Here is a 72,089-nt window from a genome sequence, read left to right on the forward strand (position 1 = left end):
GGAAGAGCTCTTGGATCATGTGGCCCAGGTAAGTATGAAGCTAGCCCTGAGTAGCATCCTGCCTTCGCCCAGAATGATACCACAGTATAAGGACAAAATGATTGACTTCAACAATTGGCTAAGCTTCTGGTGTCATTCAAAGGGGATCCAGTATCTGTCTGCCTGGAAAGACATGATCAACAAACCACGATGCTTTGCCAGAGATGGTCTGCACCTGTCAACCCTGGGATTCACGTTACTGGTTAAAGCTCTTGCCATCCCTATAGTGCCTTTTTTAGGCAAGGTTCAAAGGATAAAACCACCACCGTAACAGATACAAGCATGCAAAATCTGAAGGTAATGCTACTCAATGCTAGAAGTCTAAACCTCAAAATGCACTCTCTTGAGGCACTACTAAAAATGGAGAACATTGATATCTGTGCAGTAACCGAGACTTGGTTCAAGGGTCCAGAGAGCACCCCTGCAATACCAAGCTACAACTCTTACCACACTTTTTGGCCACAAAACCAAGACCAAAACACTAAAGGTGGAGGAGTGTCCATATTCACCAAGGATATTCACACCACCAGGCTAGTTGCCCAACACAATGCATCTGAAATTCTCCATGTGCAACTAACACTAGGTAAGACTGCAATCCAAATTGCAGCTTGCTACAGATCCCCCACCATGCCCCAAGATTCTCACTACACCTTTCTAAAAATACTGGAAAATATTAAAATACAACCAAACACCCTAATACTGGGTGATTTCAACTATCCTGCTATTAACTGGGAAAACTACTTGGGTACCAACTCCTTTTCCCAACGGTTCTTGGAATTCATAAATTCCAATGCCCTGGATCAACTAATCCATTGTCACACCAGGGGCTCCAATATCCTAGACCTGGTCACTACCAACATTGGAGATAGATGCTCCACACCAGTGGTCACCCCCTCATTGATTAGGTCTGACCATAAGCAAATCACCCTTGACATCCACATCCCACCCTCACCCCCCAGTAAGGAAACCTCCTTAAAAAACTTCTCCAAAGCCAACTACATGCTACTGAAGTCAGAAGTGACAAACTTCATGACACCCATGCAGACGGGATCTGAAAATTCAACTGCAGAATCCTACACTAAGGCATATGAGCACATCCACTTGTGCATGAATCGTGCCATCCCAAATAGAACCAAGATGCTTTCCTCCAAAAAAAAGGAAGCCAATCTGGTGATCCCCTGCTATAAACAAACTACAACAGAAGGAAGAAACTGTTGCACAAAAGAGGAAAATCCCAGGATGCAAAAAACTCCCTCACCAGGCTCAGTAAGAAGCTGAGATCCCTCATAAAATCCTCAAAAGCTAGTTATGAAAATAAAATTGCCAAAGATTCCAAAGACAGCCACAAGGCATTCTATAGTTATGTCAAGAATCTAAATGGCAATTCTTAGATCTGCTCTGAGCTTCAACAGAATGGCATTAAATATACTGACCCCAAAGATATTGCCAATATCCTGGCAGATCGATTTAGTGCCACCTTCACCAGCATCTCAGCCCCTAAAGGGCCCATCTCAATAAAAAAAGATTGCCAAATTCCAGTAATTACGGCCACACAGGTAGCAACCGCACTCTTCAAAGCTAAGAATACAGCATCCATGGGACCAGATGACATCTCAGGCTGTGTACTACATGAACTACAAAATTAACTGGCACCTCACCTAAGTGTCATGTTTAATCATAGCCTCATCTCAGGATTTGTGCCCACTGAGTGGTGCACAGCTACAGATATCCCACTCCACAAGGGGGGATCCACCTTGGATCCTGGGAACTATCATCCCATCAGTTTTATGAGCCTGATCTGCAAGGGCATGGAATGCATTATCACGGAACTTATAAACAAAGACATTGGCAACCTTCAAACACTGGACTACACCCAGTTTGGGTTTGTGAAGGGCCGATCTTGTCTCCTGAACCTGGTTGACTTCTTTGAATCAGTCTCCAGAGCTGTGGATGAAGGTAAGGCAGTCCACACAGCCTATCTGGACCTCGCCAAGGCCTTCGACACCACCCCCCACTCTGGAATCATAGATAAACTTACTAAGCTGGGCATAAATCCCTATGTCACTCGATGGGTTGCCAGCTGGTTTACTGACAGAACCCAGACTGTAAAAGTAGCCAACTCTAAATTCAGCTCCAGACAAATGACAAGTGGAGTACCTCAGGGTTCAGTCCTGGGACCACTCTTGTTTGGCATCTACTTCTCTGAAGTACAGGCCAACACTAAGGAACTCTGGCTAACAAAGTTCACAGATGACTGCAGACATGGAACCATTACTGAATCTCCAAATGATGTGGATATTCTACAAAAGGACCTTACAGAAACAGATGCCTGGTGCCAGGGCCATGGGCTCAAGCTTAATGCCAAGAAATGTATAGTTATCCCCTTCAGAAAAAAACATGTACCCATGAATTACCACATAGGTGGCAGTACACTAAACATTGAAAGTGTGATGAGATACCTAGGGACACAGGTGGACAGTGGTCTCACTTTCGATAACCACATCGCCACAACAGTCAGGAAATCCTTCTATGTGGCACACCTCATCACTAAGGGCTTTTCATCCAGAAAAAAGGAGGTCATTGCCCCACTGTACTCATCCCTCATTAGACCCATTATAGAGTATAATGCCCCGTTTGGTATGTACCTCACAAGACATCTGCAACAGCTGGAAAGGCCACAGAAATACCTCACTAAAAGAATCACAGGCCTAAAGCAGATGCCATATGCTGAGCATCTAAAAAACTCCAGCTATACTTTGTGGCATATCGTCTACTCAGAGGCGATCTCTGCTTAACATACAAGGCAATGTCAAACTCTGAGGTGTTGGACATGCTCCACTTAAAGAAATCCTAATCCCTCAGAGCCACACGCTCCAGGGATCTAAACCTTGTCATCACAATGAACAAAACATGCTGGAGGGATAGGTTCCTGACACAGAGACTCCCCAGACTCTGGAACAGACTGCCCATACATGTCAAGCAGAGCGCCTTCTTGGCCCTCTTCAAAAGGAACCTTGATGATTGGATGGGAGAAAGGAAATTCACCCCGGGGATCATGTCAGTCGCCCTGCTAGACAGGAGTCCAGAGAAGTAAATATTGTGGGAAGAAATATCCAGGGAATTGTTATGGCTAGGCTTGTATAGGCCCTAGGGCTGATAGCCTAGTACCAAGCTATGAACCTATGACCCCATGGATTGCCCAGGTGGTTGTTAACTATGGCTGACAAAGGTGATGTAGTAATTTGGGACTCAGCTGGATATGACATCCATTACTTTAATTGAATTACCCATGGATCCTATTATAGATTTAAAAAAAACTTATTGATACATTTTCAGATAATGTGGTAACTGAATACATATATTACTGAGAAGGTGAGTGCACAACTAACACAGTGGATGTATCTTGGAAATTAGCATTATACATTCTTCCTAAATCACATAAATCTTTGACTTCAACAGTATCTATGTAACTGAGTCATTAACTGTTTTACTTGAATTAAAAATTAAACCTGTACTATCTCTTGTTAGATCACAATTAAGAGATTCCAAAGATTTTTTTTTTCAATCTTATGCAGAACATGCACATTAAATCATTCCCATATGTTATACCAGCACCTGATATAAGATTGGATTGGAGGCTTGCTATTTGGGAGGTTTGGATCCTGCAAACACATGTTTTATTACAAATGAGTAAATACCTTTAGAGCACAATGTATTTAATTTTCAGAATCTCAGAATAAATACAATATTCATACCTACTGTCATAGGTGACAAGTTTCAAACCATGTTTCCTTTGAACAGGAAGCAGTTTATTAACAGGTCAGAGCATTAGCCCTCTGCACTAACTGCAAAACCTAAAAAAAAAAAAAAAATCACCACAATAACTGACATAATCTATTCATGGAGTATTTTGAGATTAACTTAATTTATACTAGTAACAGGACTGGAGTCTTGAACTATAAGATTGTAAACAGTTCTTTCACTGTTTAAACTCAAACCATTCTTGACATAAATGGTCATAGTGATTTATTTACCATTAATTACTTGGATGCTAATGTAAAATACTGATTGACCACTCTGTGTGTACTTCATTATATGGAAGTCCTTTAATAGAAATTCATTAATACCAGCATCTAGTTGTCACCTTCCTCATCACATAATACATACCATCACTTTATCACATTGAATTTGATGCAAGGCTAATGATTTAGATAGGAGATTTCCAGACAAAGTCTGTAACTCAGCACCTATTAATAGTGCTCACACTTTGATCACCAACACTCTAGGGATCATTTGTTGCAATATAATCTGAATTTCACTGCTAGTTATGACTCCAATACATTGAAAATGGTCATTACTTATGAAAGTAACACTCTCAGAATCAGACAGACCATTAATATGTTTAGATTCCTAGACCGAGTATTTCTGATGCCATCTGACTTGCTGATGCACAGTACATCCATCAGTAATGGGTAGGAGAATGCCTTGTATACCAGATACAGGTCACCTCTCAGTACTCTGTAGGATGCTGACTATAGTGACAGGGCTTTAAGTCCATCCATGTATGTGTCTGGAAAGATACTTACCAAAGGGAGCATTATATTTAATGACTGGCCTGATGAGGGCTGAGTACAAGGGGGCAATGATGTCCCTAGATCTAGACAAATCCCTTTTTATAAGTTATGCAATATAGAAGGACTTCTTTATAGTAATTCACACATCAGTAAAAAGTTAGGTCACTGTCTACATAACTTCACAAATTCCAAAAAGCTGAGTCAACTCTTTGGGGCCTATTGTCAATGTGGTAGTTCCTTGGTGTAAGTGACTCACCAAAGGATGCAATAATGCATTTTTTGGCATTTAGTTTCAGTCCATGACTTTGGCACAAGTTATTTGGAACAAGCCATTCTGGAGGGTGGCAAAGTTATTTGGGAATTTATTGACTGGTCCTGTCTTGCAGTTGTCTACAAACATAGTCAGCTAGAGCCCTTTGATAACCCAAGGTAACTTCCCCATTTTGATTATCTGCATCCTATATGTGAGCCAAATGGCAATCCAGCAGGTGACATAGGGATTTATTCCCAGTTTATTTAGCTTTTCTGATATGCCTCAGTGGGCAATTGTATCAAAAGCTTTGGTCAGTTGAGATAAGTTGTGTGTACCATTTTGCTTTAATCAATTACTGTGGTGTTCTTTTCAACAAAAACCTACCACGTTAAGTAAACATGACCTGCTCTTGATGAATCCAAACTGAGATGGGTCCAGTGTGTGTAGAGGTTTCACATGTTGTTATTGATTAGTTCCATGATAAGTCTTTCCATGGATTTGCATATGAGGCTGGTCAGATTTTGAGGTGTGTAATAGCCTGGGATTGTGGAAGGTCCTACCTTATGCAGGGGAGTGACTGTAGCTGCTCTCCATTCACTTTGCACAAAAACTGTATTTTAAAAATTAGTTTAAACTTTTGATTTTCCTTCAATAATAAAGGCTGGGTGGTGCAGTTGCAATGTTTTTCTTATTGTTTTTTTCACCACGATTGTCTTGTCCTCCATCATTCTGCACTTGGCTACTGTGATTGGCTGGGACTCTGGTGGGTGGGAATCTCCATTTCTTACGGTATGAAGCTCAGCCAAGATTTCCCTTGGCTTACATTTGTAGATTGTTTAGTCAGTTCCTGCCAGGATTTGGTGTTTTAAGCATTCCCTACAGCCTCTTAAAATAAGAAATCTGGGCAAATCTAAAAGAAAAATAAGTAAATAAAGAATGAAAGAAAGGAAGAAAGAAATAAAGAATGAAAGAAAGAAAGAAAAATAAAAAATAAAAAAATAAATGTATAAATAAATAATGTGTGGACAAATGTCAAATCAATGATATATTTCAATATTATATTATAATTCTAGTAACTTGCTACTTTAACAGACATGGCATTAACATGCAATTTCTGCAGGTTATGAAACCTATAACTTAATGGGCTGGATTCCAAAAGATAGTTACAGACAGCACAACATGCCGAAGGAAGATTTCAGTGCTCCAGCTGAAGAAGTGATTTCAGAAGACACTCTGGAATCAGTCTGAGCACTTATTTACTCAGTGTAGGATAATTACAGACTCTGTGAATGTCCGTTGGATTCTAAAACATATAGTGTGCACTCAAACACAACTAAATAGTGACAAAGTGCTTTGCCAACTCTGTTTACAAACTCCTTGATGAATGCCATACTGTGATGCAAGGAAAGAAAGGTATTACCCACATAATCCTATGAAATCTATATCAATAGTGAATAAAAAACAACAAAAACATTTAACCTGCAATGAATAAACTGCAACAGGTTGCAGTATTGCAAGTTATACAGGATGACATGGCTGTGTGTTCTAGAAGGCACTCAGCTAGACAGAACCAGGCTACAACTAAGGCAACACTCAAGTCAATAAATCATTGACAGGTGCCACTCAGACAGATAGCTGGTGCAGGCTGTGCGCAAATTGTGCCCCACATGTCTGTGCATATATTGCGAGGTAAATGTGTACCTTTTCAAAACAAAGTCTGTCTGAGCCTAGGAGTATTGGTGACTGGGACATTCCAATGACATATGGGAGATGATGTAGGAGTGTCACAGACAGCTGCCAGTTATGTTCTTGGAATGCTTCCAGCAGCAATGTGCACCAAAATAGATGACATATACACTTCCTGTCTACACCTATGTAGTGGTGAAATGTTATGCACCAGTTCTATAACATCATCAACTTCCCCCATGTTCTTGCTGCAGTAAACTACACCCACATCTATATTAAGACCCCAGTGCAACCAGATTCAGAAAGGTAAATAAATAGAAAGGGGTGGCCATCACTGAACTTTCAGGTGATGTATGCAACAGATTGCAGTATAAAAATATCATTGCGACACATCATTGGTGTCCATGATGTTGCCATATAGAAGGAAAGTGGTGTTTGGGCTGCATTCCCAAACAGTGAAATACATGGGGGAGTACTATGGGGTAAGTACCAGAACACATCGGGTATGTAAGCTGAATACATCCCTGTCAACATTATGTATGATGACAACATATGTGCCCCCCCAACACCATGAGAAAAAACACCATAAAGCATGTGTATGGTGTACTAAAAAAACAGATTCAGATGTCTAGACACACCCCAGGGGTGCACTGCAATATACACCTGAAAAGGCAACACAGATGATTACTGTGTGCATCATGCTACACAATATGCTAATAACCACACATGGCAATCTGCCTGCTGCAGGTGTGGGTGGCCTACCCCAAAAACCACAGATGTCTATAGAAGACATTCCTCAGTATCAGAGCAGGAAAACACAGTGGGCAGAAGAAACAGGCATGGGCCATGGAGAATATGACCAAAGTCCTGGCTCAGGGAACATGGCAGTGTCTACACCTCTGAGTTAATGATAAACCACATCTACAGATTAAAAATTGATGTTCAAGTGTTGCCCTACCACAACAACAACATGCATATAATGAAAATTACCCAGTAGATGTGACAAAGGAGATACTGCCAGCCCAGCTAGTTGGAATTTTGTAAATATGTCATTGGTGAATAGTGAAATTATTTATACAAGATGCTTGTGTTACAAAAGTATTAAAACTGAATGTCATGTGTATATCAACTGCTTGTACAGATGCATGTGTTGAAAAGGGTATTTGCAGAGTGCTGTTTGAAATGTAGCCACAGTGTGCTCTACTGGAAGAGAGCGGAAATGTACATGTACTATTATAACTGTTTAAATGCATATATTTTAACAGTGGAAACTGGAATACAGGAGGTTAACTTAAAAAAAATAACTGAAATTAAATTACTTCATGGCCAGGCCATAAAAGATGGTATCTTTCAGTTTTCAATACAGCAAGAGACACAATGTATGTACCAGAAAACTTTCTCTATTGTCTTTAGGGTAAAGTAATTACTAGTCTTGAAATCATGAAGGAATGCAATTGTTTTATGACTTCCAGCATGTGCCAGAGATCTGAGGAGTAGCTCTTGTCTGTATATTTTTACAGGTAGATGCTAAGTGCTGCCAGCTTCATCAATGGCTGTTTGGCCTGGGAACTAGCAGTCAGATAAGAAATGATGTAATTATGCAAGCTATCCCAGCAGTAATATTTTAGATATTAATTTGAGAAGCCTGTTAGTGAGACAGAGCACTCTGCATTCTGTCTTGGATGTGACAACAACTAGCAGATCCATTCACTACACCTGCCTTGCTGTATTAGTAAGTTCCTACATTATAGTATAATTCTTTTAGATTCAGTGAGGAATATAGTAAAGCTTAGTTTAGATGTTTTTCTTTATATATTTGAATTTGTCCTGCAATGTTGTTTTAAATATTTCATGTGGTTTTGAACTCTGATGTCAGTGTGAATATATTAGTATTGTCTTGTTCTTGTATTATTTATTATTACATCTTTTTAAAGCTTTCATTGTGGCTGATCTGTGTAGAGATATTAAAGTTTTGAGACTACTTGCGTATTTATTCAGTGACACTGTGTAGACCACTCCTAATAGCCTTGCTTTTGGTCAAACTACCATTTGTGTTAATATTAATACTACACAGTAAGATTGGACATCCTTCATTAAGGGCCATAAAGTAGCTGATAAGGAGTTGACTGGTGGCAGTGGTAACTACCTTATAGTCTGGGCAGAAGGAGGCATAGCTAGTAAACCTGTTCCTTCCAGCCTTTCCCAGGTGTGTGTGTGTGTGTGTGTGTGTGTGTGTGTGTGTGTGTGTGTGTAAATCAAACCTTAAAGAGTGTGTGTGTGTGTGTGTGTGTGTGTGTGTGTGTGTGTGTGTGTGTGTGTGTGTGTGTGAGTTACTTGAGCAGGTATACAAAGCCCTGATTGGACAGAGAGGGTGCTGGTGGTCTTAACTTGGTCACTCAGCTGAGATCTCAACTCTATAGCTGTGCCATTGGGGAGTCCTATTGGGGAACTGGAGGAAGAGTGAGAAACCAGCCCCAGACTGACTGTGGTCTGTGTGTGCTCTCAAGGGAAATTGCACTTGATGCAGAGAGCTGCATCTGGAAATACTGTGTGTGTACCTGTCATCTTCCCAGTGAACATTCCCCCACTGTTGCCAATGGTGAGGATTGAGACTCCTTGATTACTGGTCCAGTAGTGGGGCATCACAAATGTACACACGGAGTATCAAACATAACAACATAATCGTAACATATAACAAAATGAACATATGCAAAGCAATCATGAGAGGGACCATCAACTCAGGCCACAAGTGACACAGGTATGCATACCAATTCATGGTATTGTATGTGTGCATGGCAGACAACAAGGGATATACTTTTGCGAACCCCATCCCCATCTCTTTCGGAAACCAAGTCATGACATAAAATGCAGAACTGTTGTTAATATCACTAATAACCTACAGCAATGGAAAGTATCAAAAAAAACTATCAAGTACTGAATGGCATCACCTAGGTCAGTAAAGTGACAGACTCCTGTGGCATCAGACTTGAAAACAATTGCAGAGAGATGAAATTATCAGTGGTCTGTACAACATTCATTATTGCCATGGGGTCAGACTGATACTACAAGGCACAGTGCATCAACTGTCAGTGTTACTGTAACATAGTTTAGGGTGTCTACACTGACAGCTCACAACGAGGTCCTGGATGCCTCTTCCACATGTGGAAACACTTGGACCCATGTTGCTCTAGAGAAGAAACTGATGGGGTGACACCGGCATGTGGATATGCACTGTGGGAAGGAACCTGGATGTCAGTTGACTGTTTGTGACTGCTGGGCCCACATTGGATTGGCCAGCATCACATGTACATGCACATTGCAGCACAGAAATTGATGCCCAATGGGCAAATGTTGATCTACTGAGACAGGGGCTGCCTCTCCTATATGGCACTCAGCTAAGCACAGTCAGAGCATACAAATCCGGTTCATACTACCGCAGTGCTGCAGCACTGCCACAACCAGGGTTTCACTGGGTTATGCTGTCATTCTGAGCAGCCAATGTCACCATGATCTTACTGTGTCTGCATTCCCATCCTTCATGCAACACACACAACTGGTGTGCAACAAGATCCATGACATGGGTATCTCACACACCCCCATGCACACCAGATCCTTGCTTATGTGTACTCCACTGTGTGGTATCGCTCTGTTGTGGGGAAGTATCAACATCAACAGCAGACTCAACATGGGAGTGCGGTGCATAGCCAACATCCTATCCAACATCTGATGTCCTCACATCAACAGAATAGCTGAATAAGTTATCCTCACATCTGATGCTACAGTCTCATCCACATGATGTCACCATCTGGGCAGGATTGTATCACCAGCTCTGTGTCCTGTATGCCAGGGGTCATACTAGCACAGAGAAACACATCACATTCCACCTCAGCTAATGGAGGATGAAGGCAGTGGACATGCTAAAAGAAGAGACTGATGACACACGTCAGATAAATGTACATATATATCACATGTTGAAGATCTGTATTGACATATGGCATAGCTATATCACTACAATGTTGCATATACTAAAGACTTGCCAGGAGGATGTTTCCAGGTGTGGTTCATGGGACCTATATAACAGAGAGCTGACAATTATGCTATAGTTGCAGCATACATGACATATGTGAGGAATAACAATGTAAGATACTCCTGACATGTACTTGTGAGAATCCAGCACATGAGGTTAGAGCTGAAAGGTAACTCTTGTAGGGAAACAAAGGCATTCAAACAATATTAGTAAGCAAATACTTGCCAGCATATACCATTCCAAAAGAGGTACAACACACAGGAGGTAATATATACATATACCAGTTGTTCGTGATTGAGGTGCTGATTGTGTTTTCCAAATGCAGGGATAGAAGGACACAGTATTAATGGAGAACAGCAATAGCAGTAACAGCACCAACATATAGGAAACAGTGTAAAGTACATAGCAGACATGTAGGAATAGCAGTAACACCCTTCCTGTATGTTGACGGTGTTGTCTGTCATAATGCGGATTCTGTAGTGGGAAAATACAGACAAAGCACAACATGTGTTTATGCAATACAGCCATGAATGCAGGCAGATGTGCATGATGACATGCACAACACAGTAGCAGGATATGGTGATACTCATTTAACATATGGTGTGCATGTTGGCCAGTTATCCCATTGTATGAAAAACAGTGCTGCAGCCAATGAACATAGTGGGAAACCATACCTGGTCTGTCTGTAGGTGAACCTGCAAGGCTCATATTTCCTGAAGATGTAAATGCAAGTTACAATGGCAAAGAAGCATCAAACTGTCAGCATACACCCCTGGCATGACAGGAGGCAAAGGCAATAATAGGTAATAGTCAGTATGTAAGTATATGTATACATTCACCTGGCATGTCTTGCTGGTGTGTGGAAGTGGATGGACCTGTGCAAATGAATTCAGACATTACTCATTTTGCTGGTAGTGTTACGCATGTACTACAGTTGTACAGTAACATGCCATTACACTTAATTTTGATTGTTGTCTACATGTGTGCCCCGATGTGCACGGAACAATTCTGCTTCTGCAACACAAAAATAACAATTCATGAATATGGATGCAGTAGCAATCTGTACTGAGGTACTCTACATGAAACAATGTTGTGCAAAATACCACACACATGTGGGGTGTGGCACACTGGCTTCTATCCCAACCCCAGGCATACATCGTTCACTATTTGCTGTATGGGGAGTTGGCGGAAACTGTGTCAATTAATTTGTTGGAGTCAATGATGGGCCACCACTGCTGGCATCCCTTGACCTCTTGTACCAGCGAATCCTGTTGGCTGCACAAAGTATCATGTCTGAGCACCATCAGTGACTGGTCTCCTGGGATCTGTTGTGTTCTCCCACAGCATTTACCAACATGATCAATGTTGTGTGCTTATACAGCATTGATCATATTGGTAAGGTCAGTCTACACTTCCTTTTTCCAAACTGTATTCCCTGCTCATCCAGTGAGTCCCTGTCCACACTGGAGCATAGTATCAATTATAATTTAATTTTCTTGTGTGCAAAAAATTGGTGACCCTAAGTCTGTTTGCCATTTGGAAGACAGTTATATGCACATGGTTAGATTCATGCGGGGGCCCACATATGGAGAGGATTATGTCAACAGCCTATGTCAATTGATTTTCTCTGCATTCATGTGCACTGCAAAATATATCAAGTAGCAGTGTGACATACAAAACAACATATGTGATATGAAAACAATTTTTGAAGATGTAATACATGGAACATCATAACTTGTGATATATGTTGAAGTTGTATGTGGGATTTGAACCCATTACTGTAGATATCTCAAAAGTGGAAGAATAACTACAACACCAATGTGGTGCATGATCAGTACAATCAAAATGCACTTTACATTAACATATTTATCATAACATATGCTTAAACCAAAAATGGTGAATGGCTATCAGATACAACCACAGTTTGTGAGACATATCCTAATAATGACATGTACTGCCAATAGATGTTATGTGACATGAGCCTAAACAGAATGCCTGTGGAAAACAAGCAGTAACATGAGATGTTATGCACAAATAGCTACATATCAACACAATTAACACTGAGCAATCAATGCTATCCCTATTTTGTCTACATGATTTGAAATTCATTAACAACTACTGTATTGCTCTTATCAGAAAGTATGTGTACAGTAGTGATTGCTCAACTTATGGAAACCAGAAAAAAAGTCTTGTTATCTCCAAGCATACCATAGACAATACAAGGTAACTAGATATGAACATTGATATATTTTTGCTGTGACACTATTTATAGTACTAAGCATCAATGAATATCCATAACATAATCAATGAACATGCAATGTATGGATACTCTCAGAACATATCACTTTCCATAAGTATACCACAGAATGTACAGGGTCACCAGCAATATATATCTATATATATATATATATATATATATATATATATATATATATATATATATAAATATTTTGTCAATGCATCCATATGTACTGTTCACTGGGGCTCTTTACATTTATCTCTACAAGTGCATATGTGGAATCCCTGCTTGTTAGTGATGCAGATGTACCCACCTGTATGCATACATGCCAATCCTACATCCTCCACTAAGTCACATACATTTGATACTGCAGACATATTTTCCTAAAAAATTAATGTAAGCATTTACAAATGCATTACTAAGGAGAAGGCCTAGGAGAAGATAGGCCTATAAGGAGAGAAATAGATCCCACCACAGCAATGCCAGCAGATGTCACATTACCTTTGAAGCTACCTGTAAATCAAGTATACCTCTAAGTAAGACCAGCTATGTGCATACAGCTTTTACATCCCATTTGTACCATACATAATTAATGAGTTTCATCAACATTCAATGTTTTTGAATTCCACTTGCACACATCCACATAAGTTCTTGAAATTTGGAGCATTAACTATAGCTTAGCATAACAAGATGATGCTCCTTGGATGTTCCCAATAGGTATCTTTAAAAGGGATCGTGTGTAGCACATGTCCATTTGTTGTCATCTTCTAAGTGCTACGTTTAAAATGTGATGTCAATACATTTCCTGATCAAACCATTACTACCTGTGAAGTGAATGGGACCTCAGTGATCAATTTTTTTAAGTTTGTTATCTGAAGATCATCATTGACATGGTGACTACAAGGAGGCTTGACATGTTCAGGCACCCAACTGGATAAAGGAGGACACTGCTCAAATGCTGACTGTCCTTTACTGGAGAGGAGCATTGCATGAGAGCAAGATCACAGAACTTCACAACGATCAACATCTGGAACCGGATTGCGAAGGAGCACAGTGAGATTGACTGGACTGGAGTGCAGGTTTGCCATCGTTACAATAACCTGCACTGGGGGAACACTAAGGATCTTCAAAAGAGAGTCACAGAAGTGTGGAGAGAGCCAGTAGATTCCTAAAGTAAGTGTCATAATTCGCAGTGTATTTGTACATTCCTATGGAAATCTTGTCTACAACTGTGATCCATATGCCAGAAATATCCCTTTTAAACTTATTGTTAAGCTGTCATTTAGGTCATCTAAGTAATCAGTAACATAAGGTGACTGCTCCACACCCTAATTATAGGTTCACGTGCTGTTGTGTTTATTTCTTTACTATTGTTATTGATGTATATGCTATTGAACATAATACCTGTTTGTTTTCAAACTTATGGAGTGCATCATTTTACACATCCAGTATGTCTGTGTTTCACTGATGCCTATAATGCCTAGCCCATGGATGACTACGCATTCTTCCATTATCCATAATACTCTAAAACCATTGTGCAGTTTACTTCTATACATTTGAATACTGACTCATGCAGACCTCCATTTGTCAACTGATTTAGAAAGTGCACAGTATTGTTAAGCACCTGTTTGTTGAACACATTAGTGTAAGACCACTGCAGGATGGCATATCTAACAAATGTTCTATGCTGTAAAATGCAAATGCCATCTGTCTGTTATAAATCTTGATTGTGTATGGCGCAAGAAGATCTATAGTGTTTAGGTGCCTAATGCTTTTTCATGCTTACAATTAATATATACTTACACCTATAGCATTTGTCAGATTACTACAAATATCTCCATTATCCCTGATTATTCTGGTAACAGCAGCTAGTTAATATAGCTTTATGAGTAAGGCTTTGACTATAGAGGGGTGCTTCATCTGTACACTTGGAACATAGCACTCAAACAATCAGGGATACATCTCAACATAAGCAGGGAATAATTCAGAAATAATCAATGACAATCAGGGACATATTTTCAATGTTACTACTATTTATGTGTGACAGTGAGAGTATACAGGAATATGAAATATTATTCAATTTCCAACGTTATGGTACTGTATACCTCTATTGTTATTTATTAAGTGCAATTTACCACCCTTCTTGTAGTGTTATTTTGAGGGAGTGAGAGGAACACATAAACACTTTGACTCTATATCAGGGACATCCCCAAATATCAGGGATATTTGTAATGTACAATTTGTTATGTAACAATAAAATGCATGTAGCTAGTTCCTGCCCTCATACCTAACCTACATTTTGATGTATGTTATGAGTGGTGTGTGTTTGTTAAGAGCTGCTGTGTGCTCTATGAAAGTGTTCCAGAGGAAGAGATACAAATTGTTACAGTTGTTTTTTTGCTGTGATCAGAGTATTGACATGCAGTCAGGCTGGCATGCTTTGGTTTACAAATGCACAGTACATAGGGAACACTGGGCTTTCATTAAACCATCTTGTAATGTGGAAGCTCTGATCAATGTTATTACTCCTTCCCTGTGCAATCATACTTTTGAATTGTTTAACTGCAGTTGCTCTGTGCAATCATGGCTAACATGGGTTAGTTAGGTGTCAGGGTTATAATGTGAGCAGAGCTGAGCATCACAGGCTTGAATCTCAGGTTTGTCCATCTTTATTCACTAGTTTTTCAATGTGTAAAGTATTGAGTGTGATACAGCAAAAAATCAATATGAAGAATTTGTAATGTTCAATGTAAAGGGCAGAGGACATGTGCTGTTCACTGTATTTCACATACCCAGTCTTTGCCATTCATACATGCTTTTTACATTTGGCATTTGACAAAGATAGAGCTGGAACTGTGCATTATGCGTCAAGTGGTTGCACAGGCAATTTCACATTATTTTACTCAGAATAGATTATAACATTGTTAGATGAGTGGCTAGTTTTGCCATGCATGCTACTATTAATGCAAGACTACCCAGCATGCATCTACAAGGTAACTGCAATAGTTATAAATTTTCTTTGGTTACCAGTATATATTTCATAAAAAGAGCAGGACATGTTTGCTGAGTGTAATATTGTTAATTGTACGTCACAACTGAGATGACAAGACAGTTATGTCTATCTGTCACAGGGCTTTTGACTATGATGTTTTACATTCAAGTTAATTGTGATTTTATTGCTGTTTCTTCTGCAGGGAGTGCATAGTCTGTCTATTCATGTTCTAACTGAACGTTTGCTGTCAGCTTTTTGACTGTTTTTGATAGAGTATGTCTGCCATGTATGTAATACAACATGGCTAGTGCTTCTGTTGACAAGACTGGTAATGCTTTGCTTACAGCATAATTGTATCCTGTGTTTATTAGTTGGTGTGCACATAGACACTCCTTTTCTTCATTCATATCTCTGCTACATAATGACTGTTCTGCATTACACTGTTTGCATTTTGCAATTACATACATTAGAATTGCTAAAAAATGGAAGTATGACATTGATGCATTAGTAGACAGGCAGTACTGTTTGTATGACATAACATATGGTTTTATATGTCACATGCTGTGTTTCTGCTTGTCCATGTGTTCTAGGGTGTTGTGTTGCATTCCAAATACTTGATGTTATTGTGTAAGCTAATGACATGTTGCATTGCTCATCTCATTTGCATATAGCTTTTATATTTCCCACTAATGTTTCAGCTTGCCATAGCCTCATACTAGAAATAGATTATTTGGTGGATGTTAACATGATTCTTCATGCACAGACACCTGGGTTACAGTTGCAAGTGGTTCGCATATTCATATGACATAAATGTGTGAGACATGCATACAACATAGGATACATGGAATTTGTGCTATTTTTTAGACAGTCTGCTTACCAATGTAGTGAATTATGAGTTAAGTATTACTCACTTTAGGTCTTATCACTTCCGTTGGTAGTTTCACAATGATATAACAGTGTAGTACTTTTTTAACAATGCTGACATGTCAGTGTTGCATGCTACAGTGTCATAGAATTCTTGTTTTCATCCGTCATGATACATATATATATATATATATATATATATATATATATATATATATATATATATATGTATATATATATATATATATATATATGTATATAAATATATATATATATATATATATATATATATATATATAGATATGTGTGTGTGTGTGTGTGTGTGTGTGTGTGTGTGTGTGTGTGTGTGTGTGCTGGCTGTGCACATGTTTGTCATGCATAATGATGGGTGGTTACTAATTGGTTAGGTAATAGCAGCTGTGTGTGTGTGTGTGTGTGTGTGTGTGTGTGTGTGTGTGTGTGTGTGTGTGTGTGTGTGTGTGTGTGTGTGCTGGCTGTGCATATGTTTGTCATGCATAATGATGGGTGGTTACTAATTGGTTAGGTAATAGCAGCTTTTCATAGGTTCATAGGTTCATAGGTTTATACTAGGCTATCTGCCCTAAGGCATTTATAAGCCTAGCCCAAAGTTTTGTGGCTTACGCCACCCCTTATATGAAAAAAATACTGTACCCATTAGTTTGTTGTGCCTCTGTCCAGCAGTGACACAGAGATGATTCCCGGGGTAAACCTACGATCTCCCATCCACAGGTCAAGATTTCTCTTGAACAGAGCCAGCGAGGTGCTCTGCCTCACATGGACCGGGATTTTATTCCACAGCATAGGGAGTCTCTGAGTGATAAATCTATCCCTCCAGCACATCCTATTTATATCCGTGCTAAGGTTTAAGTCGGTTGCTCTAGTGGTTTTGTTGGATTTGGACTTTTTGAGGTGGAGCATGTCCATTAATTCCGGGTTGGACATGGCCTTGTATGTCAGGCACATGTCACCTCTGAGCAGACAGTATGTGACTGAATAGAGCTGGAGTTTCTTCAATCTGGCAGCATATGACAGATTTTGGAGTCCCTTTATCCTTTTGGTGAGGAACTTTTGGGGTCTCTCCAATTGCTGCAGATGTCGGGTGAGATACATCCCGAATGGGGCATTGTACTCGATCATTGGTCTGATAAGTGAAGAGTACAGGGGAACAATGACCTCACTAGATCTGGATGTGAATCCCTTCATGATCAGGTGGGCAATGTAGAAGGTCTTTCTAACCACTTTAGCAACGTGAGTGTCAAAAGAAAGGCCACTGTCAACCTGGGTCCCCAGGTCCCTGATAACCTCTTCTGTGCTTAGTGGATTGCCACCTATATGGTAGCTTGGGGTTACCTTGTTTTTCCCGAAGGGTATGACTATACATTTTTTGGCGTTTAACTTCAGGCCATGGCTCTGGCACCAGCTATCTGTTTCTGTGAGTCCCTTCTGAAGGATATCCATGTCCAATGCACTTTCCACTATGGTGCCCAGTTTGCAGTCATCTGCAAACTTTGTCAGCCAAAGTCCTCCCATGTTGGCCTGTACTTCTGAGAAGTAGATGCCGAACAATAGGGGGCCAAGGACCGAGCCCTGTGGGACACCACTTGTGACCGGCTTGGAGTCTGACATAGCGCCAGCAACTCTAACCCTGTGGGTTCTGTCCTTAAGCCAGTTTGCAACCCATCTTGTGACATATGGGTTTACATTTAAGCTGGTAAGTTTTTCTACAATACCCGAGTGGGGTATTGTGTCGAAAGCCTTTGCAAGGTCAAGGAAGGCTGCATGGACTGCCTTTCCCTGATCAATGGCCTTGGTGACTGTTTCGAAGAAGTCGACCAAGTTCAAAAGGCATGATTTGCCCTTGACGAAGCCAAACTGGGTCGGGTCCAATGTCTGCAAGTCCCCTATATCTTTGTTTATGAGCTCCATTATGATCCTCTCCATAGCTTTGCAGACTAGACTTGTTAAGCTTATGGGGCGATAATTACCAGGGTCCGTAGAGGCACCACCTTTGTGGAGTGGGACCACAGTTGCCGTACGCCACTCCTTGGGCATGTATCCTGTGGTAAGGCTGAGATTAAACAGCTGCCTTATGTGCGGGTTTAATTCCTCATTTAGCTCATGTAGCACACAGCCGGAGACACCATCTGGTCCCATTGATGCTGTGTTTTTAGCTTTAGAGAGAGCAGCTTTCACCTACGCATTTGAGATGTCTGGGAGGCTACACTCCGCTGGGATAGTTATCTCTCCTTTAGGGGGGGGGGGTGAAGTTTACACTGAACCTGTCTGCCAGTATGTTGGCAATGTCTGTGGGTTCAGTGATTTTTGTATCATTTTGGACTAATTCTGAGCATATCTGGGAGTTTCCACCCAGGTTCCTAACATAGCTGAAAAAGGCCTTATGATTGTCCTTTGAATCCATGACAATTTTTCTCTCAAAATTGGCCTTAGTTGATTTTATGAGTGCTCGTATTTTTTTACTAATAATGATCAGGGGTGACTTCCCTTTTATGGATTTTGTTCTATCATGTAATAGCTTTCTCCTCTTATTGTAAAGTTTGTCAATGGCTGGGGTCCACCAGACTGGATGTTTGCCCTTTGTGGAAAGAGTCTTGGTTTTATTTGGGATTGCCTGATCCATGCAGTCCTGGAGGTGTTCATAGAAAGCATTTGTAAGGGCTTCCGCAGCTTGGGTTGTGGTTTCCACTGTCTCAGGGGCCTTGAAGGATACCACACCAGTCTTGAGTAGTGTGAAGTTTGCTTTAGAGAAGTTCTTCACTGTGGTCTTTTTTGTTTGGGGTGGGGGTGGGATGTGGATTTCCAGTGAGATTAGTTTATGATCAGATCTCACCAATGAGGGATATACTTCCGGTGTGGAGCATTTTGTCCCCATGTTTCCACAGGTAAGCTATGCTATGCATGCTATGTAATGCACTGGAGTAACCTGTTTACACTCTGTGATGGATATAGCATCCTTGGCAGGTGCCTCCATTGAAATCATCAATAAATATGGATAATGTAATAAGACATTGTGAATGTGTCATGCACATGAATATCCACCCACTAGCCTCACTTCTTTTTATTATAATCATTATCATAATCCTTATAGACCAAATAATTTGAGAAGTACATCTTAATAACACCTGTAAAGCATGATGATGTACCGTTCTTTTCATATTCTAGTATCATGTTGAAGGCATAGTAGTTAATGTCTTTTACATTCTTAATACTGCTGATATCCATGAACTGCTGTTCTTGAGGCATATACTGATCCATGTGGACAGGTGAGGTACTTCTTATTTCTGTGTGTACTCCTGTTCATGCAGTACAGCATATTGTTGTTATGTATATCACACTTATGAGTTTTGCAGACAGCAACTCGCAAGCAACATTTTCCCCATAGTTCATACATAACACAGTGAGATGGGTATGTTTTGTAAGTTGCCATGTCATGCCTGTTTACAAACATGACATGTCTGTGCCCCTGTGCTTTGTATGACACTGTTGCCTCAAGTGTAGCAGTTCATGTATATCAGCATTATTGCTGCATGTCTAATGTGGTAATGGGTGTCATACTCCAGGTGTAACATAATGCAAAATATCACATGACAACTGCATTGTATGGTCACACTGGCATAATGGCTTTGTGTGTGATATGTATTGCCAGTGATGGTGTCATGTTATATCATCGTGTGACTGCTAAATATGAGCATAGACTGCCACTGTAACATTCATGTATACACTGCAGCATTGCTCATTCATATGGCAACATTTAAGTATGCCTTTTTTGGCTTCTGTTATATTTCCACATGCATTATTATTCACACATACATGTCTATATTGTGGCAGCTGGGTCCATGTCTTTGCACATATTTTGATCAATACAGAAACTCCATTGTACCTTGTGACTGTGAACATTTATTGACTTAATGTTAATGTGCTGTAATGTTGTTCACAGAACTGTCCTTTGCTTTGTTATACCCATAATTAGTGATATATATATATATATATATATATATATATATATATATATATATATATATATATATATATATACATATATAAACACAGGGGTTTATTCCACATTTTTTGTATGTTGGCATGACAATATGTATGTGTATGTGATACTGACTCTTTGCTTGTGTACCTATGCTTCTTGCTGTTAGATGATTGCACATTGCTGTGTGTGTGTGTGTGTGTGTGTGTGTGTGTGATTTGTACACAGCCATGTTTATTGCAATCAGCAGTGCAGTGTGCCCATGTGACATCCATTTGTCATTTGCTTAAATGTAGATTGAGTTGACTTCAATGCCACCCTATGTGGTGTACTCATGCATTTGCAATGTGTACCCTTACATAGTGTTGTCCTGCTTTATTGTTTGCCTACTTTGCTTTGTTGACATGCCTTCCTGATCCATATGGACCTGTGTTGCACATCTCCCTTTATCCTTTGTAGGTTTAGCATATATCTTGCACATTTGTATGGCACATGTTAACCTTCCTTTGCAATATTGTCCATTATCGCATAGCTGTATTATTAGCATGCCAACTTGTGCCAATCCTTTGGCCATTATACACATGCAGGACATAAGCACACAAGTTGCTGGTATTGCTTCCATTACAGTCTAGTTTCTGTTATACTTGTGTAATATGCATTATCCAGAGTAATTTGTTGCACTTCACGTGCACAACCTGACAGTCCTGATATCGCATTAATCATAGATTTCATAAAGTTTGTTATTCCTTGTCATTGGTATATGTATGTGCATTGACATTGCTTTCTGATTGGTTCCTGTTAATCCAATAAAGGTTAAACATATCTGTCTACACCTCTCTGTTGCCTCTGACATGGCATATGTTTGTGACATATGCATTCCATTACACATCTGTTTGGGTTGTGTACACTTGCTTGTGTAAGGAGCAGTCAGTTTGTTGCTTTGTTATATACTGCTGTTTGGCACTGTGCTTAGTTACTTGCTTTTCACATGCATGTTTGGTGGATCTTTTCTGTTCTCTGCTGGTCTTTTGCAGCATTTTATGGGCTGCATTTGCTCATTCATGCTGTTGCTTGGCTTACACTTTCTCAGCTAACAGATTATCTGATGTGTACAGTGATCCCTATTTCTTCCCCTGCACCACACCATCAGTCATACATATTCTTGTATGATGGTAACACAATATGCAGTATTGCACAGGTACATATGTATTTCTGCATGTTACCATGGTATGCATCCCTACCCTGTTTGTCAGCTTTATATTGGTCATGATGTAGAGTGTGCTGTCTGTGTACCTTACCTTTCCTTCATGTTTATTTCCAATTTTTGTCAGTCATGTCTTGTGATATTTGTTATATGTGTGTACCTGCTGTTTTTCTTTTCTCTTGCTCTTTCACTGTCTTTTCCTTTCCTTCTGTTCTCCAAAAGAAATGAAAAAAAAAGAAAGAAATTGGGCCTATTCCCACCAAAAAAAAAAAACAAAAAAAACTTGCCCATGACCTTCTGACTGTCCCTCAGATTTTCCTATTCAAACTTACCTTTTGTGCGTTCCTCTTCTTTAGCCATACCCACATCTGCTTTTCTATCTCCCTACTTCCTTGGTTGTGTGCATTACTTGTTTTCCCCACACATGCCCTGCAGCCATTGTTATCTACTTTTAGCCTTGGCGAAATGGCCATTATTGCCCTTCGTCTTTATTAATTTTTTAATTAGAAATTTTACAGATTCTGTCAGATTCCATATTTTCCCATGAATGTATTACATTAGTACACAACTTGTCTGCAGTTGTTTGTGGACTTACTGGAGGGATTGTTGTAGATATGAATTAATGTCTTACATCTTATATTGGGCTTGTATAATTTTTGTAGGTTTGATACTGCAAATCACAATTTATGAGAGACTTTTCATGAATTACAGAGTGTCTTTGACTGCTAGACAGTGTACCAGTGCTTTGGCCAATTCTGTTTTGTGCCAGGACATTCTAAGTTGACTTGTGGAATATTTGCATATTACAGGCTTATCTGCAACTTTTTGCAGAGGTTGGCAAAATGCATGGGACTCCATGAACGTTATGGAATCTGGTCCATTGTCTGTCTAACTTAGTGACAGTCTTGAACAGCTTGTCAGATAAGGAACAGGAGTTTTATACTATATTTAGGACATTTTGGCCTCCTCAAGCTCAAGACAGTTTATTTCACAGTTCTATATCAAGAATGAATTCTTCTTCTTCTTTCAGCTTTTCCCGGTTAGGGGTCACCACAGTGGATCACCTGTCTACTCATGATTGTATATGTACCGTTTTTGTTTACAGTTCATTATTTTATCCATTGGGGAACAATGGTTTTCTTGTTTAGTCTTTTCATGGTGTTTATAGTCCAGTCATTATGTGTTTTCTTGTTTGTTGAAATTACTAGAGTATATTTGTTTGCTCAGTAGGGCTGTGGATTTGATTCCTGTTTTTTTTTTTTTTGTGCATGGGTGCGTATTGTGTTCACATGTAGCAGCATTGATTGATGTTATTTGGCAGTTAAAGCAGTATATCACAATATAGGACTTGTTAATATTTTGGGTAGAATTACATTCTGGAAGATGTAGTTTATTTTATAAATTAATGATAATTCATGATGCCTGTTGAACGTACATTTGTATATCAACCATTTATAGCTTTAGATTATTTTGCATCTATGTCAGGGTTTGTTAACACAAACCTTTATGCAGACAATGTGTCAAGTACTGTGAGGATTTGTAGGTCTCATCATAGCAGATTTACTGTTTTATATCTTTCAGCACATTCATTACTTTGATTTCTTATGTGTTTTACTAATTCTTGTTTACTTCTTTAGGAGAATGTCATATCTCCACAAGATGAGTGATAGATGGTAGCAGATTGCTTCTCAAGCAAAGGTGTGATTTGGTGAAACAGCCCACTGGAAGTCCTGAGCAGTCCAAAGAGACACCACATAGTAGCTATAAGAAGGATATTCAACAAATGTTTGATTTGGCAACTTCAGAGATGAAGCCCGTACTCAAGAAAGTAAGGTACAAGCAAAACAAAACTCACTAGTACCACCTGAAGGAGATATATCCACTCTAGTCCCTTCAGGTAATGAGTCTCAGGTGAACCAGCTGGGTTTGGGTGAATTGCAGAGCTAGCATGGAAATGAGTATTTGGAAAGTTTCATTAAAGCACTTAATCAGAAACAGAGATCCAGGCTGTTTGAGTTGGTTTTGGACAGGTGTTTGTACTCTTCAGTGGGGGTCCATTCATACTCAAGGGAATGAAATGTGGATGGGACTGATCATAGCAATCCAAACAGCAATGGCTCTGGTGAAATAGATGTTATGGAGAATGAGCAAGGTTCACTGGAGGCCCCACTCTCTGTGCTGCCCAGCAGGGTACAACAATAATCTTCCAAATTCTCCCTTTCATTAAAGAAAAGATCTGGCTAGGGCATTATGTTAATTAGTCAATCTCAATGGGATCCAACATATTTTGGATTTTGAGAAAAAAGGACTTTTGCATTTTCACTAACACCTCTGGGTATATGGCAGCCTAATAAATTTAGGACGAAATCTTGGGATAGTTAGGGGGTTGTTTTTGTACACCTCATGGCTACAGTCATTGGATGGGAATATTCCCATATATTGCCCTTTACTGAATTATTTTTAATAATCAGGAAGCCTTTTACTTGAATGAAGGATTGGACTGGCTTTAGTCCTGGCTTTAGTACAAACAAACACTTTGGAAGCTCAAAGTGGATATCAAATATTTGAAGTAGAATGAACAGCATGCTGATACTTGGATGGGGATGATGATTGACAGATTAAGGGTATCATCACGTGGTGGGGAGGATCAAGTAAGTTTCAAGTTCAAAACTTGTTGGGCATTTAATATTGGAAAATGTTCATGGCCATCATGTGGATTCATCCTTGTTTGTTCTCACTGTGGGTGTGGCACACAGCTACTAATTGTTGGTTTAAAAATAGCACCAAAGACCATAGATTCATCAATACCTCTGAGGTTAAGTATCAGGCACGCTAGTAAACCTTTCAGGGGAAAGGCCTGCTTTCAAGGCTTTAAGGGAATCAATTCCTTTTTTGAATCAGTCACTCACCAAACTGGGTATTTTAACTAATTTCTTAAAAGACTATCCCAAACAACAAGTCACTCTGGAATTGCTACAAAGTTTCACTTCAGGAATTTTCCATTAAATAAAATGTATCCCCCAATGTCTAAATTTGTATGCATTAAGGTTGTTAAAAGGCAAGGAGGCAGTGGTATAGGATTTATTGTGCAATAAAATCTGCAAAGGATGAATTGCCAGGTCTCTTTCAGTTTCCCTCATTTGAATCTTTTAGAATTTATTTCCTAGGCTTGGTTCTAAAAAAAGAAGGGAACGTTTTGGATAATTTACCATCTTTCATATCACATGGGTCAACAGTGATTGATGATGACTGATGGTATCAGCAAACAGGATGTTAAGGTGGAGTATACTTCCTTAGACGCTGTGACAAGAATTATTTGGCAGGTGAAGGATACACGGTTGACAATACTTGCAGTGGAGTCAGCTTTTTTAACTATTTCCAAATTGCCGACAGACTGGAACCTACTGGGCATACACTTCAAGGCAATTATTATTATTGCGATATGGCCATTCCCATGGTCCATAGGGTGGCTTGTGCCACCTTCAAATAATCTAGCGCAACATTGCAATGGTGTTGGGAGTGAGCCCTTTGGCAGCATGCATTTCACTACCTTGCTGATTTTTTGATTGTGGAAGAATTTGAATAAGAGATGAGCGAAGGTTTGACTGCACTCATGCAGGTGTGTCTTCAACTAGGGTTCCTATTGCTCATGATAAAATGGTAGGCCCTGTTAAGTCTATAATATTTTGGGGTTTTGAAGAAGATATAGTATCTTCCTCATTTACATCATCACAATCTAAGCTAGATTGCTTGATTTTGACCATAATGTCTTTTTTGTCAGCCAAAATGGTAGAGTGAGCCACATCATGGAACTTTTTGGCCTTCTAAATTTTACATACAGAGCAGTGGCTTCAGGAAGACAATTCCTTAGATCCCTAGCTAATTTACTACATGGACAGTGTCTGAAACATCACAGGCTTATTAGTACTAGAAGAGTAAAATTAGAGGTTTGTTTGTGGTTCATCTTCTTGTTGGACTTTATTGGATTGTCTTTTTGTTTGGATGATTACATTTCAGTTGTTCACAAATGCAGTAAGGAGACATGGTATGGGAGCCTATGTTCTAAGGCAATGTTTTTCTGCACTATGGCCTCTCACTTGGTCCTCTGACAGGGAAAAGAACATCACTTTTCTAGAACTTATGCCCATTTGAGTAGCAGTAATGATTTGGCAGGCTGGCTTATGCAACAATACCGGGGTATTTTGATCTGACAACAGACTGTGGTACAAGTTTTGATTAAAAAGTTGTTCAGGTCTTTGTGAATTCAGTCACTTTTAAGATTATCTGTCCTACGCAGTTTACATAATAATTTGTCTTTCTCTGTTGAACAAATTCTGTGGACTCATAATATGATTGTTGAAAGTCTTTCTCATCTGCAGGATTCCAGGTTTCAGCAGATGGACCCAGATGGATTGCTCTTGCCAACCTGTAGATGGTTACAGATGAATAATACACTCCTAGTGGTATAATTCATGGGTTCATAATATCAAGAGAACATATGGAGTTGCTGTCAGTTCCTTTAGATGTTTTTGCCTTAGCTTCCCAAATGAAGAGAGACTGTGGCTGCCTCACCCAATAACACTTTATTTAATGTCCCATCGGTTTAAGAGAGACGCCCCCAGAAATTCTAACATATACTTAGTTGTACTTGTTTGTGGATAAGAGTTTCTGGGCTTCAGAACATAACTTAACATTGCCTTATGGGCAGATTGTTGAAAGGCTGGGATAGGCTCAAGGGTGTTGTTTCTGATTCACTTCACTCGATTGGGAAGCCTTTGTTGAAAACTATCCTAAAGAACATGCATGCATCCTCAAATGGCAATCATACAAATGCCCTGCGGGCTACTCTTTTCACTTGGCTAGCTGTGGGAGATGTCTGTATTAGTGAGGTTTTGGAGTTCATAAAAAGGAGACATGTCTACGGTTGATGATGCCGTCTTAATCAGAGCCATTATATCCAAGTTCAAGCAACAGGTTTGGCCCATCTCGTGACTTAGGACAGATCTTCATCTCCATTACCTTGCCACCTTTGTTGGATTTTTACTCTTTAAAGGTTTTCCTGTCCCATTATGGCTGATTGCTGTGATTTTGTTTTCTCAAATGTGATGCAGTTAATACACAAGGAACTAGATTCCTGTTTACATAAAGCTTTAGCTTACCGAGGCCTTCCAAGTAATGGTTATTCCTCTCATTCTTTTTGTATGAACAGAGCTGCAGATGTAGCTAGAGAAGGTCAGTTCATAGATGGAATCAAGGGTCAGGCAGATGGCCATCATGAGCCTTTTTGACTTATATTAGACAAAGTGGTAATTTATGTATGGGGGAGGCAGCATTATTTGATTCGTATTTTAAGTTTCTTCTTTAGATTTTAATCTTGGCTCATTCTGTTCTTTTTTGGGCAGCCAGCAAAGCAAAAGTTCAGCAAGGAGGTTTGCATCTAGGTCTGGATCTTTACACTTGGGGCATAATTTGGAAAGGTTTTGGTAGCATGATTTGGGACCATACGTTGTTAATATTAAACTTGCTTATCTGTGAGTTAGGGCAGCCACATATTGTAAATATTCATTTAGGTGGCAATGACATTGATAGGATACGTAATTGTAGATTGCTGTCCAGTATCTTGAGAGATTTAGTAACTATCCAGCACTTATTCCCTGGTCTGCTGATTGTCTGGTTAGCTATAGTGCCTAGATTATCTTGAGAGACAGGGACATAAGCCTGTGCTTTATAAACAGCTTGGAAACTTTTGAATAATAGGGTCATATGATCTGCTTTTCATTTGGGTTTTGAGGTCATGGACCTGTGGTACTTTGCAGAAAAAGATCCTATTTGGTATCAGGAGGATGGTATTCATCTGTCTAAGATGGCATGGGATTTGTTCAGCCTCAGACTGGTCTCTGTTTTTCAAGGTTTGTTACCACTAACTAGGTTTTGGATGTCTCTTCTTGTGAGATAGTAGTCTTAAGCAAAATATCTGCCTGAGTTTCATTATAGGCATTGAACGTAAAGCTCTAATAATTGCTCTGTTTTTGTTTATTTCAAGGTTTAGATTGGTTATTCACATTTTCACAGCAAGGAAAGCTGAGGGGTTGGGGGGGGGGGGCTGCTCAGGCTGCCAGCCTGGTGGGTGGTTGTTGCATTTCCCCCCACCTTTCTTTTACTCCTTCCCTATTTGGAAAAGTCAAAGATTCATAAATGTTGGATCAAGTTGTCTACTGTGCTGTACACAGCCAGTGGTCAGTTTTGTTGAAGGTGAATTGTGAGCAATTCATTCAAATGGAAGAAGACAGGCTGGGTCAGTTTGGGTTGTCCTTCAACTGACAGGACCATTTTGATTACTCTGGCTATTATGCTGGTTTTATAACTGTTGACATTCATAACAAAGTCATATATATATAATAAACTGGTCCAAATGTTTGAGGAGTGAATAACTAGGTGCAAGAGATCCATTGCCAAAAGTTACTTGAATCCAATAAATTGCTAGATTTTAGAATTGTAAAACTTATGCAAACAGATACATACTAATATCTGCCATTAATGCAACACACACAGACACACCCCTATCTATCTATAAAACTTAAACACACAAATATGACCATGAAAGCACTACTTACTTCATAATAAACATTAAACATAGCTAACATAAAAATGCAAAAGCATAACCACCCACTGTACATACTAGTTACTGCGAATTATGTACTTAGTCTCAAATTGTTTAATGAAATCTTGGAAAGTGAGAGGATGCCTGAGGAATGGAGAAAAAGTGTTTTGGTACCGATTTTTAAGAATAAGGGTGATGTGCAGAGCTGTAGTAACTACAGAGGGATTAAACTGATCAGTCACAGCACGAAGTTATGGGAAAGAGTAGTGGAAGCTAGGTTCAGAAGGGACGTGATGATTAGTGATCAGCAGTATGGTTTCATGCCGGGAAAGAGCACTACAGATGCAATGTTTTCTCTGAGAGTGTTGATAGAGAAGTACAGAGAAGGTCAGAAGGAGTTGCATTGTGTTTTTGTAGACTTAGATAAAGCATATGACAGGGTGCCTAGAGAGGAGTTGTGGTATTGTATGAAGAAGTCCGGAGTGTCAGAGAAGTATGTAAGAGTGGTACAGGATATGTATGAGGGTAGTGTGATGGTGGTGAGGTCTGCTGTGGGAGTGATGGATGCGTTTAAGGTGGAGGTGGGATTACATCAAGGATCAGCTCTGAGCCCATTCTTATTAGCAATGGTGATGGACAGGTTGACAGATGAGATCAGACAGGAGTCCCCATGGACTATGATGTTTGCAGATGACATTGTGATCTGTAGTGAGAGTAGGGAACAGGTGGTGGAGACCCCAGAGAGAAGAAGAATGAAGGTCAGCAGGACTAAGACAGAAAATATGTGTGTGAATGACAGGGATGATAGAGGAATGGTGAGGATGCAGGGAGTAGAGGTGGCGAAGGTGGATGAGTTTAAATACTTGGGATCAATAGTTCAGAGTAATGGTGAGTGTAGAAAAGAGGTGAAGAAGACAGTACAGGCAGGATGGATTGGGTGGAGAAGAGTGTCACGAGGGATTTGTGACAGACGGGTATCAGTAAGAGTGAAAGGGAAGGTCTACAAGAGGGTAGTGAGACCAGCTATGTTATATGGGTTGGAGACAGTGGCACTGACAAAAAGGCAGGAGTTAGAGCTGGATGTGGCAGAGTTAAAGATGTTAAGATTTGCACTGGGTGTGATGAGGGTGGACAGGATTAGGAATAAGTATATTAGAGGGTCAGCCAAGGTTAGAAGGTTTGGAGACAAAGCCAGAGAGGCAAGATTATGTTGGTTTGGATGTGCTGAGGAGGGATGCTGAGTATATTGGGAAAAAGATGATAAAGATGAAACTACCAGGTAACAGGAAAAGAGGAAGGCCTAAGATAAGGTTTATGGATGTGGTGAGAGAGGACATGCAGGTGGTTGGTGTGACAGAGCAAGATGCGGAGTACAGGAAGAAATGGAAACGGATGATCCGCTGTGGTGACTCCTAATGGGAACAGTCGAAAGAAGATGATGATGTACTTAGTCTCAAAAGAGAAATCTGGACAATACTTCAATGGCTGAAATGTCTCCCACCAACACTAACAAATGGTTGACTACACCAAAGTCAACCTTGCAAAGAAACTTAAATAAAGATTCAGCCCCCACAACCTTTGCTAGTTACACCCACAGCCCCTGCTAGTTACACACACACACACACACACACACACACACACACACATATATATATATATATATATATATATATATATATATATATATATATATATATATATATATATGGGTCCACTTCTAAATCTTGAAAGCTCATAATATTGAAATTCAAACTACTGAAAACTCAAGATACTGAATTTTATAATATTGAAAAAACAGAGTATACTGACATTTACAAATAAGAAAATATATTACTCTTCTCCAACTATTAGCAGGGAGGCAAGCCCCTCGGCACCCCCCATGTAGGGGGGGGTTGCGCCCCCACACCCCCTGCTACTTAAATATAGCAACTCCAAGATTGCACTCCACAGAATAAAATGACAAACATACCATTACATGCTTCATGAGTGCCTGTTGTAACCTTAGTCGTGTTCCTTTTAATTTGCTATAACACAACATAACTCATCTTAGTGTTGTAATGTGCGATCTTGGAGTTGATATATTTAAGTATCAGGGAGTGTGGGGGGTGCAGATGGGCTCGCCTCCCTGCTAATAGTTTGAGTAAACTAATATGCTTTGTCTTTTATTTGTTTCTCTATGTACTTCTGGTGGCATGTAGTAAGTGTTACTATCCTGCAGTTTTTTTCAGTATTATGAAATAATACAGTGTTGCCAGCCAGGAAATCATGCAATCAAACATGGATAGCAATCCTGTTTAAATTAGAGCCCTGAAGATCCAAGATTTTGCACAGAATTCTACAATAATCACCAGGGAATAACAGATAGCTCTCAGTTTCTTAGTGTAAGACATCTGGAAAAATGCTGACATGATGGGGGGACAATGACTGAGAAATAGAGACATATTTGAGATGTGTGCTCTTTAGAGATGTGCTAGAATAACCAGGGGTTTGTGTTAAGATACATGTTCTGAATGATTTGAATTCTGAAACTCAAATGTATGTAATTGTTGAGTCACATTAACCCTGAGATCATACAAGTGATATGGCAGAAAACCACAAAATTGATAAGGAACACACCAAATGATATAAAGGCAACAATCTGGACATTTTTAAGTAAATCTGGACAGTTGAAAGATATGATTATTAAGTATATGGTCCAAACAGTACAGGACAGTGTATCTATAGTGCAGATTTTTGTGAAATCCCATTCTGTACAGAAGTTGTGTAAATGATCTGTAAGGGTACATGGAGTGCCATGTAAAATAAACACTCATGGGAAGTGTGTGTATTGAATAGGGACACACAGATGAATTGTAGGAATGAACACAGGGAAAGAGGATAGGTGAAGCAACCTAATGTATAGCAGATGAGCGCATGTCAATTGATGGTTGTAGCAGTAACACCAATCACATATCAATCTGGTACAGTAGGGAGTGCACAGTGAAAATGTGTATTATGTGACTGTCACACAAGGTGACATTACAATAGGGAAAATGTCTGTGTGAGATAAGCATTTTTACATGAATAATGCAAAGAACATCTACCAGGGATGTTACATACAACTGGGGTAGGGTGCATATTGTGAAGCTGTGCAAACTGATTTGCCAGAATATGAGTGTAATCATAGCAGAGGTCTACAGCAAGTGGGACACAGGTAAAGTCTCATGGACAACATTAAAAGAAGCATGCACAATCATGGAAAATATCAGAATAAAACCACCAGTAATCCCATGTCTCTGACATAACATATGTGATTTACAGTGATCAGAGATGATTCTGCACAAACACACTTGTACAACTATTATGTATGTCCACACTCTATGAGGGTAATCATATACACTGTCCTGACACCTTAACATCTTCTGGGGGGGAGGTTAGGAGGGACACTTCTATAACTGTATGGTATATAATGATCACTACAGGCTAGTTGACTGGTGTGCATGGAATTTATATGTGGCACAATCCACACTGTCTTGAATGTTACCCATGCCATTAATGTTGTCAAACGCCTATGTATGTAGTGTGTGCATCACTAGAACAGGTAGCACATATGCATCTAGTGTAGCAGCTTGATGGGGGTTCCACAACATCAGACAGTAATGTTTATGCCACAAAAAGAATACCTAGGAATGGGTAATAAGATGTATGATAGCTCACTGTGACATAGGTGGTACACTTTAGTTACACATCACTGGAAGATGTGCAGGGAGGTACGTGAAGAAGGGTGCATTGTTATTTAGTTACTGGTGTGATGAAGGCTGTGAACTATGAAGGTATTATGGCCTCTGATGTGGATGTCCTTCACATACTCAGTAGTTGGGTTACATACAAGGGAGTAGTCAGTGCTGATGGATGTACCACTTACCATCTACCCCAGGTCACAAATAACATACCTATTGTTCTGATTATATGTGTGATATCTACATTGAACTTGGGTTATGTGTTTGTCATCCTGATGTAACAAATCCTCCCAAGTTTTCTTGTCATTGCAGGTGTTGTCATGGCTGTGGCAGCAATCCTTGGTGTGTTCTGATGCTGTCTGTTCATAGGTTCATAGGATCATAGGTGTGTACTAGGCTAATGGCCCTGGAGCCTTTACAAGCCTAGCCCATAGAAGTGCCCTGGCATCGTGCCACCCGAAGTTAGTGCCCAGTACCTCTATCAAGTAGAGCCACTGGAGTGATCCCCGGGGTGAACTTTCTATTACCCATTCACTCATCAAGATTTCTCTGCTTGACATGTATGGGAAGTCTATTGCAGAGCATGGGCAGTCTGTGGGTGAGGAACCTGTTCCTCCAGCATGTTCTGTTGATTATGGTAATGAGGTTGAGGTCTCTGAATCATGTGGTGTGGAGGGATTGGGATTTCTTTAGATGTAGCATTTCTAACAGAGCTGAGTCAGACATGGCTTTGTAAGTCAGGCAAAGATCACCTCTAAGTAGGTGATATGAGTCAGAGAATAGCTGATGTCTTTTGAGTCTGTCCATGTAGGACATGCGTTTAATGTCTAGGATCCTCTTCATGAGGTACTTCTGTGGCCTCTCCAGCTGTTGCAGGTGTATAGTGAGGTACATGCCAAATGGGACATTATACTCAATGACTGGTCTAATGAGGGAAAAGTAGAGAGAGACAATGACCTCTTTCTTTCTGAATGCAAAACCCTTGGTAATGAGATGTGCCACATAGAAGGACTTTCTGACCACAGTGGCAATGTGGTGGTCGAAGGAGAGGTTGCTGTCAACCTGTATCCCCAAATCTCTTATAATGCCTTCAGTGTTCAGTGGGCTTCCATCGATGCAGTAATTAGTGGGAAATGAGTTTTTACCAAAGGGGATGATGACACATTTTTTGGAATTAAGCTTAAGGCCATGGTTTCAACACCAGTCATTGGTCTCAGAGAGGCCTTTCTGTAGGATGTCTGCATCACTTGGGGAGTTAATAATGGCGCCCAGCTTGCAGTAATCTGTGAATTTGGTCAGCCAGAGTCCCCTTGGGTTGGCCTGGACTTCTGAGAAGTAGATGCCGAAAAGGAGATTACCTAGGACTGATCCCTATGGGACTCCACTCATTACTGGTTGGCAGTCTGACTTGGAGTCTACTACTTTCACACTGTGTGTTCTATCTGTGAGCCAATTTGCAACCCACCTAGTGATATAGGGGTAGATGCATAGTTTGATAAGTTTATCAATAATTCCCCAGTGAGGAATGGTATCAAAGGCCTTAGCCAGATCGAGGTAGGCTGTATGCACTGCCTGACCTTCATCCACAGCCCTTGTGACTGACTCAAAGAAGTCAACTAGGTTGAGCAGGCATAATCTCCCTTTCACAAAGCCACATTGTGTGGGGTCTGGAGTTTGGAGATTTCATATATTTTTGTTAATCAGGTCCATGATGATCCGCTCCATAGCTTTACATATCAGACTCATCAAGTTAATGGGGCGATAATTCCCAGGGTCTGTGGTTGCTCCTCCTTTATGGAGAGGGATGACTGTAGCAGTGCGCCATTCGGTATGGACAAAGCCTGAGGTGAAGCTGTGACTGAACAGGGCACACAGATGTGGTGCCAGTTCACTTTGTAGTTCATGTAGAACACAGCCAGGGATATTATCAGGTCTCATGGAAGCTATATTCTTGGCCTTGGACAATGCAGCTTTAACCTGCAGTAATGCTGAGTGCCTAGCATTCTTCTGGTATTGTAATTGGTCCTTTGGGGGGGAGAGAGGGGTAAAGTTGGCACTGAATCTGTCGGCCAGTATGTTGGCAATATCTGTTGGCTCAGTATAGGAGGTACCATTGTGCAGTAACTCAGAGATAATCTGGGTATTGCTGTGGAGGTTCTTGATATTACTATAGAAGCCTTTGTGATTGTTTTTAGCTGGCTTTAGAGGATTTGATGAGAGATCTCAACTTTTTGTTGAGGTAAACAAGAGAGTTTTTCCATTCTTGGGACTTCACCTTTTTCTGAAACAGTTTCTTCCTTCTGTTGTAGACTTTATTAATGCCAGGGAGCCACCAGATTGGCTTCCGTTTTTTGGAGGAGAGCATCTTGGTTCTGTTGGGTATGGCTAATTCCATGCGTTTATGTACATATTCGTACAGTGCATTGGTGTATGATTTGGTAGTCATGCAGCTATTTTCCATTGGCATGGGTGCCATAAAGTTAACCACCTCTGTTTTTAGGAGCCCAAAGTCAGCTTTGGAGAAGTTTTTCAAGGTGGCTACCTTTGCGGGGAGTGTGGATGAGATGTGGATTTCTATGGTGATTAGTTTATGGTCAGATCTGACCAGGGAGGGATTGATTACTGGTGTAGAACAACAGTCACCCATGTCAGTAATAACCAGGTCAAGGATGTTACTTCTTCTAGTGGGGTCAGAATGAGCTAGTCCAGGGCTTTGGAATTGATGAATTCCAGGAAACGTTGGGTCAGTGTATTGGTGCTTGAGTAGTTTTCCCAGTTGATGGAGGGGTAGTTGAAGTCTCCTAGTATGAGAGTGTTGGGTTGGACCTTGATAGATTCCAGGGTGTTTAGGAATGTGGAGTGATAGTCTAGGGACATGGTTGGAGACCTATAGCAGGCTATGATCTGGATTGCCATCTTACCCAATGTTAGTTGTACTTGAAGTATCTCAGATGTATTATGCTGGGCCACTAGTTTGGAGGTGTGCATATCCTTTATGAATTTGGAGACACCACTACTTTATAGTCCATGTATCAGGGCTGAAAGGTGTGGAATGAGTTATAGCTTGGTAGTGCAGGGATGCTTTCTGATGCTTTAAACCAGGTCTCCGTTACAGCACAGATATCGATGTTCTCCATTTTGAGGAGTACTTCGAGTGAGTGCATCTTGAGATTTAGACTTCAAGCATTGAGCAGCATGACCCTCAGATTATATTTATTTATAGCTGTTATAGTGGTAATTTGGTCTTTGGAACATCACCTAAAAAGGCACTATAGGGGTGGCAAGAGCCTTAGCCAGTACCCAGAAGCCCAGGGGTGACAGATGCAGGCCATCTCTGGCAAAGCATCGAGGTCTGTTAATCATGTCATCCCAAGCAGACAGATACTGGATCCCCTTAGAATGACACCATAAACATAGACAATTGTTGAAGTCAATCATGTTTTGTTTGTACTGCGGTATCATTCTGGGTGAAGGTAGGATACTGCTCAGGCCTAGGGTCATACCTGCCTGGGCCACAAAATCTGAGTGCTCCACCATGTCTCTTTTCATGTAGTCCAGGGAGGTGCTTCTCAGGTCATTCACATCCACATGGACAATGACAGAGCCATACTTGTACTTGTTGTAGAGTGACCTGAGTGTGTGTGTGTGTTATGTGTCGGATTCTGGCACCTGATAGACAGCTGACTGTTGCCTTCTCCTTATTCAACCTAGTGAGTGGGATGTCTGTGTGCCTCACTATTGAGTCACCTATGATTAGTGTATTGGGCAAGGTGTCTAGCCTTAGGGGATTAGGTTGAGGGGCACACTGTGGAGGTGAGCTATGCGTCCTGTGGTTTGTGCTGTGTTGCGGTGGTTGAGTATGTTTCTGTCTTGGAGGTCTCTGCTGTTTGGGTAAATTTCTATTGAGAGTCTCCATGAAGGTGGGTGCGTGGTTTGTGTTTTTATGTGAGAGATGTGATGGTGGGTGTTCTGGAGAGCTATGTATTCCATGTGGTGTGGTACAGGTGTTGACCTTCTCCTCTTGACCAGCTAGTCCAGTCTTGGCTGGAGAGTGCATAGGTTGCAATTTGGTGATATAAGTGCATCTCTCACAAGTCTGTTATTATACTAATATCAAAGCTGGAGTCAATGACTGCTCCAAATCTGTAGTTCTTCAGACAGCTGTTTGGGCACAGGATGTGTATGTCATCTGTAATGTCCATCACTTAGATAATGGATAGGAAAGGGCCTAGCAGACATCCCTGAGGTACAGACCTGATCACTGAACCTGAGATATAGGTCACTTCACACATGTCAGCATATTTAGATGCTATGTATGTGATACACTGGTCTACCCACTTGCTGTTATAGGTGTATATGGGCACATCTGACAGTGCTGAGTGAATTCTTCAGTGTGGATTTGTGTCAAATGCCTCTTGCTTGTCAATTTCAAAGGTAGATAGTGTTGCCGTCATGCATGCCCTTGACCTCGTTGAGGAAATCTAACAGATGTTACAGACATGATGTAGCATTAACAACTCACACAGGTCTGTTGCACACAACTGGGATATTATTAGTGTCCATTTAGATGATAACATGTCGGTCTACCTCACAGATGAGGAGAAACAGGATGTGTCTATACATGCATGCATTGGGTGCTTCCCCCCAACTCACATGGATACACCCTTCTACAGCAACATAATCTGTGTGAAGGGTGTGTTGAAGTGTGCATTCAGCAGTGTCAAGATACTGTATGATGAGTAATGTGATAGGCGATCTGTGATGTTGTCACAGCCCATTGATTCTGTGTGATAGGCCTTGGTGAAGGTAAGACAGTGCATATTGGCTATCCTCAACTGGTCTAGGGTTTGAACACAATCCTCCATGCAGGAATCATTGAGAAACTCTCCCAGCTGGGGATTATACCTCATGTCACTAAATGGGTAACCAACTGGCTCACTGACAGAACACATGCTGTGAAAGTTTCTGAATCAACCTGCACCAGTATAGCTGTCACCACTGATGTACCCCAGGGATCTGTGCTTGGCTCTTTACTGTTTGGAATCTATTTTTCAACAGTTCAAGCTAAAGTATATGGCCTTTGATTTACTGCTTTTGCTGACTCTTGGATGTCATTGTGTCTTTCGGCTTATCCCGGTTAGGGGTCGCCACAGCGGAACTCCGGTCCACTAATGTTTGGTAGTGGATTTTTACATGCCGAGCTACCAGCCCTGATGCACAACCTTCAATGAAGGCACACCCATTCACACATACCTCCACACAGAAGACGCTCTAACTGAGAATTGAATGGAACAACGTCTTGCTGTGAGGCGACAACGCTACTGCAGCACCACTACCGCGGGTCCTGGGTGCAATTACTGAGTCCACTTTTGAAGATAACATACTACAGGAGGCAATAACACAGACAAATGATTGGTGACAATGCCACATAGTCTACAAATAAATGCAAAAATGTGTCTTCATTTTGGCCTTCTGCAAAGCAGAATTCAATGCTAATTACAGCATTAACAACAGTCCCGCTATGCTGAAACCTAGTGATGCAAAACCTGGGAACACACATACACAGCACTCTGAACTTTAACCACCAAATGTCCACACTGTTATTGAAAGCCTGTGTCATGCACATCATAAGTCATTCCACCATAATCAGATCTCAGGAGTATATTACAGCACTGTGCTTGAACCTCTTTAAAACAATAATATAGAGTATAATGCACTGTTTTACAAGTACCTCACCAGACACATGCAGCAGCTGGAAAGATCACATGGATTACTCACCAAGAAAACACTGTGAATACAAACCATGCCATGATGCATGTGGATAGATTCATAGGTTCATAGGTTCATATGTTGGTACTAGGCTATCAGCCCTAGGGCCTATACAAGCCTAGCCATAACAATTCCGTGGCTATTTATTCCCACACTATTTACTTCCCTGGACCCCTGTCTAGCAGGATGACTGACGTGAACCCTGAGGTGAATTTCCTTTCTCCCATCCAATCGTCAAGGTTCCTTTTGAAGAGGGCCAAAGAGGCACTCTGCTTGACATGTATGGGCAATCTATTCCAGACTCTGGGGAGTCTCTGGGTCAGGAACCTATCCCTCCAGCATGTTTTGTTTATTGTGATGACAAGGTTTAGATCCCTGGAGCGTGTGGCTCTGAGGGATTGGGATCCATGTCACTGTAATCTGTATCGTATAAGATGAAGTGACTTCTGCCTGGCCTCCAGGCAAGTATTTGACCCTGCCCTATTAGGAATAACAGTGTCCCACATGCTGGTATAAACTTTTCTCTGTAATGTCAAGAAAGTGAGCACACACACACACACAAACACACACGCACACAGACACAACGACACACACACACACACACACACACACACACACACACACACACACACACACACACACACACACACACTAAGAGGGAGGCCTGCATGGAATGGATATGTAGGCATGTGCAAGTATCAAAATACTGTCAATCCATGAGATTGGAGTGATAACTGTAGGATACACACTTCTGCTCTTCTGGCTAGACACATACACGCACACACACACATACACACACACACACACACACACACACACACACACACACACACACACACACACACACACACACACAGTTAACTGCAGTGACAACAGAACCCCCTACTTATCAAAGTACATAGATGGCATTACTCAGTACTTTACACAGGTGCCACAGCACAAGTCTGACTTTTACAAGATTGCAGGTCAACTTATAGTGGAAGACATCAGCAGCGCATGTTGGAGAAAAGATTTTGGGAGGCCTGCATGATATGGATATGGATGTGTAGGCATTTCCAAGTACCAAACTATTGTCAATCCATAGGATTGGAGCTGTAACTGTAGTATACACATTTCTGTTCTTCTGGCTACACCCAAACACACACACACACACACACACACACACACACACACGCACACACACACACACACACACACACACACACACACACACACACACAGTTGACTGCAGTGAGAACAGAACCTCTACCTAAGTACACAGACTATAGAACTCAGTACTTTACACAAGTGCGACGGCACAAGTCTGGATTTTACACGACTGCAGGTCAACTTATAGAGGATGACATCAGCATGGTATGTTGGAGTGAAGATGTTGGGAGGCCTGCATAGGTTCATAGCTTCATAGGTTCATAGGAGGTTACTAGCCTAAAGGCTCTATGGCACTTACAAGCCTAGCTGTGTAAAAATACAAGTACCCTTATTGAGCATAGTTAATCATTGTTAGCAGAGTTATTTTGAGATCAGCACCGACTGGCCATGTCCATGAGGGACATAGGTGCCACCCCAGGGTGAATTTACAATCACCCATCCAGTTGTCAAAAGGTTGCCTTTTAATAGGGTCTTTGAGCAGCACTGCTTCACATAGAGTGGGAGCCTATTACAGAGGAGCAGTAATTGCTAGGAGATGTATCTGTCTCCCGAGCATGTTCTGTTTATGTCACAGGATAGATTGAGATTTCTGGAGCAAGTTATTCTTGTCCCATTTGATTTGCAGAAGCCAAGAATTTCCAGTAGGGCAGGATCTGAGACTGGTCTGTAGGCTAGGCATAGAACACCTCTCAGCAGCCTGCATGATACTGATTACAGTGATAGTTCTTTCAGTCTTTCCATGTATGTCATGTTTTGGAGGCCCTGAATTCTCCTGGTCACAAATCTGTTTGTTTTCTCCAGTTGCAGTAAGTGTCTGGTGATGAAAAGACAGAAGGGAGTATTGTACTCAATTAGTGGTCTGATAAGGGTAGAGTACAGCAGGGCTATGACTTCCCTTTCTTAGATGTGATGGTCTTATTTATGAGGTGTGCAATGTAAAATGTGTGTTTCACCACTATGGACACATAGTGATTGAAGTGTAGATTGCGATTAACATGTGTTCCCAAGTCTCAACACTGTGTTTTATCTTAGATGGGTGCTATGTATATCATAGTTAGCAGGGGTACTTCATTACCAAAAAGGACAATAAGGCATATTTTGCTCTAAGGTTCAATCCATAAGTTTGGCACCAGTCACTTTTTCTGTCTCAGCCCCTTCTGTAATATGGTAACATAGCTGAGGGACTGTATATGACTGTGTCCAGTTGACAGTCATCTGCAAACTTGGTAAGCCATAAGTCATCTACCTTTGCCTGGACATCAGAGAAATAGTGTCTCGACAGTTAAGAGCCCAGCACAGAACCTTGTGTTATTCCACTGGTAAGTGATCTAGTGGTGGGAGTGCAGTCCTCAACTTTACCAGTGTGTGTTTCATCAGTGAGCCAGTTTGCTAGCCATCTAGTAATGTATGGGCTAATCCCCAGATGGGAGATTTTCTCTATGATGCCTGAATGGGGGATAGTGTCAAAGGCCTTGGATAACTCAATGTAGGTGGTATGTCATGTTATCCCTCATCCAGGTCCTTAGGGTCAGTATCAAAGAAGTCCACTAGGTTTAATAAGCAAGATCTAACCTTGACAAAACCAAAATCGGTTGAGTCAAGTGTGTTTAAGGTCACCTATGTCCCTGTGGATAAGGTTGATGCTGATTCCTTCCCTAACCTTGCAGATAAAGCTTTTTAGGCTTATGGGTCAATAATTCTAGTTCTGCATCTTAACAGATTGATGTGCATTGCATATCACACATTTGATATTAATTTCTGTAGTGTAAGTGATACATGTGTGAAAAAAGTATTGCGATACCAGGGCTGCAGTGCTTGGGGGGAGGCAATGCATGACTGTAGTGTTAATATGTGACATATTGTGAGATATAAGCCTTCAGTTTGTTGTTTCTACATGTAATTTTATGTCATAAACAGGAAATGGACAATACTACTTCATAATATTTACTTTTCCATAATGCGGCAAGCAGCGGGTTTGCACGATACATGTCAGTGTTTGCGCACGCAAGATGCACATTTCCATTAATTTTCCCTGTTTGCATGTAATTAAGCAGTGCGCAAATGTGAGCTGCATTGCTAAAGTCTGAGAGTTAGTATTTAGTCTATAAAACACATCTGCCGCTTAAATGATTCTGTGGCACAGGTGTAAATGCACTGACATATTTCTTTTGAGCTCAGATGATACTGGGTTCAAACATTGGTGTATCTAATACGTTTAGGTACTTTTAAATAAACACTGATAATACAGTGACATTAATTCTTTACAGTACGTGTGTTGCTGTATGTTGGCATAGCACAGCGGGGTTAAGCAAGATTGAGAAGAGATAACCACAGCATTTTCCTGCCACTCACCATTGCTTGACATTGCTGTGCAATGTGACACTCCGAGCAAACATTGAGGCCAAAAAGTGAAGGGATCCATTGCTTTTTCTGCTACTTGTGTGTGTTGTGTCTGAATTTATTTTTGACCAAATTATAGGTGTTAAAAATGGGGTAGATAGGAATGTGGTGAAATGGGGAGCAAGCAGGGGGAAGAGCAAAGGGAAAGCAATACAGGAATATGTAGCAGGGAGGTAGGAAAGAACCATTAATATCCATTTTTAACACTAAAAAATGATCGTATGTGCAGAATACTAGCTGAACTTGGAGTGTCACGTCCAGACAGGTGACAGCAATGTAATCATCATAGGCAGTTAGACCAAGTCAACTGTGTCAAGAAAACAAGTGTGCAAAATGGAGAGCTATGTATGGAACAATTTTTTTTGTGGGACAGGTGCCTATTTTTTTTTTTATTCAATAAGACAGGACTGCTGGGTAAGGGACGTAGGTATGTCCAGGTCAGGTAAGTTGAGTAGGTGAGGAAGAAAATGCAAACAAACAAGACAAACAAGACAAGAGACAGGGATGGTGAGGGACACAAAAGGTTGGGGACATCATGATTAGGGTGAGGGAGGGGACAACCCAGGCCCAGGCCCATGCCCATGCCCATCAAGCTTGGAGACAGTGAGAATCGAGTCCTCACCCATTGGACTGTCATCACTGTCCTCTTAAAAAGAGATACAATTAGTACCATCATATGTGACATGCAATGCATTGATACAATTATACAACTCTTTTATCTGACATATTACATTTAAGTATATGTCCTATTAGATACACACTATACTACATATTGCTGAAAGTAATCCTTAAAATGTGCATATATTGCACATATGCATGTTCCAGTTATGCAGATTACAGTTTACAGCTAGCCGTTTGTGCCACTGGTATAGAGTTTTTAATTAATGTAAATCTTATTGAAGAGATAGTAAAGAAATAACAGTATTGTATAGTTGTGAACCATGATATTTGAACCCATAGCCTCTGATTACAGTCTAATATTGGATTCCTGCAATTGGTTTATGCTACAGACCAATGCATGCATACTTGATTTTACAGTTGGGATATTCATGCTCAATTTAATACAACTCTATAAAAGACCAAAAAAGCTACAATAACACCTTTCTTCTGCCGCATACATACCACTGGTCCCTCAGTCTCTCCAGTCAAGCAACATGAGCCTGCTTATTGAACTCATGTTCTGTGGGAGCTGTGGAAAGAATAGAATAGAACAGAAAAGCATTATTCATAACAGTCTTGCCCATATTTATCTTTCTAAGTCTCATAAGTACTGTCTTATTATCATACTTACACAGCTGTGGGATGTCCACAGTCTCAAACTTATTCAACCAATGGTTGAGAGTATTCCTCTTTCACATGTGTAGGTCAGTAAAATGATGCCTACACTGCAGTCCAGTCATGGGATACCAGTGGCACTGGATGCAGCTTGGGCCACACTATTCCAAGCCTCAGACTTGCACTGTGAGAATAGTCCCACTGTAGAAGTCTTTGGCTATAGTGCTTTACCAGGAGTTCAATAAATATCTTGATCTCCTGAACACCCCACCTCTGTGCCCTAAACCTGGCACCTTAATTTATAATACTAGCCATGTCAACCATGCAAAGTGAGCAATGCAAACTGATGCTTTCCCATCAATTCCAGTTATCACATGTACTGGTAGTGCGAAAACTGAGAAATTATGCCAATCATATTTGCACAATGTTAAGTGGAAAGCAGTAGTGCCAAGTAGGAATGAAATAAATAATTGAAATTGGAAGGTTAATCTGACACTTTGCCTTAGTCTGAGGTGTGTCTACTGATGTAGCCTTAAAATATATATTGGAAATTGGAAGGTAACTGTTACGTAAGTTAAGTTTGCTGACATGTACTGGGGGTATAAATGTAATAACTCAACACATTTGTTTCTGGCTTTGTATATTGATAAAATTGATTTTTACACTGCAGGATTCAAACCTAGGCATAAGGGACAAAACATTTTCTTCCACAGTATTGATTTTCCATCTTTGCCACAGAAAAAGTGCTGCTCGGACATAGTCTGGAATCATACATAAATACAGGTGACAGTTTGAGCTGTTACACATGCATTTGTGTGACCTGACAAGGTTATTGGATATAGATCCAGTTGTGTATGTGTCTTATGTAACTGTAAACCCCATGCAAGTCCAGATAGTAGAATTATACTTACAGAAACATAGTAGACAGTATACCCTCAGTCATACATCTGAAAACACAATAATGGTGTCTCGTCCCTCATACTTATAATTCATATCAGCTCTACTATATAAAGTGTTATAAGTGAGAGTGAATATAATGGGAAGTGGAATAACAGTAAAAGTGCATGGAATGTCTAGTATTAGAACCCAGGATCATGTGTATGGCAGTCTTACACTTACACCTGTTGCTACAAGAATGCTGGAATAACATTTGTCTATTTTTCAGTTCATTGCTATAAACTGCACTGTCACAACAGTAAAATAGGTGCCCACCCTGTACTAGAAACCAATACCATTTGTAATCCAACCCTACACTTGCACCCGCTACCACAGAATTAGTTATATGGCATTTTCTAATTTCTTAATCATTCTTAAGGTCTCTGTGTTAACTGCCACATCATGCCACTTAATGGGTTTGTGCAATGCCCAACAGAATTAATTGAATGCATCCAGTTTCAGTTATTGGCTGTCTGAGTCTTGTCTGCAGGTGTTCAATGGTTGCAGCTGCTGTGAAACCTTGCTAACCACCGCAAAATGTTGTTAAGAGCAGTTGCGCGATGGTACACAGAAATTGCAACAATGTATTGTTTTTGACCTTTACCCTTGTACAGATGCTCTGTTTGTAGGTGTTTTACGGGTGTTCTGTCTGCCTCCTGGGTGGGCCACTAGCCCAGTTGCACACTGCAGTGCTTCATGCAAATAAGATAAGCACAGCCAAACCTGACATTCATTTTCTGCATTTCACTGCCTCACCCAAAAACAAAAGGAAAAAAAATAGAAAAGTAATTGAAATGAGGAAAAAGCAATCTATGACACTACAAAATATTAGTACACATGAAATATTTCTACATAGGTCTGGATCTGAACTCTCACTCCAATAAACCTTCAGAACACAATAAGGGTACCTTATCCCTCTTTGCCACACAAACACCTTTCCAGCAAGGAACTGAAATCATTCTGCATACAACCAACTGCAGCATCATCTACAGTAATATGAAGCCATATGAGTGTTATTTGTACAGTTATTATTTTTGGATGTAGTGCTCTAAGTCATCACACAACCAGTTATGAGTATCACTTGCAAATATGGAGCCGTCCCTTACCTATCTGTGATTGTTGCTTATTCTTTTCTTATCTGACCAATTAACTAAAATATGCAGTGTGTAAGCCATTCTATATCATTGTCCTTAAAATGTGTGAGGATATTAAATGGCAATAATATAATATAATATGCAGTTGCCAACAAATGAAGGGGAGGTTGGATGTTAATGAACAGAACCTGTAAATTGTGGGCTGCTTGCTTGCATTTCCAACCTTGACAAAATTACATCTAGCACTTTATAAGTCTAACCTGACACACCCACTAGATATAGGGCAGTCCGCATTGCTGTTGTGTTTTCTTTCTCCCTACCAGTAATCATTCACAGTTGCAATCTATTAAAAACAAGCACTGATGGAGTTCCTGCACTATTTTACATCTGTAACATGGAGCCAAGTATTTGTGATTCAGCAATTCTAATGAATGCACACCTCATCTGCATCTTTACTGTGCTGACAGCCCTGACTCTACACCATAAAAAGGCAACCGTGCAGCTAGGGAAACTGAAGAGGCAGAGACTTGTTTATGTGGAGAATACTGAAAAGAGGCTTTTCTTTGGGATATAACTGTACAGAGGATTACTGAACTTGAGAAGGTTTGCTTGCACTTTATCAGTTATATACTGCATATGCTAAAATGTAATTAAAAAAAAAAATAAGTTTAATAGTTTTATATATATATATATATATATATATATATATATATATATATATATATATATATATATCCACAATTTATGTAACCTGTCTCACATGAGAGTAGTTGTAATTGTTCTCACTGACAAAAAGTAAGTTGCTGTCAAGTGACTGTCAAATTAGGACTTATACAGGTGCATTTTTAGTAATAAAGGAGCATGATCTGAGAACAACAGTGGGCAGGTATCTAATATATCCATAAAAATAAATATATTCCTTTACTACTAATATTATGTGAGTTTTAGAGTTTGACCTAAGCCTGTATGAAAAACATGTATATACTGATTGTTGGTAGCTTATTGACGTTCACCATTCTCATTGTTTAGATACATTTATTTATGAAACTCTAATCTAATACATGCTTATGGTCACTGAAGAGATTGGCTATACTGGTGCTGCATTGCACTTGCAAAGCAGGGTTTGTTAGGTGCTTACTTCTGCCATTGCCTCTCATCCAGTCCCTCCTGCACCCATGTCATGAGGTCACCTGGGTCACAGTTATCCCTCTATGCCATGGCACTGAGGTGAAACTGAGCTGAATGTTTTGGTAAGGATGCCTAGATTGACTGTGATCTCTCTATCTCTCTCTCTCTCTCTCTCTGCATTTTTATAAATCAGTAAATTAAACAGGCTAACTATTCATTAGAGATATCAGGATAGCCACTTCTTCAAACACAGTTCCACACTGATTCCAAGTTTAGGAGTACTTTTCTGCAAATACACAGATTGGAATCCTATAAAATGCAACTTTTATTTATAAAATTAAAAAGGTGCCTCTGCAAAACCTTCAGTGGCACATTTCTTTTTAAATTCCAATCTATGTGTTTTTATATCAGGCTAACAAATTATTTAGTTTCCTAAGGATGTTATGGATGTAACTTTATGGATGCACACAGACATTACATTCTTATCATCTTTTGTGACCATTCCTAATGTTAATGATTGTATGGACAGATCTGTTAGAATATCTCAGATGGTGGCAGTCCATCTAGTCATTGTACCTTAACTTGTCTTAATGTTCTGAGCTTTTCTAACAATCATCCCCAGCCTAGAGTCCACCACTTACTTTCATTTTCCTTTCCATGTGGAAATACTAAAGTTGTCTCATATAAACAAAACCATTCAGAATTTTTGTCTGAATCCATAGTTTCTTTGTCCAACACTCATTTTCTTTAGCTTGTTTATTTCTACCTCTGCTTCCCTTTCTCATTCAGCTATCCAAATAAGGCCTTCCTTCAATTATGCAATCCTTTTCCTCATTCTTTGAAGTAAGCCTTACCTATTTCTATGTCTTCAGATGCCTGTCTTTTGGCTTCTTTATATGATTCCCTGTGTTGATCCATTTTACTCTTCCACTCACTATAGGCCTTTTCTTTGTCTTTTAAAACTTTTGTGATGCTACTAATTAACTACATCAGCATTTTCATTTCCAGTCTCGATTCCATTTTTTTTCATGACTCCCATTTTGTTACAGCCTATAGTTTATTAACCCCTTCCCCATGCTCTCCCTTACTATTTCTGATTTTTTTCTATAATTTATCCTTTGCAGTCCCACACAACAGTCATACTACCTTTCCTTGTTGCTTCTGCCCCAATAGTGACCCCATACTAAGGCTCAGTCATCATTATCAAGGGGGAGGTTTCGCATATATTTACATTTGTTCCTCTTTCCTGTACAGTGGCTTGCTGAGAATCATTCCTATTTTTGCCCTCCTCCACCTTCTGTGAATTCATCCTAATTAACTATCTCTGCAGTACTCTTTTCCTTCCCATGTTGGGTGTTCTGATACTCTAGTTTATTTTATAATAGAGGAAAGCCTCCTTGCAGTATTTATCTTTTTCTGGCTGTTTATTTCACATTCCTGTTTTGGTTATGTCTCGCATTTTAGTTGCAGTCAGGAGCATTAAGACAGTCCCCTGGATTCATTAAACTCCATGCAGAAATACTGCTATTCCTGCATGGAGCGGATCATGGCTGTGTAGAACAGCAGCGCACCTTGCATAATAATGAAGGTGTGCTGCTGTATTCTTTACACCAACATGAGCCATGTATGAGCACAGAAGGTGTGTGAACTGTACGAGCAATGTCGTATGGCAATTCTAAAGCAACTAACAGTGTCCGCGGACACTGTTATCACAAGATAACAGTGTCCGAGGACAAAATACAGACCCCCCCCACAACATAGCTGTCAACTAGCCAGATGTTTGCAGAATGTCCAGAGTTTTCCCTTATATATTTGGCATTTCTCTCATAAAATGTCTTCTCGTCTGGCAAATAATTGTGATGATCTAAGGACTGAAGTCACTAAATAGTGACATACATTTGAGTTGCATAACTTATATCCTTCAAAGAATGTCTACTAACACAAATTGATTTATTCTAGCAGCTTTCTAAGTTTATAAGAGTAATGTTACACTTTTGTTTTCCATCCCCAACAAAATTTAAGCATAGCTGAGCAGGTGTGCACGTCGTGCAGCTATGCATAGCATAGCTTAAACATTCAAAGGAGCTAAATAGAACTATACAGCCAAAGTAGTCAAAGTGAAATAGCATAGTTGTTAGCATTTTTGCTTAGCATGCAGTCATTCACGGTTTGAGCCCAATGCAGGCCATTCATTTTTATTTGTGAAAGCAGCACTAAGAGTATATTTTCCTAGAAATAGGTAGTGAATTATATATATTTGTTAACCAGGGTAGTGTAGCAGGTCCAAATGTGAGGTGTCAGTGTAGTACAAATGTGAAACCCCCATGTAAACACAAGTGTCCCATACAGTATAGCCACAAAATAATGTAATGAAAGCACATAAAATAATAATAATAATAATAATAATAATTAATAATAATACTGATAATAATGATAATAATGATAGTCCATAAAATGAAAACTGAACAACGCTAAATTGTGCTCAGCTGTGCTTAACTGGAGTAAGCATTGCTTACATTTCTATGCTTAGCAATAATTAGCATAGCTAAGTAGATTTGCACACTGGTAAGCAGTGCTTAGCATCTACTCCTTTAAGCAATGCTTAATTTTGCTAAGTGGGTTTGCCCGTCACTTAGCTTAGCTCAGCATATTCAAGACCATTCAATGATGGCAAAGGGTGGGAAATCAGCCCTATTTAAACCTTGCAGGTTGAATACAGCTCATAACCAGTTGTAGCTCCCCACTACAGGCACTATGGCTGGTATTGGTGAAGGTGTGCACTTTCAGGCGCAGTGCTGGGGAATTCAGGAGTCCAGCATCATGGTTGGACTCCTAGTAGAAAACCATGATGGGAGACTGCTGCAGGACCAGTATCTGGGCTCCCAATACAAAGCTGAGGCATGGGACAGTCTTGCACATGACCTCGCCAGTGCCACTGGCAGCCCTCGGACTGGGGAGCAGGTCCAACACCACTTTGCCAGCTTGAAGCATAAGAAGAGGGAGCTCTTGGACAAGTGGGTTCAAGATGCATGAGCAGGGAATGTCCCAGCTGTGTGTAAGTATCAGTATCAATAAGTGTTTTCCAAAGTCCAGCCTGTGTATGTGATGGATAGGTATGCATAAATGTTTCTCTGTCTCCTGCAGATGAGAGGGCTGCGAACATGGACGTCCATGCCAGCAGGCTGCTAAGACTGCGTGGCAAGGCTGGTGAGTACAAATCTAGCTTATAATATTCATGGCAAATAGAAAGGAGTAGAATGTCACCTGTCAGTACTTAAAAATGGGTATGTTTTTTACTGAATAAATGAGACAGTAGCAGGGTAATAGTGATGTACAGGGTATATATCAATAAAAATGTCAGTACCTGTCAATAAAGTCAAAACCCTGGACAGGTCGTGTTTACTATGGTATGTGGTGGTATGAATTGAAATGCGTACAGTTTATTCACAGCAACTATAGATCTGAAAGCATTAAATAATCAAGGCTCATCTGACAAAGATTGTGGAGTTGTAAAACAGGAGATTAACTACATGAAATGTTCCATGCACTGAGATCTGATACCTGAATAGGAATGTTGTGTTAATCAGTGTTTTCCAGACTGCGCTATGTCAAAGTATGAATACACAATATAAGAAGTATCGGCCATGCATGAATGCCAAAATCACAAGGTCAGATTATACAACCAAAGGAGTATTAGGCAGAAAACAGTTAAATGACAGACAGCAGTTTCTCAATAGCTCATTCTGATGAAACAAACTTTGTTCTCTTCTATGCACAAACAGGCACTGTACGAATCCAGGGAGTGGTAGTAAGCTATATGCATATTTTCACTCAGGAATATGTGAATATGTGTAGAAACAGTCAGGTAGTGTTAACAGAAATTTCCTCTACAGGTCTGCCAGGTAAGAAAAAGTATAAAATAGCTGTAAGAAGGCTGTAATTATACATTGTGTATAACACCCACTGTCCAACTCCAAGGCTGCAAATGACAGTAAGATAAGTACATAATTCAAGTAGTCTCCTTCAAGAAGGGTCCCTCAACTGTCACGCTGTCACAGCTAGTTGTCACTCCCACCAATGCTCAGGGTGACCAATATAAATCATGGCAGAGTATGGCAGTATCACACACACACACACACACACACACACACACACACACACACACACACACACACACACACACACACACACACACACACACACACACACACACACACTATGAGTGCAGATATGTAATCCTGACAATGTGAATATGGGTAGAAACAGTCAGATAGTGTTAACAGAAACATCCTCCACAGGTCTGTCAGGTAAGAAAAGGTATAAAGTAGCTGTAAGAAGGCTGTAACTATACACTGTATACAAACATACCACTGTCCAATCCAAGGCCATAAGGTGATGTAAAGTGAGGTAATACCTGGAGAGTAATGATTAGAGCAATGATCATTAAAGTTGTGAGCAACTGAAGCCTATACAGTTGTTAATTGACATCTCTCTCTCTCCCCCACCCTATCTGCATCAATATCTAAACACATAACTCAATGGGTATGTTTTTCACCAAACCTACTGTTGGGAAATGTGTCCTATTGTTCTACAAATATTTAAATATTTGACTATTAATATTCCTTGTTCAAATACTATCATTGGGGGCCTGTTGCTATCAATGTAACCTGCATGCCGTTATAATGCCCACTGTGGTTCCATGTATACATGTGCTCTGTTTGCTATGCAACTGTCCCAAATCTGGTGTTTTGGGTTAATGGGAATCCCTATGCATGGTGTTATAAGTAATCCTAGAATGTGTTTTTTATGACTAACCAACATATGTTATAAAACTGCAACACTATACCATGCCTGGGAAGGCCATTCCCAGTGGATCCACCTGTCACTCCTCAACTGGCCGTGGCACCAGGCCCCAGTACGTCTCCCACCCGGGATCTCCTGGTCCACTGGTTCTGCACCTCCTTCGGGTGGAACCACCTCAGGGGATGGGGCCTGTCACCCTCCCCAGGAGTGGGCATGGACAAGACACTGTCAGCCGTTGTCAGATCTGGGGATTGGTGCATAGTGTGCTTTGAAAGGAGTTCTGAGATCTGCTATGCCAGCTTGAGGGCCACGTGGCACATCTTGCTGGTCAGCCTGTCCCTCCTGCTCAGCCCACAGCACAGCTACCTTGGGGCTGTGAAGGTGCAATGGTGACTGCCCATGGGTGGGGACCTCAGTCCCAATGTATCCATTTGGGGGCTCGTGGATATCTGATTACCAAGCACCCTCCCTGTCCAAGGTGTTTACCCCCCACATGTGTGATATACTGCCCCTGTCTGCTGTCTTGTCTGTCTTGCCTGTCTTCCTACCCAACCTATCTCCCCAAATATACCTACTATCCTTACCCAACATCCCATTCTCACCCTATTAAAATAAAAATGGCAGTCTGTTCCCACAAAAAAAGTCACCCCATACATAGCTGTCCATTTCAAACATGTGTCCACTGGACACATAATCTGGTCTAATTGGCTTAACAACACATTACTGTTGTCCTCAGCCCTCTCTCAGGGATTTGAGTGTTCAAATTTACCTCCCAAATTTGTATAAATGCACAGCTGTTGCTGTAGAAGAAATGGACAGTTATGGACCTTCCCTACACCTGTCCTGCACATCCCTAGCCATCTTTTATATTGAATTTCCCTCTGCATGCCCCCCTTTTTCACCACTTTCCTATCACCCCTTTTTTCTTATCTTTTAAAGAAATTAGCACAAGGGTAAGCGGGAGTAAGCAGTAGTAAGTGAGAGTAAGCATGTTTGCATGGAGCTAAGTGAAGCTAACTCAGATTAAGCACTTCTAGGGCTGTGTGTCAGCATAGCTCACCGTAACTTAGCATCGCTTACAGCTGCACAAACCCGAGCAAACCCACTTACAACTGCTCAAAATTGCCTTAATCACTCTATATCCAACAGCCCTTGTTCCGTCTAGCAACAAAATAAACAGCCCTTGCAAGTCCTGAAGCCAGGACCCTGCACACCATAGCCACTTCAATTTACCACTAAGCCATTTGAGCTGTAGAAATGTTTGATGCTTTTTCAAACATATAATTCAGTAGAGTCATTCAAAAGTAGGGAAAAGATTCTGTAGAATTAGTCAAGTTTTGTGTGTATATATATATATATATATATATATATATATATATATATATATATATATATTAAAAAATAAATATATAATATATGTAGAGACATGCATATAAAATATATACATATATACATATAGATATATATATAGAAAAGTAAATAAATACTTATATATATATATATAAATATATTTATATATACATAAAAAATATATATATATATATATATATATATATATATATATATATATATATATATATATATATTTTTTTTTTTTGAATCGTACCTCAGATCCATACTCTGAACCTCTTACTGCAACAAATCTGTCCAAAGGCTGTTAAAATGGGGATCAATGGGCCCAAACTAGGGATCTCTTTTAAATATTGCCCTCATCCCTTTCTCTCCAGCAGCAAATGTTCTGCCTTGCAACAAAATAATCAGTCCTGCCAAGTCTTGAATCCAGGGCCCTGTAAACTAGTCAAAGTAATGCACCACTACACCATGACAGTTCTAGAAAATAGTGATGATTTTTCAAACATATCAGTTAGTAGAGTCATTCAACAGTAGGGAAAGGACTCTGTATAATCAGTCATGTTTTCTATATATACATGTATATATGTATGGAGATGCATATATGTGGACAAATCTAGACATAATATAGATATAAAGAGAGAGATATACATCTAAAATATATCTACATATATGCATACACATATATATAGAAAGGTAAATACATACATATATATATATATATATATAAATATAAATATATATATATATATATATATATATATATATATAAATATATATATATATATTATATATATATATATATATATGTGTGTGTGTGTGTGTGTGTGTGTGTGTGTGTGTGTGTGTGTGTGTGTGTGTGTGTGTGTGTGTGTGTATATACATATATATACATAAATATATAACATCTACAAACACATGCAATCTGAGGGTCATGCTGCTGAAAACTAGAAGTCTAAATCTCAAAATGCACCCCCTCAAAACACTCCTTAAAATGGAGAACATTGACATTTGTGCTGTAACAGAGACCTGGTTAAAGGCAGCAGAAAGCGCCCCTGCACTGTCAGCCCATAACTCATTCCACACCTTTTGGCCCCAGAACTTGGACTGAAGCTCCAAAGATGGTGGTATTTCCATATTCATAAAGGATGCGCACACCTCCAGACTGGTAGCCCAACATAATGCATCACAGATACTGCAGGTGTGGCTAACATTGTGTTAGACAGTGATTCAGGTTGTAGCCTACTATAGGTCTCCAACCATGTCCCAAGACTCACACTCCATGTTCCTAATCACCATGGAGAATATTAGTGTCCAACCTAACACTCATACTGGTTGACTTCAACTATCCCACCATTAACTGGGAAAGCTACTTATGTACCAATGCACTTGCCCAATATTTCCTGGAATTCATTAATTCCAATGGCCTGGACCAGCTTGTCCCTACACCCACTACAGGTAGCAACATCACTGACCTGGTCATTACTAACATGGGCGACTGTTGCTGTACACCAATAGTCATCTCCTCCCTTGTTAGATCTGACCACAAAGTAATCACCTTGGAAATCTACATCCCTCCCACCCCCTCTTCAAAGGTAACCATCATTAAAAGCCTTTCCAAAGCTAACTTTGGCCTTATAAAAACAGAGGTAGCTAACCTCACAGCAGCCATGCAAATAGAGACTAGTTGCATGACTGGCGAATCAAACACAAATACACTATGAACATGTACATAAATGCATGGATTCTGCCATACCCAATAGAACCAAGATGCTCTCCTCCAAAAAAAGAAAGCCAATCTGGTTGTTCTCTGCCATAAAGAAACTCTACAACAGAAGGAGAAAACTGTTACGGAATAAGGTGAAGTCCGAAGACTGGAAAAAAAACCCTTATCAGCCTCAGCAAAAAGTTGAGATCCCTCATCAAATACTCTAAAGCTAGGTGTGAAAACAGAATTGCAGCACACAGTAAAGTCAACCACAAGGCCTCCTCTAGTTATGTAAAGAATCCCCATGGTAATACCAAGATTTGCTCTGAGCTACTGCACAATGGTACCTCTTGTACTGAGCCAACAGATATTGCCAATATACTGGCCAACAGATTCAGTACCAGCTTTACCCCTCTCCCCCCAAAGAACCAATCACAATACCAGTACACTGCGAGGCACCCAGTATTACTGCTGCACAGGTTAAAACACCACTGTCCAAGGCCAAGAATACAGCTTGTATGGGACCTGACAATATCCCTGGCTGTGTTCTACATGAACTACAGAGTGAACTGGCACCTCACCTGTGTGCCCTGTTCAATCACAGCCTCACCTCAGGCTTTGTCCCTTCTGAATTGTGCACTGCTACAGTCACCCCTGTCCACAAAGGAGGAGTGACTATAGACCCTGGGAACTATCTATTAGTTCCTGTCAAGTCCATTATGCATCATGGACCTAATAAACAGGGATATAGGAATCTCCAGACTCAGGATCCAACACAGTTTGGTTTTGTGAAGGGTAGGTCATGCCTGCACATTCAACCTGGTCAACTTCATTGAGTCAGTCACCCGAGCTGTGGATGAAGGCAAGGTGGTTCATACAGCCTACCTTAATCTGGCCAAGGCCTTTGATACCATTCCCCACTCAGGAATTATAGAAAAACTCACTAAGCTAGGCATCCACCCCTATATCATTAGGTGGGTTGCAAACTACCTCACAGATAGAACCCACAGTGTGAATGTAGCTGACTCCAAGTCTGACTGCTGACCAGTCAGAAGTGGAGTCCCACAGGGTTCGGTCCTGGGTCCTCTCCTGTTTGGTATCTACTTCTCCAAACTCCATGCCAACATGAAGGGAATCTGTCTGACAAAGTTTGCAGACAATTGCAAGTTGGGAGCTATTATTAACTACTCAAGTGATGTTGGCATCCTACAGAATGGCCTCACTGTGACCAACGACTGGTGTCAGAGCCATGGCCTTAAGGCCAATGTCAAAAACTGCATTGTCATCCCCTTTGGGAAAATACCTGTGTGTGGCACATCAATGGTAGCCCCCTGAACACAGAAAGCTTTATAAGACATCTGGGAACCCAGGTTGACAGCAACCACTCTTTGAACCACCACATTGCCACTGTGGTCAGAAAGTCCTTCTATGTGGCACATCTCATTACTAATGCTTTTGCATCCAGGAAAGAAGAGGTCATTGTCCCCCTGTACTCTTCTTGACAGAGTGACATAGCTTGTTTCAGCATACATATCCTGATGGATGTAAGGTCTGAAAATGAAATGTATGTCATCATTTACTGACAAAAATCATCATATCATCACAGTGATTTACCAGAGAAATAAGAATAATCTGTAAAATAGACCAGAATATGAGCAATAAACCTGGACATCCTGAAACAATCCAACTAGTTGAGAGGTATGCTCAGAACCCCTTACTGCAATGAATCTGGACCAAGGCTGACAAAGTGGTGGGTGGAAGCTATGAAAATGGGGATATATCTGAAATACTGGCATAGATAAGCTGACACAGTTGCTGCAGTAACACCCTCCTGTCTGCTCTAACATATATTTAGTGAAATAGCACAAGTAATTAAAATAGCAAATCTGCTATGGGTGATTGCACATGTATTTGCAAATATATCAGGCACTACAGGGATGTAACAGCACTGAAAAACAGACACCAGTGTAAAAGTGCATACCCACAACCAATATCACCACAGTCACATACGGTAAGTCAAGTGAACAGTAGAGTATATGGACCGTGTAAACAAATACATTATTGTTTAACACTCACAGACTAGCCCTATATATACTGGCCCAATTTTCAGTGTAGTCTGAATACTGACCATGGTACAGGACATGTTTCAGTCTGCCTCTACAAAAACATACAGCCAACAGACCAGCAGAAACTGAAGCAACATGCACAGTCAGATAAAAAAGGAGTCATAACACTTACATCTACCCCCCTCCATACACAGCCCAAATAACACATACACATGACATGTGTACACAATCCTGACAGTCTGTTAACAATGGCCACACATACACAGACCTCTCAAATGTACATTTCACCTCAGAATGTATAGGCTTAGGACTCATTTCTATGGCATCTTCCCTGACATGTCTGTGGGTCTACTACATCAGTGGGATGGTAGCAGGAATGAAGGCAAGAAATAATGATACAAAATATGTCTGAGCCTCATAGTGCATGACATCTGGACAAAGCCTGACATCATTTGAGGACATAGGCACAAACACAGGGGTAGATTGGACATATTTCTGTCATAAATTGAGACAGTTGCTGATGTTACTGGGTTTGTTGTAACATATCCTTTATGAGGAATATGAAGTCAGTAATACCAATGGATGTGAGTCATTACTGACTGCATTCCCCAGAGTCCCAGACTGATTTTCCAAGGACAACAATTGTCTGTGGAACAGACAAAACATAACAGGCAAACATGTGGCCAGCCTTTGGACAGCATGCCAGTAGAGAGGTATGTCAGAGACATATCACTGTCAGACGTGCGGTCACTCACTAAATGCATGTCCACATAAACCCTGTCAATCTATCAACCCACCATGTGTATAACAGCACTGATGACATAGATTCTGGTCACAGTTCTGGGGATATGTGCCCCATGTTGTTGGGCTGTCTCCAAATGTCCTGTCCTGTGAAGTATTCCCACCTACTGTCTGTGAATCTGTAGCCCACCACCTATGTAATGTCTCTCACACAGACAAGGAAAAGGGGCAAGGCCTACATGTAGGATGTCCCATATGTTGGAACTAGCAGCAGTGTCCAGGCCCACAGCACAATACTATGTGAGTACCTACATAGTTGTATGGCCTTAGCAATACCTGACATCTGCATATCTGCACAGAGGACAGACAGAAAGTAGATAGCATACAGGTCATGCATTAGGATGAATGTTTTGAAGGCTAGAAGTCTGAAACTGAAATGTATGCTACTATATGACAGCAGTCCTCACTGACATGGCCAAAATCATAGTACTCTACAGATAATATAATAATATCATATTAATATCCAATAGAAGATTCATAAAAAACATACAGCTCATACACCAAGAACAAGATAGTGTAGTACTCAGAGTCCTAGCTTTGCACGCAGGGGTGCACGGTTCAAGTGCTACAATCTGCAATCTACTATTACACGGAAAAGCACTGTTAAAAGTATTAATTTAATAATACAATATGTGTTAAATTATTTTTGTCAACCAGTGCACTGTAGCTGGAGTAACATGCAAGTGTGAGTGCATATAACGTGATACTATCCATGTATAAAAAAAAAATAAAATAAAAATAATAAATAAAAAAAAACATGTGATACTACTGATGTATACCCAAGTGTCCCATACAGTATAGTCACACCCCTTGCTACTGTAATGACAGCACATAGAAGCATTTTATGTACAAGAAATTAAATACATTTATTAAATTCTATCATTACTCTGCTATTTTATAAGACTAGAATGTGAGCAGTGGTTACTAGGGCTGAGCTATGGTTAGCAGGTTTAAGCATTGCTTAAATGTGAATGCTAGGCCAGCTACTGGGATGTTGTACATATCCATATGTTACCTGTGCATATAAGTATGATACACATTTTGTCTTGTAAATATAAAAGAATTATACAGAGCATGTGCAGAGTAAAGTACTGTTTGCAGAAGTGTGTGTTGAAATGCATGTGATATAGTGAGTTCATACCATTCAACTGTGCACTCTTATAAGCATATGTGTGCCTAATATCTGTAGTCACTTACACAGAGTTGTGTTATGTTAGGCAAACCATTGTCAAGTCTGTTAACAATGACCCCTTAACATACTAGCCTAGATATGAATGTGGGACATCCTCCGGGGTAGCACTGTGATAGCAAACCCTACTATGCAATCAACTTACTTATCTATGTATGTAAATAAGTTGTGCATGTTCTACTTGTGTGTAATATCAGTTTCAGTGCATACAACAGACATAAATGTTTACAGGTACTGGTTGTTGCATTGCCATGACAATGATATGGGTAGTACAATAGGCATGATTATCAGGTTGCAATCTGAGAAATGTGCAATTGTGTTATGACCTGTTCATGCCTACCACAAACAGCTATCTGAACACCTATATACAGTGGATATCAAGAGTGTACACACCCCTGTTGAAATGCCAGGTTTGTGTACTATACATAAATGAGACCACAGAAAATCTTTCCAAAATATTTCCCACCTTGAATGTGACCCATAACCTGTAAAATTCAATTGACAAACAAAACAATCTGTTAGGGGAGAAAATATAAAACATACAAAATGCACTATAAACTGGTTGCATATATGTGCACACTCATAAACCACTACTTGGCTGATGCACCTCCTGCAGTAATCACAGCATTCTCTTTTTGGTTACACACATGCTATCAATTAACAAGACTCTGATTAACCCCAAATAATGTTCAACTGTCCTAGTAAGATATAATTGACATTTACCCAGTTGCCTGCTACAGCAATAGACATGTTTGGCAGAGAACTTACAAAGTATTGAAGGGATCTCATTGTGGAAAGGTATCAGTCAGGAGAAGAGTAGAAAAAGTTTCCACAACATTGATTATACCATGGAATACAGTGTAGTCATCAGACAGTGGAGAAGATATGGGACAACAGTGACACTGCAAATACCTGGGCATCCATCCAAAATGGATGACATGACAAGATGACAACTGGACATGGAGGAGAGGGGCCAGTGAACCTACAGCAACACTGAGAAAGCTGCAGGAATGTCTGCCAAGTACTGGGTGTGCACCACATGTAACAACAATCTTCTGTATTCCCCATATGTCTGCCCTATGGGGTAGGGTTGCTAGATGGAAGCCTTTTCTTACACAGAAAAATGTCCAGGCTGGACAAACATTGCCAAACAGTACATCAAGTCTCCAAAAAGCATGTTGGACAATGTGTCATGGTCTGATGACACCAAGGTTGAACCTGTGGCCCACAATTCCAAGAAGTATGTTTGGCCCAACACAACACTTTGCATTACCAAAAGAACACCATCCCCCTGGTGAAGCATGGTGGTGGCAGTATCATGCTGTGGGGTTGCTTTTCAAAAGCTGGAACTGGATTTTTACTCAAGATGGGGGGAATTATGAACAGTTGCAAATACCAACCATTTTTGTCCCCAAACCTTCAGTCATCTGCTAGAAAGCAGAAGATGAAGAGGGATTTTATCTGTCAACATGACAATGACGCCAATCATACATCCAAATTAACAAAGGGATGGCTTCACCAGATGGAAATTACAGTTTGGGAATGTGCCAGCCAGTGACCAGACCTACATCCAATAGAAAATCTGTGGGTTGCCCTGAATTGGGCTATGCATAAGAGATGCCCTCACAAATTGACATATTTGTAGCACTGTTGCAAGGAAGACTGAGCAACTATTACCAAGTAAAGATGTGTCATGACGATAGACTCCAATCTAAGATGACTGAATGCTGTCATTATCTCAACAGGTGCTTCCACAAAGTATCTGTTTAAGGGTGTGCACACTCATGCAACCAGTTTATTGTACTGATTTCAGTTTGCATATGTTTTCCCACAACAGATTGTTATGTTTTCAATGGAATTGTACAGGCTACAGGTCACATTAAAGATCGGAATTGATTTGAAATGAGTTATTGTGGTGTCAAGTTTCAATAGCACAAAGACCAGGCATTGTAACAGGGGTATGTACACTTATATATCCACTGTAACTGTATAGACTTAGCAATACCTGACCTGTAAAACCCATCTCCACCAAGGTAGAGTAATCCCCTTTGGTGGACAGCAGCAATACACAAACCACATAATAGGTTGCTATATTGCTCTACAGGGCCACATAGGTGCAGACAAAAACTTGAATGCATGTCCACCTTTATCTGAACAAGCATGTAAGGTAAACAGGTGACTCCATGTAAGGCTAACTATGAGTACAACTCACACATATCCACATTGCCAAAGCCAGTCACAAGGGTGTCTCCACATATGTTGTCAGTCTCAGAGGCAGCAACACAATTCACCCTGTACTGGTGTTAAATCACACCTCATACACACATGCCATGTTTATAGGCAACTTGCATCAGACAGGTTAGGTGTGAACATCAACCAGCCCATGAGTTCTCTGAGCCTTGTCCTGAGGTTTAGGATATATGCCACAACTGACCCCTTATGAGACTCACACTCACCTTCCCACTCATCTGAAATTAAATCTAGATGTCCCCGCAACCTATGCCCATACAGCAACTCAAAGGGTGAAAAACCTGTGGATTACTGGGGAACTTCTCTGTAAGCAAACAACAGATGGGGCAAATATTTGTCCTACTCCCTCTTAAACTGATCTGCAAATGCCCATAGCATGGACTTGATTGTAGAGTTTAACCTCTCAACAAGACCATTAGTCTGGTGATGGTAGGGGTGGTCTTCATGTGCTTCACCCCACAGGACTTCCACAGACAAGCCAGCAGGTCTGACATGAAATTGGCACCTCTGTCAGTCAGTATTTCTTTTGGGAAACCTACCCTGCTGAAAATCTCTAACAAAGCATTTGCCACCTTCTGTGCCTCAATGGAGGACAAAGCCACTGCCTCAGGGTATCGTGTAGCATAATCCACTACCACTAGGCTATACTTTTTCCCTGTTGAACTTGGGGTACTCAGAGGACCCACAATATCCATAGCTACCCTCTGAAATGGCTCCGCAGTCACAGGCAAAGGTATCAAAGGAGCTCTCACCTTGTCTCCTGCCTTGCCTACCTTTTGCCATTGCTCACAGGTCCTGCAGTACCCTGTTACATCTCTGGAAATTCCAGGCCAATAGAAGTTCTGCATAATATGCCTCTTTGTACATTTTATGCCCATATGACCTGCAAAGGGAATATCATAGGCTATGGCTAGAAGCACCAGATGGTAGGTTCTAGGCACTGCTAACTGCTGTACTCTCTCACCTTCTAGCCCTCCCTCAGGGGTCCACTCTCTGTATAGTAACCCTTTGTTCCAGTATACAGATTCCCCCTTTCCTTAAGAATCAGGTGCCTCCCTATCTACCTGCCTCAGGCTTTGCAATGTAGGGTCTCAGAGCTGAGCCTATCTCAACTCTCTCCTTGTAACCCTTCCCAGCTCCCCTTTCACAGGAAGTCTGGAATCTTCTGACAGTGGCACCTGTCAGCCTGGGTACTACTATTCACCTCTACCTTTGCAATCACTCTGTCCAAGGGAATATCAGTGCCCACAAGCAGCTGTGGCTCACCTTAAGTCTCACTGCTACAGAGTAGCTCCCTCCCTGAAGTAACCACCTCACCAGTCCTGGCTGCAAATATGCAGTCTGTCTGGGTCTCCCCCAGGCTACCAGACCCACATGCTTGTCTCCTAGCCTGACCACGTGTAGCTGCATAAGCATATAGTACTGCCTCATCCAAATCCTTCCCTCTCAGGACATCTGCAGGATGGTAGTTTAGTACCCCTGTTGTCTCAAGACAACCTACTATTGGCATTTTGTCTTTCTCACTTACTGGCTCCCTCACCTTTGGTTCCCCACCTTGCCTCTGTGGACATCTGTATGCCACATGGCCCCACTGGTTGCATTCAAAACATTTAACTCTAGCTCCTGGACATGTACCTGGACTAGCGGTAGTGGCTTCCCCTGCTACAGGCAGATTCTGTTGGGGCAGTCTGTGCTGCCCACCATGGGTTCCTTTAGACCCATGAGCAGTACTGGGGGTCCCCTTCCTGTGCAGGGCTGCCCTGCTTGCCAGGTATAGGTCTCCCTTCTTCCCCAACTCATCTGAAGTAGCACATTGTCTATCAGCTAACCAGATCCTCATGTCCTCAGGGAAAATGCTAAGGACTTCTTCCCTCACCAAAAGGTCTGCCAGCCCTTCAGAAGTGGTGACCTGACATCCACTCACCCACCTATGGAAATAAGTGTTCAATTCAGCAACATATTCACACACACTTTCATCTGCCTTGCGTCTATGTTCACGAAACATTTTCCTATACATTTCAGGTGTTAGCTTAAACAGTTCTAAAAGACACTTCTTAACAGCAGTATAATCAAACCATGCAACGTCAGGCATTTTAGATAAAACCGTTACAGCTTTACCATGGAGAAAGGGGGTCAGGAACCGTACCCAGAGCCCTTGGTCAACTTCATACTGTTTACATACCCTCTCAAACATATGAATGAAACTATCAAAATTATCCCCCTCTTTAAACTGCGGAAGAAATTTACTGACCTTTTATGCTTCTGGGGTCCAATTACTCCCTTCACCATTACCTCCATGACTCTTGCAAAGAGTCAGCATCTCCTTTGCATGCTGCCTCTGCCTCTCTTGTTCCTCAGCTTAAAGACGTAACAGTTTCTCATTCTCCTCAGCCTGCAAACATCGCAGTCTCTCATTTGCTTTTTTCTAATTCTACTTGCCTGGCCTCCAACTCAAGTCTCTTTAGCTCCAGATGGATTTTTAAGCCCACTGCAGAAAGGTTGAGTTGTCCATTCTCCGAGGGAATTACATCTCCACTGCCAGTCTGATTGTCCTCCTGGTTGCTGTTTTCTGATGCAGCTGTAACCAAGGCTGCAATCAGGTCTGTCTTAGTCAGGTTTCCATGCACCAGTCCCCTAGCCTGACACATCTCCACCAGCTGGCTCCTTGTCAGCTTTCCATACTCCTCTGCTAACATGCTGCCTGCTCACCCTGACTAACTAAGCTAACAAAAGAAATAAAACAATTGTGATCTGAACTCTGAGTATTCACTGTGTGGCTGATTTAGAGTACAAAACACCTTCAAAGCTCACTGTACACAAGCTACAGGATTCACTCTACCCATACCACTACAAGCCAATTAGTATTTGCCAACTAATTAATATGTGATGTTGATATCCCACCACTGCCAAACACAAATGTGAGGATATCCCAACCACTGCCACCACAAATGTGATGCTCATGCCCTGGCCCAGCAATCAAGGGGCCTCAATCCTCACTACTAACACCAGAGAGGGCATCTCATATGAGAGGAAAGGATAACAAATACACACAGTAAAGTGCAATTTCCCTTAAGAGCACACAGAGATCACAGTCATTCCAGGGCTGGTCACTCCCTTGCTCTCCAGATCCCCAGTAAGACTCCCCACTAGCACAGCTATAGGGTCCATATCTCAGCCTAGCTGGGCAAACTAAAATCTCCAGCATCCTCTCTGTCCAATCAGTGCTTTGTGTCCCTGCCCAAGTAGCTTACCCACATACACTTTGAGATAAGAGTTTACACAACCACACAGACACTTCTGGGAAAGGCTGGCACAGTTTGTCCAGCTATGCCCCTTTTTACCCCAACTATATGGCAGTACCACTTGCCACCACCCAGCTAATATTTATCAGCTACTCAAAGGCCCTTAAAAGGGTGTCCAATTATTACTGTGCAATATTATTATCCAATTGGTAGATGTGGCTAAACAGTCTCAAGGCTTATTAAAGTGACTTGGTACAGGATCCTTATATATATATATATATATATATATATATATATATATATATATATATATATGCAATGTACTCTTAGAGCTTAACTTATCTCTACACAAACCAGCCACAGTTAAAAGGTTTTAAAATATTTAATAATAAATAATTAAAACCACAAGACAATACCTTCTACTATACAGTGCTAGTCAAAAATTCAGAGATCACACAGAAATACTTAAAATAAATCAGTAGTACAGTTCTGACATCACAGAAAAACACTTAGTCTAATCTTTCTAGATTCTATCCCTAAAAGAAAACACAAATCTAAGATAACTTACATGTGAGCAACAGGCAGTGCTGTGAGTTGGATGATCAAGACAAAAATGCTTAATGCCTTCTGATTCTCTCTGTTTAAATTGAAACTGCAGTTCTGATAAACATTACATCATTTCTTTTACACTTTCCTGGTGTTCCCAGACTACACATTAATGGCATTTACATTTTTAATATCTCCCATTTGTTATCTTGCAGCTGGTCAGGAACAAAGCAATAAAATATATTTGCATGTTTAAATCTAGCAATTTAACTCTTGGTTAAAACAATAGAAAGAATTTCTTCATCTAGACATTTCGGCACCACTGTCTACTTTAAAGGGTCACCACATGCTTTACTTTGGTCAGTAGAGTGCACTGTTGTCACATTTATTTCCAGTTCCACATGTAACAGTATTGCGTTACATTTAAGACAACAAGCCTGCAGTTTACATTCATATTTACAAAAGACAGAATTATCTGCACAATTCTATCTGGCTAGGCTGGCAGCCTTCACATTTCTCTATCAGTCTTCACAGTGGTGTTATCTGTAGTGCATCACAGTGATCACCAGAGGGGCCTATCTGAAGGGTAATGTAACATTCCTGCAGCATACCTCACAACCTGTCAGTGGAAGATGTCTGGACAGAGAACAACAAACTGGGGGAGGGGGGGCAAATGGGCCATAGTAGGGATATGTATGAAACATTAATCCTATACAGTGGATACCACAGTGTACACACCCCTGCCAAGATGCCAAGTTTTTCTGATATATACAATGAGAAACCACAATATTACATTTCACACCTTTTCCAACCTGTAATGTGACCATAACATGAGTAATCAGCTTGTAAAACCCAACAATATGTTAGGCAACCAAATATGGTGTATACAAACCTTACAATATGCTGGATGCATATGTGTGCACATCCTCCAAATAACACATTGTAGGAGCAGCTTGTGATATACTGACAGCATTCACTCTGCTTGGGTACACACCTGCCATCAATTACAGGGACCCAGAGTAACAACTAATAATGGGCCACTGTCTGAGCAGTGTATTCATGACATTTGCTCAGTTACCTGTATGAGAATCAGCCATGGCTTGCACACATCTTACAAAACATCATAGGGATCTCATATTTGAAAGGTATCAGTCAGGAGTAGGGTGCAACAACATTAACACAGCATTGCATATACCATGGAACACAGTGGAGACAGTCATCAAAAGGAAGATTAAATATGGGACAACAGTGCTGTTGAAAAGAACCAGATGTCCTTCCAAAACAGATGGAAGGACATGTTGAATACAGGTCAGGGAGGCTGCCAAGAGACATGCAGCAACACTGAGGGACTTGCAGGACTCTCTGGCTATTACTGGATGTGTAGTACATGTGACAACACTCGCCTGGAGTCTGCATAAGTCTGGCCTATGGGGTAGGGTCAGTAGATAGAAGCATTTACCCATGTCACCATGCAGGGCTGTGTACAAGTATCAAAACCTAACACCAGGTCTCCCAAAGCCATGTGTTGAAATGTGTAATGGTATAATGAGACCAAGATTCAAACTTGCACCCACTATCCCTAAAGCTACATGTGGTGCACAAGCAACACCTCACTTCACCTGAAGATCACCATTCACATGTTGAAGCTCACTGGTGGCAGTGCCCAACTTTGGGGTTGCTGTTCATTAGCTGGAACAAGGCCTACAGGCATGGGGGAGGGAATTATGAACAGTTAAAATAACACTCATGAGTGGGCCAAACTCATCAAGTGTCTGCAAGATGGCTGAGGATGGAGAGGGGTTTCAGCTTCCGACACGACAATGACCTGAAGCATACATCCAAACCTACTTAAGAATGGCTCCACCTGAATAAAATCAAGGATATGCAGTGGGCCAGACAAAGAGCAGACTTAACACCAATAGTAACCCCCTAGTGTGACCTCCAACTTTTGTGCACATGAGCTGCCCTTGCCAGCTGACAGAGTTGGGGGACCTCTGCAGGGAAGACGGTTGATATAATGCCAAGTCAAGATGTGCCATACTGATACTTCCCTTCCCAGGAAGAGTGACTGCTGTAGTTCACTTAACAGGTGTTTCAAAAAAGTCTTGATTTAAGGGTGTCCACACCTATGCAACCACTGTATGGTACACATCTCACTAAGTATATTTCACAACTATCACATTTGATTTTTTCTCGATTGGATTGCATAGGTCATATGTCACAATTAAGGTGGGTAAAGTTTTTAAATGCAGTATTGTGGTCTCATTTTATATGATAAAAGAGCCTGCCATGTTAACAGGGGTGTGTACACTTATCATATCCATGTTAAGCTTAGAAGGTTGTTGGTGTAACAGGATTTGTTTGAATATACATTCACTTCTGGTGACGAGGTCAGTAAATCAAATTTATGTCATTAATTAGTGACATCAATCCTCATATGATCCAAGTAATGTTTCAGACAAACACATAGGGATTGTGAGGAACAGAGCAAACATATGTGCCAGACATCTACACACTCTTCAGTGATTTGTACAGTTGTGAGGTATGGTCTACAGTAGTTGTCACTGTGCTATACAGGTGAACAGCAATAATGTGTACATGGGTGCAGTGTGTGTTGAGGAATGGATGTCACCTTCTAAGACTACTCATGCATCCCAGAGATGTATATTGTTAGTAACAAGGATTGAGAATGGCTGCAATGCATGACAATGAGGGCTGTGTGTCATGCATGTCACCTTTTGGTTAATGTGAGGTCTGTGTAATAGCTTTTTGCCACCTCACCTGTAAGTGGCTGTTTGCATGACTGTGTGTGTGGCAGCCAACCATAATGTACAGTATTAATTTACATTTATTGTCTTCCCCTCACAGGTGGTAATGGGGGTCGGGATCCCTCCTGCTTGGGAACTAATGTTAGTGTCTCCGCATACTCTGACAATTATGATAGCCATAGTGAGGCACATGCAGGGTTGTCAGGGGCTGAATCTATGCCATTGGTTGGCATCCCACTGTTGTCCACCCCATCCCCGCACACAGTCACAATGCCCACACATACCCCATCACCAGTAGCCATAGATGATGGACAGTTGGCAGGTGGTGGCATGGGGCAGGCAAGTGTGGTGACTATGGCAAGTGTGTCTGTAGACACCAGCCATAGCCAGATAACAGGTGAGGTCCCACACAGGTGGACAGGCAGGGGTGCTTGAAGGGGGACTGCTGCCCATCATGCCCCTGTCACAAGTGCCACAGCAAGTGTCACCAGAAGCATTTTCTGGACCATCACAGAGGCATAGGCGCGTAGTCAACATAACACAAGACAGCTTCTCGGGGTTGTGAATGCCACTCTTCATGCAATGCATGACAACCTCCATGATCATGCTGATGCCCACCGTTATTATGCTGAGGTCATGAATAGATGGTTAGTTGAGTTGGTGGGAATCCTCCATTGTGGAATCTGAATCCTTGAACATGGAATGTGTGTGACAGAGCATGTGGTGGGAGTTGTCCATCAGCCATGTGGACACAGGACAGCAGCATGAACAGCTGAGGTTCCATGTGGCCATGCAGCTTCTCACTCCCATAGTAGCAGTGCCAGCAGCACAACTGCAGGGGTTCACTGTCCACTCCACAAGGCAGTAGGCCATGGGCACATGGTCCTGGCCAGTCCCAACAGGGATATGGATCCAGCAGTTAGCGGTCACCATTGGGAAGTAGTACTACATCTGGCCTTGTGCCTGGTCATGCCAGTGGGTCTTCTGGCAGGCCCAGTTCCCATGTCCATGGCTGGAGATGGTGAACTGCACACCCTGCCATGTACAGTCCACAGCTGTCCAACATACCCCTGTGTAGGGCAGTCACATGGCGTGACTGTGTGCATTCATATACCATCACAGCCAGGTCACCTCCAGACTTACACACACCACCTCTGCATAGCCCATTTAATGAACAACCCCCAAACACACACACATGATGTCAACCAAATTGCACAGCCTAGGCCTCTGGCAAACCCACACCACACTCTGTGCATATGATGATACCTGTGCCACATCCCTGTCATCCATACCATCGATGCAGGAACATGCTAATATGGGTCTGATGCACAGGGTGAATTTACTACAGTTTAGCAATGTAATGCTGCATAAAGAGTTGTCAGCCAGCATGTTTTATGATTACATGTCAAGAGTGTGTAGCTGTCCAGCCATGATACATTATTGTTGTTATTAACCCTGACAGAATGTGGTCTCCATAATGTATTCTGTTTGTCTTCTAGGTCTGTGTGTCAGCAGGATGTGACCCTGCAGAGATTATCTACAAGGAATATGGCAGTCTGGTAACAAATTGAGTGTGTCATATCCAGGGAATAGCTGTACACAATTGACAGGTCTGTATAACAGTGTTTGCATGTGCCATGTAGCTTATACAACTAAGGGATTTATACAGGTAAGTGTATGTGTTGACCCAACACACAGTTAATACTGCTCACACACACACACACACACACACACACACACACACACACACACACACACACACACACACACACACACACACACACACTTGCCAGGACTGAGATTCATAGGATCATGTGTTCATAGATGTGTACCTGGCTAATGAGCATGGATCCATGACAAGCCTAGCCCCTTGGGAGTAGCCTGGCATCATGCGACCTGACATTTTTTCCCAGTGTATCTATCAACCATTGCCATTTGAGTGATGGCCACGGTGACAGTTACATTCTCCAACCACTCATCTTGATTTCTCTTGAAGAGGGCCAGTGAGGTGCTCTAACATGTATGTGACATATATTGCATTACATGTCCACTCGCTGGGTTATGTACCTGTCCCCCAGCATGTTCTGTTGATTGTGACAATGAGGTTGAGGTATCCATGGCATGTGGTGCATACAGATCAGAGTTTCACTAGATATGGCATTCCTAACACAGCTAGCCACACATGGCATAGTCAGCTAAGCATGAATTGCCTGTAAGTAGCCAAGATGTGGCCAAGAGTACTTGGAGGTATTGCACTCTGTCCATATAGAATAGTTGTTTGCAGGGTAGGGTCCTATTTGTGAGGTACACTTGCAGCCTCCACAGTTGTTGCAGGTGTCTAGTGAGCTACATGGCAAATGGGCATTGTACCTGCTGGTTGGCCTCATGAGGAGAGAGTAGAGTGAGACATTGACTTCTTCCCTACTGGATGACACACCCTTATTTATGAGATGTGCCACATAGAAGTTATTTTTGTCCACAGTAGCAATGTGGTGGCCATAAGAGAGGCCACTGTCAGCCTGTGTTCCCAGGCCTATTATAAGGACTTCTGTGTCCATTGGACTACCAGAAATGTGTTAATTCATGGTAAACACATTGATTCCACATGGGATTGTGAAACATTCCTTTCCAAGGACAGTGTTCTGACCACAGTCGGATGTCTCAGTGGGGCCTTTATGCAGGATATCAACATATGAGGATGTACACATATCACTCACCTTGGAATTGTCTGCAAACATTGTCAGCCAGGGTCCCTTTGTGTTGTTCTGGATGTCAGAGTCATACATGACAAACATGAGGGGACACATGGCTAGACCCTGTGGTACTCCACTCGTGACTGGTTGGCTGTCTGACATGGAGTCTGCTATCTTCACACTGTGGGTCCAATGCATAAGCCAGTTTGCAACCTACCAAGTGACATAGGGGTTGATACCTAAATGGCTGTGTTTGTCTATGATTCCTGAGTGGGGAATGGTATCACAGGATTAGAAGACCCGCCTATCTTGTTTTTGTGTCCGTACTGTTACATAGCTATTTCACATGGCACACAGCTAATAGGACTGCAGAGTGTCCACAGGTACCACTACAGTGGTTGACAGCAGTGGGCCCTATACAGTGGACATTTGGATGTGTACTGGGTGTGACAATTTTGCAAAATACACCCCACCAATGGATATGGTATACACACACTTGCCAGTATTGAGATTAGAACCCCTACTTGTCAAGTTATTTGTACTATGGTGTTACACAGTTACCACACATGCTACAGAGCTTACCGGAGTAGCAACTGGACAAAGGTGCTGATAACTGCACAGCTGAGGTAAAGTATTACAGGTGGCAGAAAGTCTGCCTTCAGTTTTTCCCTTACATCTTGCTAGTTCTTTCTGTCTTGCACTTCAAATAGCATAATAGCTTTGCATTTCAACAGGTTATTGTATTAAACAGTGTAGCACACCTGGGAGCCATCAGCAGTACTTGTTCCTCACAGAATTAGCCCTGATACTTAATAGTTATGACCACCCCTCCTGGCATGATTGAAGTGCAGTTTTATGTGCTTTTGCCCATTAACCTGGTGCACTTGTCCATTCTGGGGCATGGTTGCAACTGCCTTATGTACACAGACAACTCTCTCCTCTAAACTCCAAATACTCAGACCTGTGAGAGTTATCCCTATATCATCAAATGTGGAAAATGCACTCTCCAGCGAAGACTGCACTAGCTGGTCAAGAGGATAAGGTAAACAGCTGCACCACACCATGTGGAAGACAGCTCGACACAAAACCCACTATGACAGCCTGACATACACTGAAAAACCATATGACAGTAAGGCACTGCATACAGCCTACCTTGATCTGGCCAAGGCTTTTGATACCATTCCTCAGTCAGGAATTATTGTTAAACCCACCAAACTAAGCATCAACCCCAATATCAGTGGGTGGGTTTCAAACTGGTTCACAGAACACACAGTGTGTCAGTGGCAAAATTCAAGTCAGACTGGCAAGCAGTCAAAAGTGGAGTTCCACAGGGATCAGTACTGGGTAGTGTCCTTTCCAGCATCTACATCTCAGGAGTCCAGACCAACACAAAAGAACTCTGGCTGACCAAGTTCACAGAGGACTGCAAGCTGGGAGCTATCACAAACTCCACATGTGATGCAGACATTCTACAGAAAGGGTTCACTGAGACCAATGCATGGCATCATCTCCTTTGGTAAAACACTCAGTTCCCAGTAAGTACCACATCGATGGGAGCCCAATGAACATTGTAGGCATTATAAGAGATCTGGGGACACAGGTTGACAGCAACTTCTCCTTAAACCACCACATTGCTACTGTGGTCAGGAAGTCCTTCTATGTGCCACAGTGCATTGCCAAGGGTTTTGCATCCAGGAAGACAGAGGTAATGATCACTGTCTATGGATCCCTCATTAGACCACTCATCAGGTATTCTGGCCCATTTAACATGTACCTCAGTAGACACCTGCAACAGCTGGAGGGGCCACAGAAGCACCGAACAAAGAGGTTCCTAGGCATTAAACACATGTCCAATACAGACAGACTCAGAAGACTCCAGCTATTCTCTGTGTCATATCACCTAGTTAGAGGCTATCTGTGCTTGACTTACAAAGCCATGTCTGACCCAGCCGTTTTACACATGCTACATATAAAGACATTCCAATCCCTCCACACCACACACTGCAGAGACTTCTACCTCATTGACACAATCACCAAAACATGCTGGTGGGACAGGTCCCTCACTAAGAGACTGCACATGCCCTGGAATACACTTCCCATACATGTCATGCAGAGTACCTAGCTGACCCTGTTTCAGAGAAATCTTGATGAGTGAATTGGTAACAGACAGTTCACCCCCAGGATCACTGCAGTGGCTCTACTTGATACAGGCACTGGGAAGTAGCATCGGGTGCCACAATGGCAGGGCCTTTCTATGGGCTAAGTTTGTAAAGGCTCCTGGGCCACTAGCCTACTACACACTTATGAACCTATAAGGGGAATTACATCAGCAGGACTGATAAATAAGGGCAGTGGGTGCTAAAGTTATCAAACTACTTTGTGCTACAAACAGACGCACTTTGACACACACACACTTATACACGCACACACACACACACACACACACACACACACACACACACACACACACACACACACACACACACACACACACACACATGCCAGATATGAGAGTAGAATCCCTACCTTACTAGTTATTTGTACTATAGTGTTACACAGTTATCACATACTGACAAAAGGGACTTCTAAGGTGAGTGATATCTGCAGGACTGTATAAAAGAGGGGAAAGGTGAAATATACTGGGTTAGAATAGACCCAAAAGCTTTACAGTTTGACTTTTGCCAGGACTGAGATTTGAACTCCTACCTA

Source organism: Protopterus annectens, chromosome 5.part1 (genome assembly GCF_019279795.1).
Source record: "Protopterus annectens isolate FY-2018-M chromosome 5.part1, PAN1.0, whole genome shotgun sequence".
Classification (NCBI taxonomy): Eukaryota; Metazoa; Chordata; order Ceratodontiformes; family Protopteridae; genus Protopterus; species Protopterus annectens.